The sequence below is a fragment of the Mytilus galloprovincialis genome, chromosome 8 (assembly GCF_965363235.1).
Source record: "Mytilus galloprovincialis chromosome 8, xbMytGall1.hap1.1, whole genome shotgun sequence".
Taxonomy (NCBI): Eukaryota; Metazoa; Mollusca; class Bivalvia; order Mytilida; family Mytilidae; genus Mytilus; species Mytilus galloprovincialis.
Window position 1 is genome coordinate 30,889,449 of NC_134845.1, and position 72,089 is coordinate 30,961,537.

Here is a 72,089-nt window from a genome sequence, read left to right on the forward strand (position 1 = left end):
ATATTTTGTGGTGCATGGGGTAAATTTATTAAAAGACAGCTACATATATTTATTTTATCCACACAAAATCATACATTGGAATCAATTGCCACCAATTAAACCAAAAATTATTTGATGCAGTACAGCTAGTACAGGTTTAGAAGACCATGATACCAGCATCTGCTCTGTTCATTTATGACAGGATATATACTACCTTTCATTAGAAGATCGTTACTTAGTCAGCTGTAAAAGGTTGAGCTATTAAGGAAGTCCTTCTTTAGCCTAGTTTGTTAACTCTTTCCTTGTGACAGTAACACAGACACCCCAGATTCAAGTTCCACAGGCGACAAAGTGATAAAATTAGTAAATAAATCATGCTCTCCCAACATATAGGGCCCAACTAACTATCCAATGGTTATAGTTTTCTAGCCTCAGTATGTGTTGTACGAGTCCTAATTGTATGATGACTCTTAATGTGGGGGAAGTGTGACGGGCTAGTCACAGAGGTCCAAGGTTTGACAATGTTTGAGTTGTGGAGGAGACAAAGTGATTTTAGTTTAAACATATTTGTTTATAGTGGATTGGGAAACAAGTTTTGCAACTTATATTAATCCCTTTTCCCTTAGCCAAAGTGATTTTGCAATAGAATAATGCTCTCTAGTCATAGGCACTAGTTTCTGTCAATGGAGGTTCACGGATGTTTTGTACGATTGTGGATGGTAAACCCCCCATTGACAGAAACCAGCGCCTCACACACAGGCACTTGTTTCTATCCATTGGAAGACCCACTATCAACGTATATTTACGAGTAAATATACGTTGATAGTGGGTCTTCCAATGGATAGAAACACTATCAAAGTATGATCACGTATAGTTACAAGTATAAAATATACGTTGATATATAGTGGGTCTTCCAATGGATAAAAACAAGTGCCTGTGGCCTCACACCCTGTCTCTGGTTACACATTATAAAAAAAATCTAGTCTCTTTATAATTTCTATGGTTATCAAATAACTTATTAATTGAAGGATTTCTAGAACATGTAGAAACGAAGACGACACTCAGTTTCTCAAAGGGGGAAACACATTAAAAGTGAAAGTAGATACATTTTAAGAATTTCTAAGTCCTTACCTATTTTTAAAGAATGAACCATTCAATATGTTTAATAATCACTGCGAACAAGATCTTCTTAAACAGAAGTAGTAAATATTCAATAGTTTTGAAAACATTTCTGTAGTGCGATTACAAATACTTAGAATTTCATGACCTTTCAACCCATGTGGAAAAGAGGCGCCAACAGGATACCAGAATGTTGTTATATGATTCTTTTTGCGTTATTGTGATATTAATTAAAACTTATGAAGTAATTACTTTGTTAGAAATTGTTTTTGTTCTGTTAAAAATATGATGGTGGGTTGTTTGTCCGTTTTTCTCACGTTACTTTCATTTTAATGGACATTGTAATTGACAAGTATTTTCGGAAAGGAAAGGTTAACTTTTGCGTACGCTAAAGTATGGAAAGTCATTTTAACAAAACTGAGTAATAACAGTTAGAAAGAAAATATAGAAACTAAGTTCTAACTGGTTGATATAATGTAAAATATTTAAACGACTCGAATAAAAAAAATAATGTAATGCAAACCATCAGAAACATAGATTTTCACAAGTCAAAGCCGCTTGAACTGAAATTTAAACTGAAAACCAGTATCAGATTTTCACTGAGCACACTTGTTTTGAGTGTCACAGTATAAATATAAAAAGGAAATATAACATGAATGCATTAGTGACAACTACATATATATCAAGACAAAGAAAAGGGATGGAAACAATGCTTTACTCTTAAAAATCTTTTGTTGAAAAAAAAAAATCGGTTTATAAAGTTACTGTTGACTGAAGTTGCATTGTTGGAAATACTTATGATCAACCAAGTGCCGTTTCCATGAATTGGTCCTGAAGAAGTAAATATATAAACTGTGACTCATAACAATAATGAGAGAGACTGCAAAAAAAAAAACCCCTCACTATTTGTCGCAATTGAACTGATATCAATCACATGACGGAAAAAATGGTATCATGCTTACATGTCCAGAAAACTGGAGTAGCCGATACTTAATGATTGTTTTACATACCTTGTTGTTCTCATTTGTGCCAATTGTAAAAGATAAGAATATCTGAATTTATATCTTTGGTTTTATTTATAAATGAAGTCTGATAAAACAGGCGGGGGAAATTTGGTAAGTATCCAAGGCTATTGTTCTAATCCCTCTAATATGTAGGTCATGTATTTTGCATTGACTTACAGTTCTATTTGCGTATGGGCATAACATACAAATCGTAATGCCTGTCTTGATTCTTTTTTGTAAACGACCGTATCGGTGATAGCCGCATCAAAATCTTTTTTTAAACAAAAGTAAGAAAAAAAAGAAGGTTAATGTCACTTGCAAGGCATTCGTTTGCCAGTTACAGTACCGATGTAATCTTGAGAATATTTTGTTTTTACTTACTACTTGAACAACACAAAGGGTGACACATGCATTGCAGGATCTGATTACGCTTCTGGAGCACATGAGATCACGCTCAGATTTAGGTGGGGTTCATGTTGTTCAGTCTTAAGTTTTCTATGTTATGTTTTGTGTACTATTATGCCCCACCTACGATAGTAGAGGGGCATTATGTTTTCTGGTCTGTGCGTCCGTTCGTCCGTCCGTCCGTCCGTCCGTCCGTTCGTCTGTCCCGCTTCAGGTTAAAGTTTTTGGTCAAGGTAGTTTTTGACGAAGTTGAAGTCCAATCGACTTCAAACTTAGTATACATGTTCCCTATGATATGATCTTTTTAATTTTAATGCCAAATTAAAGGGTTTACCCCAATTTCACGGTCCACTGAACATAGAAAATGATAGTGCGAGTGGGGCATTCGTGTACTGGGGACACATTCTTGTTTTTGCTTATGTTTTACTAGGCCTTTTTAACCATGGCGTTGCCAGTTTATTTTCGACTGATAAGTGATATATTTAAATTTCTAAACTTAGAATATCTATTTGTTAACCAGTCAAACTTTAAACAAACCCATATTCTAAAAAAAGTAAAAACATCTTTAACTATTAAATTTAAAGAAAGCTGGTTAGCTAGTTTAGAAAGCAATTCTGGGAAGTGTACTAATTTACAATCTGGCAATAAATTAAGAACTTACAGAAAATTTAAAAATATTTTTATGTTTGAACCATATTTAAAAATGAATTCAAAAAAAGACAGGCAAATAATCACAAGATTTAGAACTAGTTGTCATGATCTTGAAATCGAAAGAGGGAGGTATATTGGAATTAAAGCTGAAGACAGAAAGTGTAAGCTATGTAAGAACGCAGTTGAAGACGAACTACATTTTCTTTTAAAATGTCCTGTTCTAAAAGATACTCGATCTCAACATCTATCTAATTTAAATTCTAAATTCAAATATTTTTCAAAATTATCTGATGAAATGAAATTTGTTTGGATTCTTTCATCTGAAGATTTGTTTGTTACTTCAAACTTATCTAATTTATTGCACTCCCTTTTTGAAGAACGAAAGAAAATTAAAGAAAATATTGTTGTTTGAAAAAAAAAAAAAAAATATAAGAAAAATATATATAGAATCTATATATATATAGGAAATAAAATTGATCAGGAGTTGTCTCCCATAGACCTAGAACTATCCTAAAGATTTATGTAATTTCTCCAGGTCACAGTGGCACCCATAACAACTATGTTTTGTCAATAACTTGGTTTATATCAGGTTAATTAGTGTAAATGTGTATTCATGTGGTTTTTTGTTTAAATGTACTTTAATCATTCTAATCATTTTCTGTGCTTTATTTTGTAATTCATTTGATTGTTTAGCTCAAATTTTGGGCACCATAATTGGTTAATAAAAATTATCTTATCTTATCTTATCCTGCCCCAATGGTATCGTTAGCTTTTCTTTTACATACACAATGCACATATATCTAAAAGAGAGAATCATATAAGGTTATTTACTGCCAAAAAATATTTTACAGTAAAGAAATACATGTATTAAATAAAAATATGAGATGGATAAAAGGTTCTTATTTTTTCTTTCAGCAATACATCTAAACGGCATATATATATATTTATATTTTGTCATTTGCCACAAGTTTATTGTTTTCTGTTCAGTATTAAATTAAGCTGTTGTCTGTTCTATGGTCGGGTTGTTGTCTTTTTGACACATTTCCCATTCCCATTCTCAATTTTAAAGATCCATTTTGTTACATCTTGTGATAAATTCATTTGGCAATCGTCAATGACAGTCAGCAGGGGTTAAGAACATCAGTAATTGTTGTTCGACCTGTTAGTTAAATGCATTTTGTTAAAATATACTTTTTCACTTTTTTTTGTCTTTTGGAAAATGTTGTTTGTGCTGTATTTAGACCCCTCTACAAAGAAATTTGTTTTACATGCACACGTATAAAAATTGCGGTTTTTATCCAACGCAATCATAGGTTAGAACGTTGTTTTCAATTTAGACTTGTTTATATTTTGTATCTATATATATAGAGAGAGATCTAATATTGTTGGGCGTTTGAACCAGTGACGACTCTGTGACAGATTTTATCCATCGGATCACAGCAGTGATGGTGATACATTTGTACAAGGTTGAACATACATTCTGCATGTATATATACATATACATATGTTATCGAGTGTGTTACTATAGTATATTTTTTACTAAACAAATTATCCAATACTATCATATTGGGTAAATTACTTTTATTTAATGTATAAAACGGAGAATGGGATACGATTTTTGTTTTCTTGCTAATGTACGTAACAAAATAGATAAATTAATTGTATACACATTTTTGAATAACAATAAGACATACATGTACATCTATCTCACCATCTACATGCATAAAGGAAATAAGTGAAATTATGAGAAAAAAATCCCTATTCAAAAAGAATGCTTTGTCAGAAGATAAAAGCTCATTTGATTTCTCCATTTACAAGCAAGGTTTCATAAATATAGTGCATAACTGCATTGACATTTGCTTGTTTCAATTATTATCTTTGACTATCTAAGATGACAAACGTCTCCTATACAACCTTAAATCAAAGTTAAAGCGAAATTCCTTGATGGTTTTTGTTTTGCTTGTTAAAATAAATTGAGATTATAAAACATTTCTAGCTTCTTATATTCAAATATAACTTAATTAGCTCAAAATTGTAATAAAAATAAACAACCGATAACGTACATGAAACGTGGACACACACAAAAATTTCTACGATCGGAATTTATAAAAGAAAACAGTTTGAAAAATATCTCTGTACTCGTTTTGCGAAGTGTGTTTCCTGTGATTTCTCGATCCCAAAATTATTTCAGGTCAATTGATAAAAAAAAAAGATAAAAACATTGTTTGCATATCTAATATAACTTGTAAGTCACATAATTATTCAGTATCATATAGATAATCTTATGACGAAGATAAAAGAAATATGAAGTATATTGTTGAAAGATATCAGGGTATTTTACGAAAAATTAAAAAGAAAATACAAATTTCATGTTGATATAATACATGTATAATATGTCAATATAAGAGGTAGCTAGTCATGCTGTTGCTGTTATTTGATATATATAAATATGTCTCTTTGACGCATTTCCCATTTCCATTCTCAATTTTATTTAAAACAAAAAGTTAGATTACATATCGTTATTTTGTTTCTTCATAGATGTTTTCAATCAATTCAATGAAACACAATGACTGTTTACTTTTTAGTATGTCATTAATTGAAAGGCACACAGAGTACAGAGAAGGTCTCGTTCACACTGCCCGTGTGAACAAAAATGTTTTGTGTACACAAGTCTACTCTTTGAAATTAAAACTTATCAATTAAATATTGACGACATTGACATACATTCAAATTCTATTAAATAACATCTTTCTTTTTTCAAACCGGTTTAAGCCTCAGCGTGAATTTGGCGCATATAAGATATGAATACATGAAATTTATTAACCTGGATCGCTTCTGATTACCTATATTATTAGCGCTATCAGTTAAACAGTTTTATCAAATAATGTCCTTCACAGCTCTTCGTATATGATTTTACTTCCCTATGCAATATAAAGTAGTAATTTATAGGAAGTCAAGATGAGCTTTTTCAGATTATCACCTCACAGGAAAAGTAACAAAAAAAGGTACGTAATGCCGAGTTAATTCTACCTTTTTATCGATTATTTTTTTTAATCATTCAACATGTTCAAGTCATACGCGTCCTAAATATAATCAATAGCGCTATGTATTTTCATACATTAATTGTTGTAAAACCAAAAGTAGAATGGATATAATACTTATTTTATGCATTAAACAGTTCAATTACAATTCAATTCGGCCTAGATTCTTCCATGCTTTTAGGCACATACATACATGTTGCATTTATTTGAAACAGATGAATGCCATATACATATATAACTATATGTATGCAATGGTATGCTGATGAATATGCATGTCTGATAGTTACACTGTGTCTATACTGTATACCGAACGTGCTTTTTGGATATATATATGATATATATTTTTTCCTGTTTGTGTAGTATTGTCAATTTTGATGATCCAATACCTATTAAGTTTACTGGTTGGTATATTCTTATAGACTCTCTCTCTCTCTCTCTCTCTCTCTCTCTCTCTCTCTCTCTCTCTATATATATATATATATATAAGTCTGAAAGTTACACCAAACAGGATCAAACAGTGTTAGAGTTAGATTTTTCTCACCCCGTATAACCCCGATACAAATGAAACCGGACGTTGACGCGTTCGAAGCGATAATCAGAACAATATTTAGGATGACAACAATTTGGAATGCCTCTCTAGAACTTATTTAAGTATATATAAATATGTCAATGTGCATGCTAGTTTATTTATTCAATTATACAATTGTTGTTAGTTTTAGATATTGCATAGAACGTTTGATAAAAATGCTAGATGCAAAACGCACAGACATGGTGCAATTTCATACGTTTTATGAGATAAACAATGCTGAATATATTTTCGTGCATACACCTTTGCGTATTAATACCTTAAGCAATAACAAATAACTATACTTTGAATTACTACGTGCCTTCAAATGTTCCCTAGAACTAAGAATAAACGCAATATAATAGTAAATAAGTTTTCTCTTACTGTATTGTTCGTTCCACTAAATGTGTCGCGTTCGTTGTGCTTTTTAAAAAAATCACTGTACAGTTCGTTGACAAAAACCGTCACAAATCACTTACTTGTCAAGGTATTCGAGATGATGTCGGCAACCCTTTTTTCTGTATTTTATTGTAAATGTTTATCCGTTAAATTAGTCAAAATAGTTGAACTTAAATCACCAGTCACCCAAAGCCAAAATTGCAGTGTTTAACCAGCGTACATCTGATAGGAATGTTTCTATTGAAAATTGGGACTTTCAACGTTATTCCAGATGAAATGAACAGTAATAAATAATTTCCAGAGGAAATAAAGTTTCAAAAAGTATAGAACAGTCATTAAAACATTAATGACTTCCTTTTCACAATTTGAGGCTCTTCAAAATGCTGATGTTGGTCCAAATTCGCATAGACGAAAGCAGACATAGGAGCTCCTTGAACTTAGTTTGCCGAATGCCTTTGATGGCTTTATCTATGGGTGTTTTTTTTTTTGTTTTTTTTTTTACATATAAAGCTTTTTAGATGTGGTGTGATGGCCAGTGATACAACTTTCCACCAAAGTTTAAATGAAGTGGGTGAATAAAGCAATTATTATAGTTCAATGTCCAACATTTAACAGTGAGGAAAACCTATACCATATAGTCGGCTATAAAAGAATCCAATATAAAAAAAAATGTGAAAAAATAAAAACGAGAAAACTAACGGTTATTTATTTATAACTTATGGATTATTTATCAAAGAAAAAAAAATATGACAGATCTATATGACCTATGTTATACAGGCCCATGACATGGGAGCCCCCAACCCTCTCCTTAACCTGGGATACTGGTGTAACAGCACAACTTATAAAAAAACATAAAAAACCCTGTACAGTTGCAATTGGCTCAACTCAAAATGTCGGTACAAGGCACAAAAACCATATACATAAAATTTCGACAAAGGAGTAATTGTAGTAACTGATAGTTATTTCAAAGCGAATTAAAACTAAGAGGTAAATCATGTGTATCTAAAGTATTAGTCAGTGATTATGTTCCAGACCGTATGAGTATTTGGACCGTACGCGTACGGTCTGGGCCGTATGCATACTTTTTCAAAATACTTATACGGTGGGACCGTATGCGTACGGTCTGACTTATATTAAAAAGTATACATAAAATATCGACAAAGGACGAATGGGAATATACGATCCAATGTCTCGTGTACTTTACGAACCCTTGAAAAACTTTTTGAGAGGTCCATAAATGGCCTGTTGAAAGGCAACATTTGTGTCCTTGTTCAATATACCTCATTTTATCCAGTGGCAGTCCAAACTTCCCTGACGTAATTCCGCAGGGCCTCCTTCCAGGACCTACATGTAGTATGTGTTGCTACTTTGTGCTTATCTTGAACGTTAAGCAGACAACAATCAGCTATTACGCACGCGTGTTATTAACAAATAAAGGGGTCCAGAAATTGTAAAGTATCAACTGTGAAACGTTTCAATTTTTTATTGATAACTATTAAGACATGATAAAAGAAACTAAGCAAATGTCTAAGGTTAGGTTGATGGTTGCTGATTGATGCTTTGCTCAATTGCATAATTTACCGATTACACCAAAGGTAACTGGGGAATATAAATATGGTCCTTTTGGTCTTCTCAGAAATAAGTTAAAATTTGAATGAAATGCATATGGGTGGGTATAGACTTCTAGGTGCTTAAAGTACCAGAATTACCAATCATGTAGATTTTGGCATCACAGTAGAAAGACTGTAATGTTCGAGGAAACTAAGCATTATCTTCATACCTTAAAAAATAAACAAACAAAAAATACATAATCGAAGAAAGCAATTCAGTTAATATTAAGAAGTATCTCTTCATCCTTATATCTTTACATTCAAGAAACTGTATTACTATTGACGGCTATAAGTTACATGTTCATTGTATACACATATCCTCGAGCCTTAATGTAACTCTATTGTAATATATGACCCCCTTGGACCCGCCTCTGAGATTCAGACCAAAAGCCTATATTCCATTAATTGTTTTTGATTGCCGTCTACATCAAAAAGAAGATGTGGTATTGAAACAACTCTTCGCAAGAGACCAGACGACACAAAAATGAACAACTATAGGTCCCCGTACGGCCTTCAACAATAAACAAAGCCCATACCGCATAGTCAGCTAAAAAATAACACAGAAAACTAACAGCCTAATTTTTGCAAAAAATAGTGAACACAAAAATATATATAACCACTGATTACAAGCTCCTGGCTTTAGACAGGCACATACAGAATATGGCGGGATTAAACATGTTAGCGGGCACCTAACCCACACCTTACCGTACATTGACTGTCGTATGGTAAACATTTTCTAAAATGCTATCAAATTAGATATTCGGACGTGTGTATCTGTATGCTTAGTCATATTTGCATCTGTCGAGTTAATGTATTTCTACCAATTCAACTTTCGTATACATAAAGATTTTTTTTACATGTACAAAATACCTCCAAGAGTGTTTCGACAATACAACGGATATTATGGGTTGCTGTCTGCATGTTATGGTGGTAAATTATTTATTTTTTAAACATGCATATTGGTTATAATCATATCAAAGCATTATTTCATACACGTAAAATTCATTGACAAACGCAATATTGTGTCAACGAAGCGTACAGTATAAAAAGGTGTAATGACAACGAAGCGTACACAACATGAAAATAAAGACACTTTAAAACGTGTATTTTTTTGTTTCTAGACACAACACAAACATACGACCTTTATAAGTTTGTAAATTTTAACTATGAAATTTTCAAAAATGTATGTTATAAAAACTATGAGGTACAAGAAACATTAAGTTTTGAATATTTAAAAATACCAAGCACGTTTTATCATTGATATCGTCGTGCGTTATTTGATGTTTGTATATAAAAATTCCACATATTTGAAAAACCTTTTAGTAACTAATGAGTATTATGGCAAAGAATATATTGGAGCAAAATATCCGAAGAATAGATATTGAATTTTCTTTAAAAGTATTAATTTCTTACTGTCTGAACTCAGTGTTACACGATGTGTTCGATTCGAACGCGTCAACGTCCGGTTTCATCTGTATCGGGGTTATACAGGGTGTTTCTACTGACAATTTTTTGTTCGTCCCTCAGCGGGATTCGAACTCACACATTTGATACACTACAGCACCAATCTCTTAGCCTCATGTCCAGCGCTCTAGACCACTCGACCACATCCGCTATATAAAAAATATAATTTCAATAGTCGTAGTGGTACCTTGTCACGGAAGGCTAATCTAGAGATAGACATGAGACACGTGTTTTTTAAGCGTGTGTAGATGTTATATTATTATTTTTATACACAATGTATTTTTCATTTGTCAGCAATCTAACTCAACAATTTTTATATATCATATGGGATCATGATTCATTTCATTATACAGTCACTAGAAATAAGTATATCATACAAACAAGTCTAAACAAGTGACAAACCATACAATATATATGCCCACTGGATCTCAGAGTGATAGAGATACATGGTTAATACAAATATTTATATAAGTCTGAAAATTACACCAAACAGTGTTAGAGTTAGATTTTTCTACTGACAATTTTTTGTTCGTCCCTCAGCGGGATTCAAAACTCACACCTTTGATACACTACAGCACCAATCACTTAGCCTCATGTCCAGCGCTCTAGACCACTCGACCACATATCTGTTATTCGAAATATTTAACATATTGTTCGTTTTATTGTGTTTTTGGTGATGTTGTACCCTTTTAGACTTGTTATATATTATATTTTGTAGTGTGCTGCATCATGTTTACATGATCCATGACCCCGTAAGATTTATCGTTGACTATTTATTCAGTCATTTAATATATTTATATATATATAAAACGTCTGAATAGTAGTCAACGATTTTCCCCACGAGGTCGCTGGATCGTTACGAGTAACAATACATGTACACACAAAATAACTTATATAAACGCCTAAAAAAAGTGTACACAACAACTCCAAATACAAAAAAAGGTAACTATAAATGTAATTATTTATAAATATTTCGGATAACAGATATCCTTCCTCAGTGAGATTCTGATGTTAAATGAATCATCTTTAAGTCTTCTTAGATTAAACTGTTACAATCTTGAAATTTATACAATAAAAAAGTCAAACCGAACATCAGTTAAGACGCTTGCACCATTCTAAAAATTTATCAAACATGACATAGGTTACATGGCTTATTACAAAAGAGAGTTCAAATACATGCTTTAAATACAAATAATAATGTGCGATATGAACTAGCACAATTCTAAAACTTTATTAAACGGGAACGAAAATTATGATGGTACAAGAATGATTACGCCAATAAAATTACAAAATAGACAGAACTGAACGATCTAAATTTGTAAATATTTTAAATTGATAGAGTAAAGTAGCTAAAGCAGACTCTGAGTATTTAAACATCGCGAACAAACAGCCGTTAAAATGTAATAATAAGTTTTGAATAGGTATAACTAGAAGAACGTGGCTTGGTACTTATACATCCCTTAAGTTGAAAAAAAATAAGCAATTTAAATTGGTATCTTCAACAAATTTATTTAATAGATGAGAAAGGTGTAAAATAGAAACAGAAACTGTAATAATAAGTAATATAACCTAAATGTGAAGCACTACACGGAGTCGAACTACATCTTTTCCTTTATCCCATTTGGTGCCAAAGTTGTTAATTTTCTTATCCAAAATCTTTCCCGAGCGAGTCTATCCTCCTTAGACCAAGCAGAGTTGTGGTAAATGATTTTAATGGTCAGTCGATTGAGATCTGCCTTAGTGTGGCCAGGGGATCTCAAATGTCGACTGAGAGGGAGGTCTAGCTTGCATTGGTAGTCGCTACGATGGCCGTTCATTCTTTTGTGAAACGGCTGTTCCGACTCGCCAACATACTGTTTACCACATTTACACTGTAAGAGATACACAACATTTGAAGTCTTGCAATTAACATTGCAAAATATGGTGTACTCTGTACCAGTGGAGTGACTGTTAAAAGTCCCGGTATCCAGTATGTGTTTGCAAGTCAGACACCGTTTGTTTTCGCAACCCTTGCAAGAGCCCCCAGATGAAGAGCCTGCTTGAGAGGATAAGTCAGCTCTCACCAGCAAGTCTTTAAGGCTTTTGGGCCTACGAAAAGCCAGTAAAGGTGGCTCGGGAAAGATCTTGGATAGTTTAGAATGTTTTTCTATCTCTTTCCAATCCCTCAATCAAATTCACATATGAAATCTCTGACTCTAAGATCACATTTCTTGACACTACAACGCAATTGAGGGATGGAAACATATTTACAGATCTGTATTACAAGCCCACAGACAAACATCAATATCTATCTCCTTTGAGTTGTCATCCTAAACACTGCACCAAGAGCATTCCCTACAGCCAGGCCATATCGTGTATAAAAAGGATTTGCTCCACCAACGATATCGCCAAAAAACGTCTACAAGAACTTCGCGGTCACCTTAAACATCGGGGCTGCAAAAGAAAAAACAGTGATAAAGGTTTTTCTCGTGCTAACAACATCAGCCTAGATGAGCTTTTACAATATAAAGACAAAAAGGTCAACAAGAGGGTGCCTTTTGTGTTGACTTACCATCCAAAATTTGACAACTTATCTCACCTAATCCGCGATAATTGGAAAGAGATAGAAAAACATCCTAAACTATCCAAGATCTTTCCCGAGCCACCTGTACTGGCTTTTCGTAGGCCCAAAAGCCTTAAAGACTTGCTGGTGAGAGCTGACTTATCCTCTCAAGCAGGCTCTTCATCTGGGGGCTCTTGCAAGGGTTGCGAAAACAAACGATGTCTGACTTGCAAACACATACTGGATACCCAGACTTTTAACAGTCACTCCACTGGTACAGTACACCATATTTTGCAATAGTACACCATATTTTGCAATGTTAATTGCAAGACTTCAAATGTTGTGTATCTCTTACAGTGTAAATGTGGTAAACAGTATGTTGGCGAGTCGGAACAGCCGTTTCACAAACGAATGAACGGCCATCGTAGCGACTACCAATGCAAGCCAGTCTGAGACCTCCCTCAGTCGACATTTGAGATCACCTGGCCACACTAAGGCAGATCTCAATCGACTGACCATTAAAATCATTGACCACAACTCTGCTTGGTCTAAGGAGGATAGACTCGCTCGGGAAAGATTTTGGATAAGAAAATTAACAACTTTGGCACCAAATTGGATAAAGGAAAAGATGTAGTTCGACTCCGTGTAGTGCTTCACATTTAGGTTATATTACTTATTATTACAGTTTCTGTTTCTATTTTTAACCTTTCTCATCTATTAAATAAATTTGTTGAAGATACCAATTTAAATTGCTTAATTTTTTCAACTTGAGGGATGTATAAGTACCAAGCCACGTTCTTCTAGTTATACCTATTCAAAACTTATTATTACATTTTAACGGCTGTTTGTTCGCGATGTTTAAATACTCAGGGTCTGTTTTAGCTACTTTACTCTGTCAATTTAAAATATTTACAAATTTAGATCGTTCAGTTTGGTAATTTTATTGGCGTAATCATTCTTGTACCATCATAATTTTCGTTCCCGTTTAATAAAGTTTTAGAATTGTGCTAGTTCATATCGCACATTATTATTTGTATTTAAAGCATGTATTTGAACTCTCTGTTGTAATAAGCCATATAACCTATGTCATGTTTGATAAATTTGTAGAATGGTGCAAGCGTCTTAACTGATGTTCGGTTTGACTTTTTTATTGTATAAATTTCAAGATTGTAACAGTTTAATCTAAGAAGACTTAAAGATGATTCATTTAACATCAGAATCTCACTGAGGAAGGATATCTGTTATCCGAAATATTTATAAATAATTACATTTATAGTTACCTTTTTTGTATTTGGAGTTGTTGTGTACACTTTTTTAGGCGTTTATATATATATATATAGACGAGTTGTATATACATTATGTACACAGCCATATATCGCCATCATTGATGGCGATCCGATGGATACATCTGTTGTAGGGTTGTCACTGACTCAGACGTACTTATGAATATAATTATTGTCTGTGACTGTATCTTACATTAATTTGTAGGATCCTTTACTATTGATAATTTAGCTGATCTGTAACAATAACATCTTCATGCCTTATATATCATGTACTGTAGTACGCCGCTAGATTAAAACTGACGTGGAAAGGTAACACATGGCCAGCGAAAGCTCTTTTTTGAGATCCCAGGTGGTCGTGTGGTCTAGCGGGACGGCTGCAGTGCAGGCGATTTGGTGTCACGATATCACAGTAGCATGGGTTCGAATCCCGGCGAGGGAAGAACCAAAAATTTGCGAAAGCAAATTTAAAGATCTAACATTGTTGGGTTGATGTTTAGACGAGTTGTATATATAGGCGATTTGGTGTCACGATATCTCAGTAGCATGTGTTCGAATCCCGGCGAGGGAAGAACAAAAAATTTGCGAAAGCAAATTTACAGATCTAACATTGTTGGGTTGATGTTTAGACGAGTTGTATATATAATATATATATATATCTTTATTACCAAAGTCTATATAAACTATAGGTATACAATTATATCAACATCAATAATACATATAATACATACATAAACACAGACTATGTGACAGCAGAAGGTGTTGTAGTAATAAACAAACATTATTTTAACATTTCAGATCTAAGCTTAAAAGATCTAAATATAAATTTAGTTTAATTTACCTAAATTACACAATTCTTTTACATTCTTAGTACTCATCAGTTTATTATAATAAATTTGTACATCGACGGTTTTTTCCACTAAAATGGCTTAATATAAATTGTTCTAAAACCTTGAAAACGTGGACAATTGAGGATGAAATGAAACTCGTCCTCTATATCATTTTTACAAAAAGTACATGTTCTGTTATTTCTTGTTATACCATAAAATCTTCCATTTTCTATAGCTAAGTTGTGGCTACTTAATCTTATTTTTGTTATACATTTTTTGTAAACATTTGGAATTGGTTTGCATAAATAAAATTGCAGACAAAAATTATCTAACATATATTTATAATTATAACATTTTGGAGACATATGCAACTGAGCATCAAGTTCTTCTTTTAGACAACCGTACAAACGTTGCTTTTAAGACAGCAAAATATACATCAGGCAAGTCACAAATAAGGTTTTGGCTATACCATACATCACCTAAACCAATAAGAAAAAGTTCATTCTTGATAAAATACAGCCAGTTACACTTATTATTCGGACATCTCTCTAATCACCATATACTAGTAAGTAGTTATAACAATTTTTCAATATACAGTTTGAAGTATTTAGCAATTTAAACCAATATTTGAAAATCTTACATTTCCTTACGAAAATAAGAGGAAATCTACCTAGTTCTTGATATATCATAACATTGTTAGTAGACAACTTAACACCAAGTATATTTTTACAATAGTTCATGTGGACTCTATTGCCGGGGCAGTTTATGTGCACCCCATATTTCGCTTGCATAACTCAATAAAGAATTTATATAAGTATCAAACAGTGATAACAAAGTGACATAGTTTAAAAACATACTTTTCACATTTCTTCTTAAAGCAAACATTGCTTTTCTACCTTGTTCTGACAATTTCTGTTGTAACATATTATATTTGCCATCAAAATTTAAAAGTACACCAAGGTAAGTGAAATTATCAACAACTTCAATTTCCTTATTATCATAATACCATTTCTCATCAACATGAACTCTTCCACCTTTCCTAAATACTACAATTTTAGTTTTATCAATATTAACACTCAATGACCATTTTGATGTATATTCATATATCAAGCATAATTTGTAACCTCAAAACAGATTCTGAGAAAATAACCATATCATCAGCATACATAAGTAAAAATAAATTCAATTCTTTCATCTCATATGGTATGGCATTACTATTAATGAAAGCCATTTCACAATCGTTAACATATAATGAAAAAAGTATAGGAGATAACACCTCTCCCTGCATCAAGCCCAATTCATTGGTAAAGTATTCAGAATTGTGACCATCAACACATACACAAGTAGACACATTAGTATACATAGATTTAATTACAGTTAAAAGTTTACCTTGAATACCAATTTGTGATAATTTATACCATAGCATTAGCCTTTGAACAGTATCGAATGCTTTTGTGTAATCAACAAAACAACAATAAAGACGTTTGTTTGCTGATAGGGACTTAAACATTACAGAAATTAGGGCAAAATTGCATCTACAGTCTATAGATAGTACTGGTATCAGGCAAAATCACCCGACACCTGTGATTCAAAAATCGTTTTGAAGTTCTTCAGACACAAAAGAAGACATGCATATATATATAGCAACTTTAGGTCTTCGTATACGGCCTTCAACAATAATCAAAACCGAAACTGCATAATAAACTATGAAAGACCCCGACATGACGAATGTGAATCATTTCAAACGAGAAAATCTATATATAGCTACTGTCTTATTTTTGTACAAACAATAAAAAAAATAAAATGAAATACAACAAAAAACGACAACTACTGAATTAATGACAACTAAGCTTTCCTGACTTTGACCAGACACACACATTATGTGGTGGTTTTAATTGTGATGGTGTTTGACATGTCATGTACAAATTGCAGTCATTTACATGCATGGCGAATGTGGCGGGGATAAAGATGTTATATATACGTACTAGTCCACTGATGTACCTTCGGATGACCCTCTTCTTATATACTTTTTATCATGTCTTTGTTCCGCGAGGAACGCTAGTTTTGCCAGAATTTGTTCTATCGATGATCTTAATAAAACACGCGATACTGAAATCTCCAAATCTTATTAAAAACACCATAGTGAATCAAATGGTCGTTTTCACAATTTAATCATTCGACCCCCATACATGCCATAACAGAACATTATTACAGGGAAGACAAAATTGGAAAATTAAAAAAAAACCTACATTTATTAATACGCTCCAAAAATCGAAAGCATTAATATTAAAAAAGGGGGTGTTCCAACCCCGGACGTCCCTTTGATATGCAACTAACAAAGCCCTATGTTCATACTCTCTAAGCTATATCCCGTGCCAGGGTTTACATTCACTGCGCCAGCTCCTGATCGGACAGTAACAACTGCTAAAATGAGGTAATGTTAAGTCTTAGATGCATGATTTTTTATTAGTTGTTAGTGGCTTTGAACTAGCTGTCAGATAACTGCGAGTACTCTCAGATCTGTTAATTGCGTGTTTTTGTGTCGGGATGTATACATGTAAGTACCTGGCCACGTCTACTTGTATTTTTGTCCATCTGATGAGTTAAGCTTTTTTCAACTGATTTTTATAGTTCGTTCTTATGTTGTACTGTTATACCACTGTCCCAGGTTAGGGGAGGGTCGGGATCCCGCTAACATGTTAAACCCCGCCACATTATTTATGTATGTGCCTGTCCCAAGTCAGGAGCCTGTAATTCAGTGGTTGTCGTTTGTTTATTCGTTACATATTTGTTTTTCGTTAATTTTTTTACATAAATAAGGCCGTTAGTTTTCTCGTTTGAATTGTTTTACATTGTCTTATCGGGGCCTATTATAGCTGACTATGCGGTATGGGCTTTGCTCATTGTTGAAGGCCGTACGGTGACATATAGTTGTTAATGTCTGTGTCATTTTGGTCTTTTGTGGATAGTTGTCTCATTGGCAATCATACCACATCTTCTTTTTTATAACCCCATTCTTTCCTCTCATATTAAGCTACAAACTGCTTGGGCAGGAAATCTTTCCAGGCCATAAGTTCCACGGAATGAGCGACTTGAATGTCAAAGATGCTTAAGTTAAACCTACACATGAGCGTATTCGACAAAGGTTAATCCAAAATGTTCGCGTTGATAGAAAATCTCTATATGATATAGCAGTGATCGCCGTGGAAAAGAAATTTGAAATTGATAGTTAATAGCAAATACACTGTATTTATAATATACGTATGTTCATAATATACAGAAACGCAAAAATAATGGAATTTAACAGAAAACAAAAAAAATTACGGACTTTTGAAAAGTAATACCACGTGTGACTGTTCACTGCATATTTTGAATGAGATTGATGAGCAAACAGGTCAACTTCCCTATTCTTGATTAAAAGATGCCATAACCACTTTTCTCGATGTTCTTGATTTGAACCACCATCTTTGCGATGTTACGTCTATTATTTCGGCTCCCTCCAGCACATTTTTCACCGATGCGAATGTTTTGCTCAGCTAGGTTAAAATATATATGAATTCAGTTTGTACTATATTAATCTAATACAGTTATACCATATTCTGTGATGAAATGTAATTTTTCACACATGAAAGGTCTAAGGGAAACTGTTTTATTCTAGTTCTAATCTGACATATTTTTTACTTTGGTCATAGAAAATATGAGGTTGTATCCCCACAAGGTCTAGATGTATCTCCACACGATATAGAAGAAGAACACAAAGAACTGAAATATGATGATGTCAAGAACTCAATCACTGGTTTAGAGAATGATTTAAACAAATTGCGAAAGAAGCTGAAATTAACACTAAAAGCGAGAGATCGGGATAATAGTTTTGTAGCTGCTAAGCAACATGTTTTAGATACTGTACACGGTCATATTTATTCTTTGAACGAGGTATGTATATAGATGCAGTCACTGTTGGCGTTTCAACACTATATTGCATTTTTTCCGTCAGTTTTAATTGCAAAAAGTGATATTCGTCTGACAAAGCAACATAACTTATTGTCATGTTTGTTACTGGTCATTATCGGAAAAAACAAATGTTATTTTGCAAAAAAAAAAAAAAAAAAATCAAGTAACACAGCCTGCATGCATTAATAGATATGAAAAAATAACCCTGAATTTGGTTAAAAATGGTCTAGCTGTTAAGATAAGGGCATTTAGTTTTATATCCTTTGACTTAAACTAGGTTTTCAACTGAGGAAACATCATGGCGAGTATAAACAGAAGGCGAAAACAAGTTATAATATACAGCAACACAAAGTAGGTAACCTGTGAAAATATTTTATATCCGGAGCTCGAGTCAATCGGTTTATTGAATAGTTGCAATTGTTGTTTGTTGTTGTATATCGTTATTAATTTTGTTCATTCAGGTACACGGTCAAGTAAAAGCAACTAAAGGAAATAAAATCTAACATTTAATCGGAAATTTTTTTGTTAAAACATGAACTTTTTTTTTATCACTATTTTCGAGTACAGCAAATTTTAATCTTATAACAGTTAGCTTTCACCAAAATTGCTATGGTAGGTACAATTAGCTTGGTTTTACTTCTCTAAGTTGCTCTTACTTTACCAACTAATACATGTAGAATGTCTTTACATTGAATTGTGTTGGTTACCTATTGAAAAATTAAATTCTTCAGAGTGAAGACTTGTATATACATGTATATATATGGATAGAGTCTACTACCGGCTACTGACATGGGGCAGGCACATACATATACGACACAGTTAAACATGTTTTCTGGCGTTCCGTACCCAATTCAAAGCCATCAACAATTAATGGAAACAATTATATATCAAAGACTCCTAGTTTAGCAATAAATACATTAATCCATGATAGGTTAGTTAGTTCTTGTTTACTTACTATCCAATGGTAAATAATTCGTGCATTTACAGGACAAGTAAAATTAACAATGATTAGGTAGTCATGAAAAGTGTGTCGACCGGGATGAAAGGTAGGGAAATTCAGACAAAAAGATATGTTGGTAAAAAGTAAAATCACAAAAATACTGAACTTAGAGGAAAATCTAATCGGAAAGTCCATCGATCGGTAAGGGACAGAAAAAACGGCCTCTTAACATACCATCTATGTCCCTATAGAAAGTTATCGAAAACTTCCTCTGCATTTAGTGTGGCAATTGTCCTACTCATATATCTTTTGTACATCCTGCACAGCCAAACGGACGCCACTCTTTAAAAATGATTTTTTTTGTCGAATCAGAGATCTTTAGGTGACGACATTTCCCAATGAAGCATTAAAATTGAATAAAAAGAGCGGTTCTAAAAACGTCAATGAGACAGCAGCCAAAATACACAAGAAAACAAAAGGTTACATGCCGTTTTCCTTAGAACAACAGCTAAGCAATTTTGATTTGAAACGGCCATTTTGATCTGAACAGCTCTTCAAAGACTGAACCACACACCATTAAGTCATTTTGAGTTTTTCAGTAAATTTTCAGTATTATCCACTACATTGGTTTCATTATTGTTCTGATAATTCGCGTGCAGTCAATTAAGACCCGTTCAGACAATGTTCTGACGGTTCAGTGGTACACCTCAATATCAAAACAGCACTGCATGGATTGCGGCGAACAAGTCTAAAATTTGACTACCGGAAGACGACAGAAAATGAATGAACAATTTATTGTATAGGTGAAGTTTAGATGAAAATGACCGTTTGGATTAGAATTAAGTTGCTAGTGGAATATTACAAAAAAAAAGATATATTATTACTAACATATTAGTGTTTAAAGTTATAATTATGCTCGTCGTATTCGCATGATTAACATGACCTGTTTTGACTATTAAAGGGGCACTAGCTGTCAACGTCATGCTCACCGATTTGACTCAAATTCTCATATTTACAATGTAAAACATTTATCCAAATTCTTAAAAGCCTTAACTAAACAATTTACAAGAGCATGAGCTCAATAACTCGTGTGTATTTTAGTCTAGACGCCATCTAATTGAATATCGAGTTGGCCTCGTAAAACCTCCGATGACCATATAAGGTATATAAACATAAACATAGATATAAATAGATTAAGCGAAATCGTGCAATTGGATTTTTCTAGGTCAATCTAATTTCATATTATAGCTAAAAAAAAATATATTTTAATCATCGTTTTTACCTGTATAAGAATGATTTTTAGTAGATCGAATTAGTCAATCAAATGATTTACCTTTGTTTTACTTTCAATGTTGACATTTTTTTCCTTTTAAAGACTGATCACGCACGATTCCTGACGTTATCAATCTTAGGGGTTAAATTGAAGTTCACATGAATACGGATTCAATGAGGTCGAATTACTCACTTGCAAGTAAATAATTAATCTTCAATGTTTCTTAGCGTTTTTTGTCGAAATTGAACCATACTTGCTGCTAAAAGCGAATTATTTTTTTATACGACCGCAAAATTTTTTAATTTTTCGTATTGCTATCACGTTGGCGTCGTCGTCGTCGTCGTCGTCGTCGTCGTCGTCCGAATACTTTTAGTTTTCGCACTCTAACTTTAGTAAAAGTGAATAGAAATCTATGAAATTTTAACACAAGGTTTATAACCACAAAAGGAAGGTTGGGATTGATTTTGGGAGTTTTGGTCCCAAAATTTTAGGAATTAGGGGCCAAAAAGGGCCCAAATAAGCATTTTCTTGGTTTTCGCACTATAACTTTAGTTTAAGTAAATAGAAATCTATGAAATTTTGACACAAGGTTTATGACCATAAAAGAAAGGTTGGGATTGATTTTGGGAGTTTTAGTTCAAACAGTTTAGGAATTAGGGGCCAAAAAAGGGCCCAAATAAGCATTATTCTTGGTTTTCGCACAATAACTTTAGTATAAGTGAATAGAAATCAATGAAATTTAAACACAAGGTTTATGACCACAAAAGGAAGGTTGGGATTGATTTTGGGAGTTAAGGTCTGAACAGTTTAGGAATTAGGGGCCAAAAAGGGGCCCAAGTAAGCATTATTCTTGGTTTTCGCACCATAACTTTAGTATAAGTAAATAGAAATCTTTGAAATTTAAACACAAGGTTTATGACCATAAAAAGAAGGTTGGGTTTGATTTTGGGAGTTTTGGTCCCAACAGGTTTTTAGGAATAAAGGGCCCAAAGGGTCCAAAATTGAACTTTGTTTGATTTCATCTAAAATTGAGTAATTGGGGTTCTTTGATATGCCGGATCTAACTGTGTATGTAGATTCTTAATTTTTGGTCCCGTTTTCCAATTGGTCTACATTAAGGTCCAAAGGGTCCAAAATTAAACTTAGTTTGATTTTAACAAAAATTGAATCCTTGGGGTTCTTTGATATGCTGAATCTAAAAATGTACTTAGATTTTTGATTATTGGCCCAGTTTTCAAGTTGGTCCAAATCGGGGTCCAAAATTAAACTTTGTTTGATTTCATCAAAAATTGAATAATTGGGGTTCTTTGATATGCCAAATCTAACTGAATTCTTTGGCTTTTTTGATATGCTGAATTTAATCATGTACTTAGATTTTTGATTATGGGCCCAGTTTTCAAGTTGGTTCAAATCAGGATCCGAAATTATTATATTAAGTATTGTGCAATAGCAAGAAATTTTCAATTGCACAGTATTCAGCAATAGCAAGAAATCTTCAATTGCACAGTATTGTGCAATAGCAAGAAATTTTCAATTGCACAGTATTACGCAATAGCAAGAAATCTTCAATTGCACAGTATTGTGCAATAGCAAATATCTTCAATTGCACAGTATTGCGCAATAGCAAGAAATATCTAATTGCACAATATTGTGCAATAGCAAGAAATTTTCGATTGATTGGAGTTATCTTTCTTTGTCCAGAATAATAGTTGAATCAACTTAAATCATTGTTTTATACAATACACAATGTATATTCACTTTTACTACCAACTGATAAATTAAAACAATCTTTACTATTCAGTGATAACAAAGGGAAAGGGGGATGTGAGAAAAAAATGGGGGGGGGGGGGGGTTAAACTTTTCTCATTTCAGATTTCATAAATAAAAAAAAAAATTCTTCAAACATTTTTTTTGAGAGGATTGATATTCAACAGCATAGTGAATTGCTCAAAGGAACAAAAAGTATTTTAAGTTCATTAGACCACATTCATTCTGTGTCAGAAACCTATGCTGTGTCAACTATTTAATCACAATCCAAATTTAGAGCTGAATCCAGCTTGAATGTTGTGTCCATACTTGCCCCAACCGTTCAGGGTTCAACCTCTGCGGTCGTATAAAGCTGCGCCCTGGTTACTATTTCTCTTTCATTAATGATTGAACAATTTTATATTTTTTTATATATCTCGTAGCTTATGCCCCTTTAATGCATTTTTAATTATGTAGAATACACTGTAATTTCAAAGAAAAAATGGAAATAAATGCTTATATCGAGTTGTAGCATCAATGATTTCTTTTCCTGAAAGTTTGTTCTTCAAGTGAGTTAAATTCGATTATTTTTAGCGTTTAGGGCGTTTTTTATTGCACTCTACAATTCCGCCGTTGACTGCATCTCGTTGAATTAGCAAAGAATCGAAGGAGCTTTCACCAGTTCTCTAACTTCAATCTCAGAAGTGGTAATTGCATATACTGCTCCTTCGAGATGTTTATAATGAGAAAAGGAAACAAAATATAACAGAAATGACAATACATTTTCTGACAGATATTTTGGTTGAATTCCTGTTTTTATCTTGTCAAAATTGATAATATTTTAAAACAGATCATATATGTCACTGGATGTTTAGTTATTTTGTGTATTTTATTAGGGTCTATATCCGTGAAATAATCATGCTCCAATTATTTGTTTCTGGACTTTACTCACGGTATTGGAAAATGTGTCCTTCTTATCACAACGCGAAAACTCATTTGAAACTAAACGTCCTGTTTGATTTGAAGGCCGATAAACATCAGATAAAAATTTGCATTTAACATCTTCCCCACCACACCACCCCCTGTCAATAACTTTTGGGATAAAAAAGCTATTCAATAACACATAAATGGCTATCGAGTCTGAATCCATTTAAATATTCCTATGAAATACAAATCCAATTGTCACCTTGTAACTGCATGTGTTATTTTCTGAAAAATCACGCAACTGTTTGATTTACATATTGAAAAGTACAGTAAAGTTGTATTGATCAGCGTGTAACCTTTGACATGCGCCATAGCCAATTTATGTTACAAATCATATATGGCCACGCCTTATTCATTAACATATTTAATCCATTCAAAGATGCGCTTTTCGGGAATTAAATACGTTAATTCGAAAAAGGCGTGTTAAATATATTCGTCCTTCTTTAAATCGACCTGTCTTATATATTTATACAGGTGTATATATAACACGAAGTGATATACGTTCCCTAGTCGAGCGAACGGTTATGTCGAATTACTGTCTAACTCACACCTCAATTTCGGGTCCTCAGTGCGATCCGCGGTTAAGTCATGTCGATTTCTTTCAAAAAGTAATTCAATGATTGCAGGAAAAAAGTCAATAACTGTTAATTGTCTTTAAATATCAGCTGTATTTTTACTCGGGTTATAGCTCGCTGAACATTCAATGTCTATATATAACATGTTTTGTTTTGGAAATAAGAACTCCCACACTATCCAAAAGCCATAATTGTTTTTACATCAATTTCATTTGATGATAATTTTTCAGTGCACATTTGGTGGTCGAATACGATTTTATAATGTTTTATGATTTGTTTTAGGGCTTTGGTATTAGATTTCCAGAACTAATTAGACTAGAAAATGAAATAAGGCAAAAGGAAGAGGAATTTAGAATTGTAAAAAAAGAGAAGATTGAGCTAGAAAGGAAAGTTAGAGAATTCAATTCTGCAAAAATAGAATATGCCAATTCACTGCAGGAAAAAGAAAACGAATTACAAGTTTGCCGCGAGAAAACAAAAGAAAGGTAAGGTTATTGTTTTAAAGCTTACAATCCTGGAATAAAATCCTCAAAATGTTTTCTGTCAATAAGTAATTAGATATTTTAAAAGTGGTGAATATTGTTTTTATTGCTTTACATTACATGTTTGATAATAGTGTTGAATATGCATAACATGCCATCTGTTTCCTAAAATTCCTTATTATCTATTACACATATAAAATGATACAACAAGATGAGACATACATTGTACATGAAAACATTTCAAACTGATAATGTCAAATTGAGTATTACACAGCAAGGTATACAGGCGTGATATACTAACTAATTCGATAGAAATTGTTTTATCTGATGGTTTAAGGATTTTGAAAACATACTGGACTCTCATTCTTATGTTGCAACCGAAATTGATTTCAGGCAGCCTGCAAAAATCGTATCATGTGTTTCGTGTGTAAACCTTAGACGAAAAAGGAAATAAGTATAAATAATGCGTCTTGATGAAATGCACTTAAAATGGATTGAGTTGATAGTCTAGTTAACAAAAAAATGTAAGCTAAGTTTATCGTCCCCTTTGGTTTAAAAAAATGTGTTTTTCTTTTTTTTTCTTCTTCATCTCGTAATTTTACCGTTAATTTTATTGTACATTTCCTATTGAATGAAAAACATAAACTATTTAAGGCAAATATAATTGCACTTGTTTGTTATAAAATTGACTATGATGTATCTTTACAAGTACATTATATTTTCTGCTCTTTAGAGAAAAAGAGTTACAGAAACAACTAAATGAACAAGATGCAGGGTAAGTGAAACGAGAATCATTAGTCAATGTGTTTTCATCCCTGATTTAATTATTTTTGAATGCACTGAACAGTGAAATATGAAAAGAAAATTTCAAGTATTGCCTTACTTATAAGGGTAAAAAGAAGAGCTGTACAAGAAAACCGAGTTTTTTTCTGATAGAATAATCATTTTCACCTTTTGCGAGTATTTCTTATATTTATTGCCTTTGGTGTGGCAGACTATTTGTTTTAGTCCTGTCTCAAAACTGAGATACCAAATTTGAATACTTGAATCTTCTGTGGTGGATAAGGTTGTGGAGGAACATGCCTTAACACCGACTTAGGTGAACGCTCTGCTGAGCACGCGCAGGGTGCGTACAATGTATTGGCTTTACAAATTGCATAAAAACATTGCACTTTTCGTTTTGATAAAAAAAAAGACAAACAAAAATATACAAATCAGAACACTAAATACTGTGCACGAACTACAACAAAAACCGAGGGGGGCAGGAGATCTTCGATGCTTCAGAAGGATAAACAGAACATTACCACATGTGGCAACTGCCTGTTGATCATGCAAGTAAAAAGCCGGTGATAAGTATAATTCTGTAAGTCATATTCGTTGAAGTTTTAAATGGTTGCAATATTTGTAACTTATCTATCTTCATATCTCTGAAACAGATAGAACTTAAGGGTTAACACACCCGTGACGGCGTCTATTAAACATCAGGAGAGATGACGTCATCTTTACCACTTGAAATCCTTTGTTAAATAGCTTCCCTGTAATCAACAACCGTCTGTGAAGGAATAACGACAGGAAACGAAAGCTTGGGATAGCGTATTAATTTGAATGATATGTCACTGCAAGTTCACACAAGATGATACCATAGCTATTTGCGTTTTAGTAGACGAAAATAATTCTGACAAATTGATAATGTCACTATCACGATATGCTCATCCATACAGGATCCCAGTTAACATCACGCTGTCATAGATCTGGCATTTCTGGCAGTATCCGTTCGACAATATTGCCAGTTTTGTTATGTTCCCCTTGTTGACATTCATGAATTATGCATACCCAGTTGAGTTGTTGATACTGACCTAGGCAAACGCCGATTCCATCTGTTTTTATTCAACCACATACAGCTATGTTAGATTCTAAACATGTTGTACAAACTGAAACCGATATACCACCTACATTTGTCTGGTAACACACACGCGTGCACATTGTTGGTTTTGAACCTGATTAAAACAACAAGTATCCTTGGTTTTTTTTTTGTGAATTTGTAATTTACATGTAGGCAATGGCTACGGTTACATTAAAATGTAACATTGATAAAAAAGTAATTATTACAGTGGAGACTAATTGCCGGAATCAACGGCAGGGTTGGGTAAGGAACTGATAATTAAGATTGTAACAATAATACTAAAGTCTACTGTTATATTGTGTTATTTTTACGTTAGATTTATTGAACTTTAACCTTCTTTATTTTTGTTGCTTAATTCATCGATAAGTATAGTAATACTTATAATTATTATTCAACAAATATTATATAAATAGTTTTAAGTAATAATTATTTTAATGTTCTTCAAGATAGTACAGTTTAGTAGTTTAGACTGAAACATGCTTCCGGAACAACATCCTGGATGTGTAAAAACTTCCATTGTAAATAAAAAAAAAAATAAAAAATTGTTTGCGATATTGTAAAATTCAAATAAAACTTTTCTGGTTTTATTTTAATACATATTACTAGTCCCAGCACATATTGAAGTGCATTAGCATAACAATAACACAAAGTAACTGTAGACACACATATTATTGTTACTTTCGTAATTAATCGATCGGTTCCTCAGCCAACACTGCATTCCGACAAATAGTCTCTAATGTAACAATAATTTTTGTATTATTGTTACATTTCAATGTAGCCAGTGCCTTAAAAGAGGGGCGAAAGATACCAAAGGGACAGTCAAACTCATAAATTGAAAATAAACTGACAACGCCATGGCTAAAAATGAAAAAGACAAACAGACAAACAGTAGTACACATGACACAACACAGAAAACTAAAGAATAAACAACACGAACCCCACCAAAAACTAGGGGTGATATATCAGGTGCTCCGGAAGGGTAAGCAGATCCTGCTCCACATGTGGCAATGTATGTTATACACATGCTGTATTTCTAAAATATGTTTTTTACTTTTTTGAAATTTATATTTAATCGAACCTTTACAAATATCGTTTACAATCAGTTTTCCAATAAACTCATCATTTTGAAATGAAATTTAGTAATTGCGCCAGACGCGCATCCTGTCTACAAAAGTCTCATCATTGACGCTCGAATCTAAAAAAAGGTTAAAATTGCCAAATGCAATACGTAGTTAAAGAGCATTGAGGACCAAAATTTTCTAAAAAGCGCTAGCGTTATCGCCCATTTGAGAAAAAACCCCAAATGAAATCAAATTGTTTGCTTTACATTTGATTTGTCATGAAAGTCTTGAATACGAGAAGATTATCCGTCTCCTGCAACTAATTTTGTGCTTGAGGATTATCTTGATGTTCAATTTTATTAATGTATGAGGTGTAATTAATCAACGATACTGTAGTGTACATATTTGAATACTTATTATTTTGTTAATGGATATGTCCTTTCAAAAAAACAGGGTACAAAGATTATAACAGCATGTATAAAAAATGCAATATATTTATTTATATATGCTCACGAAGCTTTTTTTTCATAGATTCGCAGAACAGTTGAAAGGCAAAGAAAGAATAATCGAAGGGTAGGGAATTTGTTTTACTGGTTTTAGTAATAGCTTGGTTCATTGGGTTATAATTATACAAAGGTGAAAATAACAATTGAAACAAATAATAAAATGAAATATAATTTTCCTGATAATTAGAATATCAGTTTGGCCATTTTCAATATAACATGTTCTCCATATTTCACATTGAAAACAATAACTAAGATAAAATGTTTGACCATTGCTTTATACGCATTTTCACTTGTTTGCTGTAAAAGGTTGAATAATCTGACTGAAGCTGTTGTTGATAGTATGACCGAAAGTTCAACTGAAACTGTAATTATTTTTGATTTTTTTAAGGCAAAAGATAACAATAACTCGTCTTGAGGATCAAATAAAGACAAAAGATAATGACATTGAAAGGTAGGGAAAACAAAACCAATAAGGTGCTTTATTTATTATCTACATCGGCCGGATACTCTACTGTATTAGACAATATAATGATATAAGTATGAATCCTTAGAGAGACAACAGTTTAACCCCAACCACATGCAAAATTATTTAAGGTAACTAACATACTGATAATCTATACAAAGTTGGACATATGAAAGAAATTTCTTTGATCCCTGCAATTTCTGATTCGTATTTAAACTCTTTCAAATTGAGTGAATAAATGGAAAGTAAGTTTGCTCACAGTATAATTGATTAATGATGAGTGGTTGTTTTATGTTCAGTGCCAAATATTTCAAGCATGTTCAGGACTACAATGCTTATGGCAAGCCAAAGTGGACAAAAAAAACTAATTTTTAATATTAAAAAATCATTTTCTAATAAAAAAAGTCATGTTTTAATATTAGAACATATTTTTTTAATATTAAAAAAGAAAAACACTTTTTGTTTATATTAGAAAATATTTTTTTAATAAAATAATAGAAAAACACTCTTTCTAGTATTAGAAAATGAATTTCTCAAATTAAAAATGAAGTTTTAATATAAAAATCATTTTGTAATATTAAAAAATCATTTAAGGATATTAGAAATGCCTTTTTTAATATTCAAAATACCCTTTTTAATACAAGAAATTTCATTTCTTAATATGAGAAATACCTTTTTTAATAATAGAAATTTTCTAATATTAATTAACGATTTTTTTTTTATCTTAGAAATTTATTTTTAAAACTAAGAAATCTTTTTCATATATTGAAAAATCATTTTCTATTATTAAAAAACTTTTTCTATTATTAAAAAATCATTTTCTAATATTAAAAAAATATTTTATAACATTAAAAAATCATTTTCTTATATTCAAAAATCAAATTTCAAAATTACAAATTAAAATCTCGACCACTTTTAAGAGTTTTGACTTACCACTTGTTTGTTATCTTTTCAATACTTAATCATTTTCTAATATTAAAAAATAATTTTCTGAAATTAAGAAATCAATTTTTAAAATTAAAAAATCATTTTTTTATGTTAAGAAATGGTTTAACTATTTTAAGAAATAATTTTTTAATATTAAGAAATATAGATTCCTACACTGCAACAAGTGTATGCAACAAGTGTATTTCTCCACTCTCGACAGTTAAATTTTAGTTATTTAAAGAGCTCGGCAAGCCTCGCGCTTTAAATAATAAAATTTAACTGTCTCGAGTGGAGAAATGTCGTATTACACGAGTTATAGTGTCGGAATCTGTTTCTCTAATGATTTGTATCCTTCTTTTTCAAAAAAATTCAGAAACTTGTGTTCTTTATATGCGACGTCATCAGGCATTGCCGCCTTTTTTCATGGCGTCACAATAGGAAAATTCAGAAGAAAACAAAACATTTAGACGTCATAATCAAATTTCGACTAATCATTTGCCGAGAACAGATTTTTCACTAGTGAGGAGAAATATTTTTCTCACACCGGTCAGGAAATGTGAAAATAGCACAAAAATTAGAGAATTAATTTTTTAATATCAATTCGTTATTTTCTAATATTGTAAAATACAGTATTTTTTTATTAATATTAAAAGATCATCTCCTAATATTAGAAAATGATAAAGTCATTGAAATAATAATTATCAAGTGGTTAGTCAAAACTTTCTATAATTATAAAATACAGGATTTTTTAATATTAAAATCATTTTCTTATACTAAAAATCCTTTTCTAATATAAGAACATTCTAATATTTGAAACTCCTTTTCTAGTATTAGAAAGTGACTTTCTAATATTCGAAAATGACTTTTTAATATTAGAAAAGGATTTTGTAACATTACAAATAATGTTTTAACATTAGAAAATATTTTTTTTAACATAAGAAAATAGTTTTTTAACATTAGAAAATAATTCTTTTATTTTAGAAAATATTTTTTGATTGTAAAAAAACAGCTCTTATTGTCCACTTTGGCTTGCCATTAATGCTAGTATCTTTTAAAAAAATAATCCATATGCATTTTATTTTTAGATTTTTAATTAATCAAATATTAATTGTAATGCATTACTTTGAAATTTAAAGAAAACACAAAAGTTCTAACGAAACGATTATAACGAAAATTACCAGACTGTTAAAAATTCACAAATTAGATGATTCATTTAAGTTATATATTTCAACTCTTTAAATCTTGATTAAGTGATTTTTTTTAAATTATACAAAAACAAACAATCTTTCTTTTTAATTTGATGAATAGATTGAATAACACCAAGAACAAAAAATGTACTAGAATGTCTTATTCCTGTAGACGATGCTAGATTTAGACTTTATAAGAAGGTCAAGAATTTCCAATAAAAAAATATATGAGACACTCTTATGCACTCAAAATTCATTTCGATTGTTATGTATTTTACATGTTTTAAAAAAAATATTAGAAATGTATATATCAAGACGTTTGCATATGACATGGATCAACATTCAATACAATAACAGGTCAATACGATACAAAACAATTATTTTAAATAAATTGATTATTTAAGCCTGAAGCAGGGACAAGAGATGAGAAATGCAATCCAGGAGGAACTACAAACGAAGGAAAGTGATCTATTAAAGTATGTTTGTGTTGAGTTGAACCTTTTGTTTTATTTTTTTTGCGTATAACAGCAATGACTTCTTCTTTTTTTTTATTATCAGAAACATAATTTTTTAATAAATAAAAAAAATCACTAATTTCAAATATATTCTTTTAAAACACATGCATGAACATTTAATGAGACAATTCTTTCTTTACATTGTAATATTTATTTTGTACAGTTCTACTTGGTTGATTGAGAGCAGAGATTTGGTTTAAATATTGATTTTTCTTATTAATAAATCAAAATCCAACTAAATGCTATTGTTATACTCAAATGTACACTAATCACGGTTTTACAACCTGTCGATACATTTATTTTGGCATCTTTTATCTTACTGTCAAATACGTCTTTAAAATAGATTTATTTTATTATTTATGTTTATGTGCTAAGTATTACTTTAGATGCAAACCTTTTAGGCCATTGGGTCTCTGATGGAGAGCGGTCTTATTGGCAATTATACTAATTATACTAATTTTATTTTGTATTCATATATTATGTATAATATATCCTAGATATCGATAAACAACTGCATTTAACTTAAATGCTAATATTTTTTCAATATTCATTGAAGACTGAAGGACACAAATGAAAGGGAAAAACAATTGATTGTGGACCATTATCAAGAAACGATTCAAAATAAAGAAAAAGAAATTCATAGGTATGTTTCGTATTTGTGCTTAAATAGTTTTGCCTCGAAATTATAGATAATGTTATTGTATTTCATGCATGGTCTTATTTAAGGAGGTTATATGAATCACATATAAACTTTGTGATTGTAATACTACAAGAGGAAGCATCCACTGTGTTATGTGATCAATGATTATAAAGTGATCAAAAACTTAAACACTTACAAATTTTACTGCACAAGATGCAGATTTCGATTACTATAAACTCTTCGCTGATGCCCGAAGCCAAAAGTTTAGGACAAGGAATCAGAGTTTTACATTAGGGAGATCAAACATTCATAAGGGAAGATGTGGTATGAGTACCAATGAGATATGTCCATAACCACTTATATGTATTCCTCATATTAAGCTTTAAGTACTATTTCACTTACAATTCTTTTGATTTTATATGTAAATTAACCTTTAATGCAGAATCCTCAAATGAGAAGTGTAGATTTTCACTAAGATTTGTAAAATGTTTCCAGAACTGGAGTTTATTTTTGAGACTTGTCGGTTAGATATAAAAAAAAATATTTTGTCGTTAGATTTTCAACAATTCAACATAAAATTAAAAGTTAGACAATAGATAAAACTCAGGATTTATTCTTTTTATATAGGAATAAACTGTTTATATATTTTTGGTAATTAAATTTTTTCCAAGGGCATCGTTTGAGATATTTTCTGATATTCTTTTGTAAAATTTAACCTAGGTTTTCCTTCCATTCCCCAAAAGTGTGTCTTCCCAGTATTATGCTCACATAATAATTTTTTTTGAAGCTTGCTAATATGCTATGTTACTTATACTCTTTATTTTATAAATTTGACATGATATAAACTACATTTGGAAAAGAAGAAATGAATTCTTTCGCTATACATTTAAAAATAATATTTCTCTCGATGAGATCTCATGAATTATTCGCGAGGACATTTAATTTTTTTCTATCCTCATATCCCGCAATATGAATTACAGGATAATTTTGATTTGTATGCTTACCTATAGATTTTCTATACTAATTTATGTTTTCAAAAATAATTATTTTTTGCACATGATCTTCAAATGGAGAATTACCTGACGGGACACAAACATAATATACATGAAAAAATACAACATCGTGGCCAACAAAACAAAATAAAACACAAGAATAAACCATGATCAGTTATGAACAAGCTAAACAACTGGGAGAACTTTAACAAAAGGAGCACTATCAAATCTAGAGATAACCACACATGTTCCTGAGGGAATACAACTAGTGTCACCAATCGTATAACTCTCGAGATATTCATTGAAAAGAGATAGCTGGTGAAAAGGCCTCACAACATTCCGAAATTACGAAGTCACCTATCTACCCTAAAGATCAGTAAAAGATTATTTATGGTTGATACTAATAAATATAACTAAACAGCTACATACTACTGTTGCCTTTATTTAGATACTAAGATATTATATGCGATTTGAATTGTTTCTACTTAGTCTGAATCTTAAGAAATTTTTATATGCCCGTCAAAACTTTGACGGGACGTATTATGGCATACAAATGTCCGGCGTCCGTCTGTCCGTCTGTCTGTCCAAATATCATGAAACTTAATATAGTTGTTTCTTTTGATGGTCAAACGATCTGTATACTTTTTGGTGAAAATAGGATTTAAACTTTAGAGTTACAGGACTTTATAACTGAAACAGGGGTGTGTATTTTTCACATGTCGCGCTGTATCTCAAAAACGATATCTGATTATTGCTTTAAACTTCACACACTTCTTAATTATATTAATCCAAAGATCTGTATTCTTTTTGGTGATGATTCAAATGTTTTTTTTAGAGTTATTGAGTTTTTTGTAACAAAAGGGGAGGGGGATTCACATGTCGCACAATATCTCATAAACAATTTATGATTATTGCTTAAAACTTTACAAACTTCTTAGTTATATTAATCTAAAGATCTGTATACTTTTTGGTGAAGATTCAAATTTTTGGAGTTATTGAGTTTTTTGTAAAAAAGAGGGGGGGGGGGTTCACATGTTGCATCGTATCTTAAAAACCATTAATGACTATTGCTTAAAACGTTACACACTTCTCTGTTATATTAATCTAAAGATCTGTATATTTTTTGGTGATGATTCAAAAATTTATTTTAGAGTTATTGAGTTTTTTTTGTAAAAAATGTTTTTTTTTACATGCCACGCCGTATCTCAGAAACTATTTATGATTATTGCATAAACTTCTCACACAAGACGAAGGTGTATAATGCGCTCATGGTGCAGCTGTTTATTTTACTTTCGAGACATCTTGGTCAATTTCCATTAATTTAAATCGACGGGGATATAAATGTTACTCAACTTTAACGAGTATATTCAAGTCGACTAAGTTCGTCTGATCAAAGGTAAATTTGCATTGACCAAACCGGATTCAACCCAACAGATTTCGCCACATCGAGGTTCGACTGTACATGACTAATATTCTTAATTGAATCCCTCTCTCGTACACTGTATTTCTCACATGTATAATTAAAGTGTATTTTAAAGAACAAACAGAAAATACTACGTAAGAAACCTCACAATATTATTAACTATATATTATATAAACAAAACAAAAATGCAATGTGGACAAGTAAATATTGTAGTCTTAAACAATTATCCTAAAGAAAATTTGTTGATTGAAAAATTTTTTTTTTATAAAAATAAACCATTACTGGAAACCTGGCTCAAACTAATAGAATGACTATACAAGTAAACTTTTATGTAATAAAAATATCTACCCAATTCACTCAGCCTGAGGTTTAGATTTTCTTTTTTTAACTTTATTATTATTTACTTAAACGTTTGTCGAATGATTCAAAATATCAACTATATGTATTTTTTTTCGATTTTTCTGTCAGATGTACTATGGACTTATTTACTATGATTATTTATACATGTAGTTTTTGCCCCCAAAAAAATAATTATAGTGTATCATATACCTGATTCAAATACATGCTTGTCTAAAAAAATATATATTGATGTGAAAACAAAACAAGGTGAACATTACTTTATGTAGGGCCAGGTTTGATACACCATTTTCTACATGGGGAGGTGCCTGTGCCGGGTCAGGAATATGCCAGTTGTTATCTATTCGTTTTATGTATTTGAGCATTTGATTTTGCCTATTGCTTAGGGACTTTCCATGTTGGATTTTTCTCGGGAGTTCAGTATTGTGTGATTTTATTTTTCACATATATACAGTCCGCCAAAAGTTAAGCACCACCTACTTTTATTGCATCGATTTTTTTTCAAATTTAAAAAATCAATTGTTCCTCGAAAAATAGAAAACAATCATATAGCAATTTTGCTAATGTATACCATAAACAAACCACAAATATAATTTTGGTCACTTATGAAGGTTCTATGCATATAGGTTTTTCGTTCATAGAAATAGTGTAAATTACACAATTAAGAAATGGAATTTAAGTTTCACTGTGATTTTATTTTTTTACAACAATTAATCACCCAATACCATTAAAATTTTCTACACATAATCTTTGGTATGTTTGGCAAATTTAATGTCAATATTTGAGTCAATAGCATGTGTAACAACCTCATTTCCGGTACAGTTTCATAACACGACCTATCTTTCTCGGTACAAGCCTTCAAAACTTTAGTTGAGGAAATCTGTTGCATTAAACAACAAATGCCACTTTTAAATCGACAAACTTTTGTAAAGGTGAATCTCTGCGATTGAGATTTCCGACAATGGCATCTCAGACATGTTTGATAGGGTTCATGCATGGAGTCAAGGAAGGCCAAAAATTAGTGTAAATGGCTGGTTGCTCTTTGGACTCGGTTAAAATTCTTGCCCTGCGTGGTATAGCGTTGTCATTTAGGTACAAGTGTCTTGACAATGTTGACGCAAGTGGGGGATTACTAAAATGACGGACTACAATATGTTAAGGCACCAAATCTCTGTATGTCTGTCCGTTTATGTTACCCTGCAGAATATGCATACCCAGCTTATAACGGTATAAGAAGCAACCCCGTACTGGAACACAACCAGCAATGCATGCAGTCCTTGTGCAAATGTTGTTTTTGGTCATAGGCCGTTTTTTTCCCCTGCGAAATTCGTATTATGGCGTCTTCTGGCAGTAAAGGAAACTGACTCCCATCTGACCAATGAGTGTTTTGTCAGGTTCTTATGTTCAAGCATAGATGTTCATTATCCCATTTAAACCTGACGGTAGAGTGCCTGCTTGAAGGTACAGGTCTCTATACACCACGACGTGCTCTTCGTTTGCCTCTATAAAGTCGACGGACCAATGTACGAACACTTACACGACCACCTGGAGAAACAGTGTATTTATAAACGCACATATGACCTTTGATAAAAGGTTGGTTGACTGCTTTATCGAAGTGCAATCTTTTTGGTCGTAATGAATTTTTTCAGTGTATGTTAAAGGTAATTCATAACACCAAACATTAATATTTTTTTTGCAATAGTTAAAAAAATATTGCCAGTTATATTTCGGTGGTGCTTAACTTTTGGCGGACTGCATATTATCAGTGAATAATCCCTGTGTTGATTTTTTTTAGATTGATTTCTTTCAATTGAATATGTTTTAGAATGACTGCTCTCAATTGTTACAGCTTATAGTATAGTTATATGCATTTATTAGATCACTGTGATCATAACTAAAACAGTATATTTTGCACAGATTAAATAACAATCTTCAGCATGTAAATCACCAGGTCCAACAATATGCAGAACAAAAGGAGGAAGAAATGAAAAGGTTCATTTAAAACTAAATACACTTTATTATCTTTTTAATATTTAAGAGAATAAGCTTCACATATTAAATTGTATCTCACGTCATCATTAGTCCATATTTGGAAGCAAACAAAAATTGGGTAAAAGTCAGTCATATATTTACATTAGGACAATTAAAATCAAAAGCCATCTAGGCGTCCATATATGGTCAACAACAGTAGACAGATACCTGTACCTTATGTCAAATTCTTAATCAGACCTTGTGTAATAATTTTTGGAATATTTTTAATAGTGTCCATCAAATATATGACATCACCAATTATGTTGTTTTCGAATTAATGCATGTCAACGATTTCTAAATCAACCTTCTAATCATAACACATATTCACTCTTTTCCGAGCGTTGCATATTTTAAGATGTTCTATAGTTATCAAAGGTACCAGGATTATAATTTAGTACGCCAGACGCGCGTTTCGTCTACATAAGACTCATCAGTGACGCTCATATCAAAATATTTAGCTAGCTATGCTAACAAAGAAATCAAAGATGTTGAAAATGGATTCTTACCATAACTTATTGGTAAAAGATATAATATTTGAATTATGTATTATTAGAATGCAAGTGGACCTCCAGAGAAAAGAGAACACAGTTCAGCAATTGCTGAAACAACGAGATGAGGAAAAAGCTGCTAAAGAAGACGAAAGAAAGCAAAAGGACGAGGCTCTGACAAGGTCTGACAACTACGCTCAGCTTTTAAAAATATGCTTGTCTGTTTAGTCTTTACAATTTTATTAACTTTACTGAGATAATCATATTTCCTTGACTAAAGCCGATAAAGGAGTTTTTAAACTGTTTTTATTTTAGAGAATAATAATCAAGCAATACAAGACGCAAACAAACAATAGAAATGGAAATGGAGAAGATGTCAAACAATCGAACCAAAGAGTAAACAAACAACAACCGAAGTCCACCAATGGGTTCTTAACACAACACTCAGTGGCGGACTCCAGCTTGTCCGTAAACAAAAAATTGTACTAGTTCAGTGAAAACAGATGTCAAACTAAACTCCAAAATATATAAAAGAAAATAACCCCATACAAGACGTACAAAAAACAGAGGCTCCTGACTTGGGACAGGTGCAAAACATGTTTATTGCGATAGTAACCTCTCCTTTTACCTGTAGCCAATGTAGATTTAACAAACGCACAGCAATATCCACAGTAAAACTCACTTAAAAGAAACTTGAGTGCGATGTCAAAAAAGGTAAAAAAAGATCTAAGGAAAATGTCAATGATGCACAAATTAACAAAGGACTACTAGCAGTTACTGATATTTCAGCTCCGGACATCATTTAAACTGATTGAAAGATTATGTCTGCATCATATGAACATCAAGCAAAATCCCTCCCGTTAAGGGTTTATTCTCATACCATAAAAAAATGTATAAAAAGAATATAACCCTTATGCCAAAAACTGGTTATAGAATAAATGTGTTTATTTCCGACCTTTCTTTAAAGACCTGACAATAATATTGTAACTATATCCCTTCTGAATAAGTCTGCTTAAAGGCTTGGTTAGCCTTTGAGGTGAATGGCAACATTGCCGTGATTTGTAAAGAATTTTACCATAAAAGTTTGGATATGAAATACCTGAAGTTGTAAGATATCTAAATGTTGATTTATATGTACAACTCTTTTTAATAAGTTAATTGAATGCATTTGACTTTTAGATTAAGTGCTATTGCTGGAGACAGGCTTCGAAATAACAACCCTGGAATAACAGATCTATCTGATCCTAACAGACCAATGAAAATAGCTGAAAAATTCACAGAAATGTATGACAACGATTGGACAGATAGTATGGAGGCCTTAGAAGACCTTGGGTTAAACGAAGAGGAATGTGTGATAATGTTGTTGCATTTCCTAACAGTAAGATTTAAAGGACTAAAGTATTAATTAAAACATTTAAAGTCCCTAAGAAATTCACTACTCAGAAATAACTTATATTTTATTCCTCAGAAATTTTTACGATTACATTGACACTAAAAGGCCTTCGTTCAATAATTCAGTAGTATTGATGCAGCTTTCAAAATTATTAGAATTAAAAAAAAAATTCAAAGGCTTCCAAGAGCTTGTCTCAACTGATTAATTAACGACAAAGCAGATGCAAAGTCGTACTGATAAATTAATCTGGTTGTTAAAGTCACATTTATTATCTATACAATTTATTACTTTTTAGTCATTAATTTCGCGTAGTTAAACATGTTTTGTTTTTCAAGTCCTGCATTTTTGATTTTATATTATGTAACAGCACTTTATACGAATTACATTATGTTTTAAGTTTAGATTATTACATTAACAATTTCAAACAATGCAGTATTATAATTATATAAGATATTGATTATAACTTTTCAACCTATATTCCCTGTTTACAATGCATTTTTCCTTGCTTGTATGTAAAACTATCATCATGTTATTTTTTCATACGACTTTAAAAGCTAGTAGAAAGCCACTGAAGTTATAGTGTTAAAATTATGTATTCGAATGCATGTCTGATTTACTTTATATGTGCTATTACTATACAATGAATACACGAAAAGCAGTTAAAACAAATGCATATACATTGTTTATGGATATACATCCTGTTTTGATGCAATAGTATCTTGACAGGATTCATATGAAGAGTGTGGTAAACTTGTGGCAGAATTGGATCGACATATAGAACAGGCTGTTACTTTAACTCACTGTGAACAAGACGGAGATAAGGTAATTATTGGCTTTATAATACATGCATATATATGAGTGTGTTAAACTTGTTAACAAATTATGAACTGAAATAGTGAACCTCTTACTTTTGTTATTCTTGTGCATTTTTTATTTAATTCTTTGTTAATTTGTATGTTTGAAGGTTTGTATTGCGTGATTGCTCTTACCTAGTATTAATTATTGTTAAGTAGTCAGATCTGCTCTCCTCTGGGGCTGGATGTGTTCAAGGTCGAAAACAAACTAACAATTCCATGCAATGGAAAAACCGGTAGACAAACAGTACACAAAACACAATAAAGAAAATTAAAGACTAAAAAAACGAGCACCACCAAATACTGGCTGTGATATTAGGAGCCCCTTAAAAGTAAGCAGCTCTTTCTCTACATTTGGCACGCTGTCGTTCCTGCAATAAACAACAACAAACTAAATTATTTGACGAACAATACTTTATCAATTGCAAGCCAACTGGTTGAATAGTAATGAATTTCACAGGGAAAATAACTGAAAAATAGCTTAACAACAAGAATTGGCGTTTTAAGTTTTAAATTTTAGGTGTGGTATAAATATATATCAAAATGACGTTTAAGACTTACATTTGTTTGAGTAGTGCTTTGTTTGATTAGAATATCTTTACATGAGGATTTGGTCTTGTATTTAACAATATAAGTAAAACTTGATAAATGGTTATTGATGTTTCGAATAGTTTATTTTTAGCATTTCTTTTTTTCCATGTTATGTTTTTTTCATCTTATAAATTATTTTTTTTGTAATATATATTTTATTATTTTCATATCATTTTCAAATCTCATCTACAAATAAAGATGTACACACAAATTATTCTGCTATAAATCTTAAACATATGGTTAACCATACTTGTTATAAATTATAAAATACATTGTACAAAGTCAAATAACAGAATACAGAATACATCTGCATCGAGCTCTATTTTTTAATAATATTATTAATGTTTGACCATTTTTCTTTTATTCTTTTTGCTTTATTGGTAGAGCACAAACTCATAGAGACCATGTCAACCCTATAATAATAGTTAAGCCATTCAATTGCTTCAGCAACAGATGGGACTGTAAATCTAACTCTACATAAGTAAACATATCTCTTCAATATCAGAATACATGTATTTAGAATATCTTTAAATATGTGATAATTAACACCCAAGATTATACTTGATAAGGTTGGGAGAAAGCTTACATTACATACATCTTCTAACTTTTGAAAAAAATTAAGCCAGAATGTTCGAACGTATCTACATTCAAAAAAGAGGTGTATGTATGTTTCTTTAGTTTCTGTACAAAAAGTGCACAGTTCTGTTTCACTATATTTACACTTCATAAGTAAAATATTTGTTCCTAGAATTCTATGGAGTAATCTGTATTGAAATGCCCTTAATGTGGGATCTTCAGTTATAAGTAAAGGAAGACTAAAAAAATAATTCCATTCTTCGGCCACAATATCTATTCCCAATTTTATTTTCCATTTCTCTTGTATGCGTGATGGGGTTTCCTTTATTTTCTCTAGAAAAAAATTTATACAAATGTTTTGATACTTTATCAACTGTTTTTATGGCGGTAACAATTTTGTGACTGACAGTATTTAGTTTGATAAATACTTGTGAATGAATTATATTCTTCCATTCCTTTGGAAGAGCCAAGATTAGTCCATAGAACTCTAAGAAAGTTGTTTTTATATTATGATTTCTAATAAATTCATCATAATTGTAAAATTCTTCATTTTCCTTAATGAGATCATTTATGAAAAATACATTATTCTGTATCCACCTTTTATAAAAAACTGTTTTTCCATCAATCATAATATTTTCATTTAAAAACAATGGTTGAGACAAGATATCACTTGGGGCTGTGGTCAGAGGTTCACACAGTGAGGCATATGATGAAATTACATTTTGCCAAAAAGGGTTAAATTCTTTTTTAATTTCATTGAGTGCTGATTTTGATAGATGCCACATATTTTCTCCACCATTCATTTCAAGGTGATCTGCCAATAGAACTTTCCATGAGGAATAATTTGTGGGGTCTAAAACTTTTTTAACCCAGGATAACTTAAGTGATTTTATAAATGATTCAATATGTGGCATTTTTACCCCACCATCCTCGTAATTTGAGATAAGTATATTTCTTTTAATTTTGTCCCCTTTACCATCCCACACAAATCTGTATAGCATAGCTTGTAACTGCTTTAATATATCTGGGGATGGATCTGGTAAAACAGTAAAACATTGAATTAGAATTGGTAGGGCGAGAGTTTTCACAACTACAATTTTCCCATATATAGTAATATTTCTGAATGACCAATCACTTAAAAGATTTTTTACTTTTTGAATTTTTTCTAAATAATTATCAACACATATATCAACTTTTGACAAACAATATTGAATGCCTAGGAGTTTGAAATTTCCTGAATGGTTCCATATTATTGTTTTATTTGTGTTTAGCTCCTCACCACAGCCCCTTTTTGCCCCAATCCATATAACTTGGGTTTTTTCAAAATTAGCCTTCAAACCAGAGCATGAGTAAAACAAGTCTATCTTATTTAGAGCACTGTTGAGAGATTCTTCACTATCATCCAGGATCAAAGTCGAATCATCAGCATACTGACTGAGTAAAAATTCAGAATTTTTAATCTTTATACCATTGATGTTGTTGTCATATTTTATAGATGCACTAAGCAGTTCCAAACATAAAATAAAAAGATAGGGAGACAGCGGATCCCCTTGTCGTACCCCCCTCTCTATTACAAAAAAATCAGATAGATAGCCATTATTTTGAATGCAACTTTTTGAATTGTAGTAAAGAGTTGTGAACCATTTCACTATTGTGTCACCAAAACCTAGAAATTTCAAGGTTTCGCATATAAAGTTCCACTCAAGAGAGTCGAAAGCTTTTTCAAAGTCCAACAAAACAAGCAAGCCAGGAATATCTTCCTCATCTACTTTTTTCAAGAGGTCATATATAAGTCTTGTACACTCACCAATATATCTGCCTTTCATAAAGCCAGTTTGAGTTTCACTAATCAGGTGATCTAGGACTTTTTTAATTCTATTTGCAATACATGTTGATACTATTTTATAGTCTACATTAAGTAGTGAAATAGGTCGCCAATTTTTTAGAAAATGTTTTGGTTTACCATCTTTGGGTAGACAGGTAATAACACCTTGTGTTTGTGAAATTGATAATTTACCTCCTTGAAATGCTTCTTTGAAAGAACGCAGTAGGAAAGGATTAATGTCGTGCCAAAAAAATTTATAAAACTCAGTTGTAAAACCATCCAGACCGGGAGATTTTCCATTTTTCATATTTTTTAATGCATTATGAATTTCTGAGCTTTTTAGTTCCCCCTCTAAATTAATATTTTGTTCATCAGAGAGAATTTTGATAAATGGGTTTTCCAGAGAAAAGAAATTATCTCTGTGTGTATTATTTATAATTGTTTTCTTAGATGAATATAGATTTTCATAATATAACTTTTGTTCCGCACGAATTTTTGCTTGATCAGTGATAGTTTCACCATTATCTAGAGTTAATTTTTGAATTACTTTTTCAATATAATTTCTTTTCTCTAGATTACAGAAATATTTTGTACTTCTCTCTCCTTCAATTTGCCATTTTGCTTTTGCTCTCATTATTGCCCCTTTTATTCTAGATTCTCTTAAAGACCTTAACTGAAGTTCAATACGTGTAATTTCTTCCCTTTTATCATTGATATTTTCATTATTGTTCAAATTGTTCAATTGACTTTCTAGTTCTTCTTCTTCCCTACTGCGTTCTTTCTTTTTAAAAGATGAATAAGATATTGTTTTTCCTCGTATCATCAGTTTTAATGTTTCCCAAAACAGTTGGTCTGAAATGGAAAATTCTATTTCTTCCCTATTTTCAGAATCAACTATTTTATATTGATCAATACAATCAGCAATACAAGTTTTAGTATTAGCAATAAATTCTTTGTCGTATAATAAAGCATTGTTAAATTTCCACGTCCCTTTGCCTTTTTCATTTGTATTAAATTGAATGGACAGAGATACAGGTGAGTGATCAGACCTATATGCAACACCAATATCACACGAGGTTATCAGTGGTTGAAAATCAGATGAGACAAGGAAGTAGTCCAGTCTTGCCTGCTTCTTGTTAGGTCCTCTCCAGGAAAACCTCTTTTTCTCTGGGTATAATTCCCTATAAACATCAACCAAATCTATTTCTGACATCATTTCATTAACCTTTTTTTGGGCTTTAGGATTATTTTTGTGCAAATAGTTTAAAGTATCCATATCATAATTTTGTGGTAAATTCCAATCACCCCCCACTATTACTGAAGTATTACCAAAATTTTCAATATCTCTTTGGAGTATTTCATAAAAAACTGGTTTGTCCTCGTTGGGTCCATATACTACTGCTATTGTCATTCTATGATTGAAAATTTTTATATCTAGAATTGCATAGTTCCCGTCTTGATCCACTTTCTGTCCAAAGATTTCAAAAGAAAAAGTGCTTCTAAATAAGATAGCCACGCCCCTACTGCTCGTGGTATGCGACCCAAATATTATTTTATACCCCCATTCTGCTTGCCAATACTTTTCAAGTTCTTTTTTACAGTGAGTATCTACCAAGAAAACCATATCATAGTTTTCTCTACATTTACTAAATATATCTCTTCTTTTAATTTTATCAGAAGACAGGCCTCTACAATTTATGCAACCAATTTTCAAACTACCCATATTTTATATCACTTACAATTGTAACGGATGAATGATCTAAAATTATACAGTCAATAAACATATTCAGAGCAATACAAAAAAATGAAGTACAAATAAATAGAGAGAAATGAAAGTGACATAAAAATGCTTTTTTCCAACCATTTAAACAATAACTACCAAAAAGCTCCCGTTTCATGGTATTGCAGCAAATACAATTTCAATCAAATAAATTAAGTAACTAAGATACAGTGGGTTTCCTTCTTCCCCAGCCATTTATGTAAACAAAATATAGTGTTGTCTAAATCTTTTTTATTATTATTATTTTTTTTTTTTTTTTTTTTGGCTGTTTTCTTCATGCCTCTAAAAGAACAGTTTTTTAACCTTAAATATGGTGTAAAATCTATTTCCCAGTTAATTTTAATAGTGTTTGATTAAGGTTCGGAAGTTTGAATGAAGTATTTGTTATTTTTGACAGGGGTGCCCCCTTTTTTTGTGGAAAGCAGATAACTATTTGTTTGTAACTTGTCTCTCAGGTAGACATGTTTTTTTTAAAGATACTAGGGTTTTATAAATACTCTTTAGTGACATGTTACTTATATGTAGGGCTCTTTGAAATAGAGAAAAAGTGCAACATGTGGTGATATGTATCTTGACATGTGGATTTTATGATCTACCGCCGGTGACCACGCTTAAAACTTATAAAACTATTTTCACCAATAGGACAAGTTCAAACATGTTACGTAACTGGATTACCTTTTGCCTAATTACTCTCAAAAGGCACATATTGTGTATTTATTTAGTTTAGAGTAGGCAATAATACTGTAATGAATCTATTAGTGTTTATGTCTGATTAGCTTGCACGAGTCAAAACATCTTATAAATTAGTTTTGAAGTAAAATGATTTTTTTTAAAGTCTGGCGAGTCTTCTTCATCAAGTCAAAATATTCCTCCGGAAATATTAAAACCAATTAAAGACATTAGGAGAAAGATGACAGTAAACAATATGGAAATATTGCAAAAGGTAATATCATGATCATAAAATGTCACAGCATGACTTTTGAAAATACATGTATGATTCATGTATGATAAAGGTACAACATGTATTTTAGAGAATAACAAGTAAACAGCTTTTCTTTTTATGTTGTGCTTTAAAAGAACACACATATATTTATATCATATAATAATACATGTATATATTGATATTAACTTTTCGAAGTCGAAATCGGATAGGAATATTTCATTTGATCATGCATAATTAATGGTAAATTATTTCCATCATTTCCATCATTTCCTTTGAAAATATTTAAAAAAAATGAAAATATTGTTGTAGAAATGATAAGGATAGTACTATTTCTCTCATTATAAGATTTTGTGAGTACATCATGTTTCAGATGCAGGTTTAAGCTTTTCAAAATATTTGACCGTCTAAATATGTATGCTAAATTATAACTGACAATCATTTATAAATAAGCTTGTATTGACCTTGAAATATAGCCCCCAGTTGTATTGTATAATTGTTTATCTAATTGTTATGTAGAAGCTTCTTGACCATCTGAAGATAGTAAGGATGGATGTTAAAGATGACCATATTTCAGCATGTTCTAAGTTTGTAGCAGATTGTATAAAGTATGCCTGGATGATGCAGATTCAAGATCCACCAGTTTACATTGAGTGGGATTTCCCTAGTGATACAAAGATAGATACTAACATCTTACGCTCCTACACAAAGGCTGGAGATCAAGTTGACTTTATAGTGTGGCCTGTTTTGTACCTACACAAAGATGGCCCTGTACTAAATAAAGGCGTTGTTCAGCCGAAAAGTAAATGATAGCAATGCATACATTTCAAAGAACCATTCCTTTATACTTTAATTATACCTAGTTTTTAAAGTTTTAAGGTGTTGTAATAGATTCATGTTGTCAACTATATATTGTTGTGTTAATAAAGTTATTCATAATAAGAAGTTTTACCTATAAACGGGTTATATGTAGGATATATATATAATATGTCAGGTTGTATTATATCAATTGATTGATAGGTGTTTTAACGCCACTTTCAAAACTACTGTGCTTGTAAATGGGGGCCAGTTTTTATTTGTGGAGGATGTAAAATTGAAAGTGCCTTGAGAGAACTACAGACCCTCTAAAGAAATTGTTATCATGCAAAGAAACTTTTAGCTTATCAAGTAAAGATAATATTATGGTTTTATTATGATTTCTTGTGAACAACTTGACATTTTTGGAAGTGTTTTCTATCCGTAGAGTGCAATATCTGAAGTGAAATACATTAGAAATGATCAAATGTATTCACAACATTAACAGTTTGATACAAACCATTTGTACTGGTAATTATATAAAAAAGTTTTTATGGTGGAATGTCGTAGTTGAAAAAGGGTTGATTCGTGTGATTTACATCTGTAAAAAGCCTCTGTTACATCTAAGATCTAGTACAGTATTTGAAAAAGAAAAGCTATTTTATAAAGCTTTAGAAGATTTGAAAACTACATATGGTAAACATTTGATCTTTAGCTGTATAATTTTTTATCAGATACTAATCCATTTTAAAACAATGATTTATATATTAAATTAAATAAAGATTCTCATACCTTTAATAATTGAAACACCAACTTAAAGTAATATTACACAATTTACAACTGAAGAACATTTGTATAGAATACAATTGTCAAAGTCAACAAATAAGTAATGGATGATAATGCATTTATTTCAAAGAACCTTACGAACTCTTAATTTTAAACTTTTTGATATATATTTTTGAAGATAGAGTGTTGTGATAGTTGAATATTGTGTACTGTATATTGTACGTAATTTAGGAGATTCTAGTTTTAATGACTGGTTTAAATGGTTCAATAATTAGGTTTGAGATCTACTTCTTAACATTGTATCGTCCTGAAAATGCATGAAATATTTGCCACTGGACGTTAAGCAACCAACGATTAATCAATCTTATCATTGTATATATGTATACCTTATTGATTGAATCAACAAAAATTATATACATACAAGTAATGTAAAACTTATTTTCTCATATATTTTATAATTGAAGCTACAAATTCATTTCCAACTGAATGAATGCGTGTGAAAATATAGGTGAATACAATTACAAACTTCAATCTTTCATTTCATCTTTCATTTTTCATCTTTCATAGTAATCAGTTATCTCATATATTCCTTATATACTGTAGGAGTCTAGAATTACATAGACTATTTTTAAATAATCGAGAAGTTGGATGAAGTCAGTCAGTTATCATATTTATAATATATTCATTTTTGAGTGCCTATTGCATTATTTATGTTTTGGTTGTGGTTATAAACTACGATGTTTACAAGATATAGAAACATGAAGTCATGGTTTCATTAACATAATAGAACGATGGAAAAAAATCATTACTGTATCCTCTAAGTGATTATTTTATACAATTTTGTCTGTGCATATTTTCATCAGTGTAGACTACATCTTTCTTATTCATCACATACATTTCATTGAAACTGTTAGAGTATGTTACATTGTACCCTCATAATAAACTTTTGATAAAGTACGTCATTTTGCTTTAATCAGATTTTTTTGTCAATCATAAACCCTAATGTATCCATAAGACATCTTCATCTGAAAAACCTTTGATACTAGTGGATGGATTAAAACAATTTCATAACTCATGATCACTATCAAAAATACCACTGTTTAATTTTCAACCTCCCAAGCTATTGGATATCCAAAATAATGTATATGCTAATTTTCACCTCTTGTTTTTTTTTAATCATATACATTAATTTATATGGTACTTTTATATTTGATGAACTAATTACAATTTTTTGACAATGGCATGCAAATGCAGCAACTCTGATTAGAGTTTAAATGAGTAGCATAACGGAAATGGCATTGATTTATATGTTGTATGTATAGTGAATGATTAAAGGTTTATATGTTTTTTTTGTAGTTATAGTGTTTGAGATAGCTAATGGCTATATGCCCTATTTTTACATTTTGCATTATACTACCTGCTTGAGATCGTTCTGTTTGTAGAAATGATTTTAGATTGCACCTTCATGAGGATATTTTGAAGATAAAATGAGGACTTGCTTAAATTTAGTAGTCAGCACAGTAAAGTGGTAGAATCTGTTACTCTTATGATTTTATATTATTAGGGATGCTAGGTGCAATGAAATGAAGGGAAATTTACACAAGGCATATTTAATCAAGGTGTGGTTTTACCAAAATGGGCACTACCAATGTAAATGCATGCAAAATTGATTTTTTTCACGGTGGTTATGTTTTTTAAACGGAGACAGTCCTAGTGCCATGATAGAACCAGAAGTCTTGTTAGGAAAACATACAAAAATTCAAAAAAATGTTATGTATTTTGTATAAACAATTACCACACTGAGTTAGAAATATACTATAACCAGATTGTATACTTTTTATGGTCATTTATTATTCATTATTCATATATTATTAAAAGCATTTAAAACAATCAGTGATCCAAACACTTTAATTTGGGTGTAATAAAAAAGGTAAACAAACAAAGATGTTCAATGTTAATTGAAGGATGATACCAAGCCTGAATGAATCAATGTAAGTCCATTAGCAGATAAACAAAGGTAATGTTCAATTTAAAACATATTGAATCTTTTACATATCAACATACGGTATTTTTACGTTTAATTTTCATAGGTGAAGATCCTTGGAAGATTTCAAATAGAGGCGAAAAAAAATGAGGGACATTCAATCACAAAAGTCGAAAACAAACTGACAAAACCATACTAAAAATGAAAATAGACCAACAGACAAACAGACAAACAGCTGCACACTAAATACAGCAAAGAAAACTTAAGACTGCGCAACATGAACCACCAAAAACTGGGGGTGATTTGAGTTTTTCCAGAAGTGTAAGCAGATCCTGCTCCACATGTGACACCCGTTGTTTTGCTCTTTTTAGTACAAACTTAGTAATAATTTAAACTCAGGAGGTCACATTTAAAATTAGGTACAGATTGAGACAGGTCAAACAACCATGAAAGTTTCAAAATACAGAAAAAAACCTGATTGTCAATTTGACAGCTCATTTCTTGCTACTGGTTTTGCAGTTTCAATTTATTGTTTTCAGTTTCCATTAATCCTTCATTAAAGTGTACTATTTAGATTGATCTTTTGAATTGGTCATAACCATCATTTAAGTGTTAGAGCTATCTTTCCAAATGAAGTAGAATGATGGTTTTAATAAATTGTCATTTTCATAGAGCGTATATTTTTTACATTGTAAGCTGTATACATATTTTTTTTTATATCTTGTATTTAAATTTCTAGTTGATTAACAAAATAATTAATACTGAAAAATTTGTCATTATGGCAAAGTGCTCAATCCAAGAGTTTCGAGCAAGAATCGTCCATTCAAACTACAATATTCCTGTTCCCCTCCTTTTGCCCGAATAAGATCTACCGAATTAGACATCACATGCACTAGGTTAGATTACCGTAGACATATTTGGCACAATGTTTTGGAATTTTGGGTTCTCAATTCTCTTCAAATTTGTACTTGTTTGGCTTTGTAACTACTTTGATCTAAGCGTCACCTGGGAACAGTATATCTAACAATATATATATCCTGGCGTCACTGATGAGTCTTATGAAGACGAAACGCGCCCTGGCGTACTAAATTATTATCCTGTTATTAACTATTTGTACTCACATGAACAACACGACGAATGGCACATGTTGGCCCGGACATGCTTAATTACCCCTTCACAGGACATAAAATCAAGTTTTGCTTTTTCTTTTGATTCTATATTTTGTTTTGTGCACACTTTGTTTGTGTTTTTCGTTTATTTTGGACTTATGAGTTTGAATATTCATTTGGTATACTTTGTATCGTTTTTCGAGTTGTAATACGGACTTGTCAAAAAAAACCAAAACTGTATAAGATTTTTAAAATATGTATTCCTCATTGAATATTTGGGTACGTTTATTTTGTAAATAGGATCATACAACGTCTCTTTGTTCGTTAGACAGTCTGAAAGTTCACATTGTCTAAGTATTATTTCGCATAGTTTGCTTAGTCCATATGTCAAATACTGTATCGGGCAACTCTATTTTGGTGTTTGAACTGATTGAACTGACATGTCTACCTGGCATGATTCAACTGACCTAAACCAAATTTAATGGTTCATTGGACAACATTTAGTTTTTGCGGTCTGGCCAATATGTCTGATACTGTTAGCAAAAAGTCAATTCCCAAGAATTATTAAGATAATTTGTAAAATGTTTTTTTTCTAATACAAATTTATGTAATTCTACATTAAAATAATGCCTGCACCAAGTCAGGAATATGACAGTTATTGGTTTGATTTGTTTGAGCTTTTGATGTTATCATTTGATAGTTAACACTGTCTGGTTCAACTTGTTAATTTTCTGATTTGTCAAATCTAAAGGGTTTGAACCTCGAAATTGGCATCCTAAATTATCCTAGTATCCTTGATGTGAGTTGGTTCGAAATATTGTTGACATTAGTGTTTTCATATGAATTATAAATTCAAAAGTAACAATTGTCTCCAGTCATGAATAATTCTAATTAAACAAATCTGATCGAAAACATGATTTATGCAGATAATATCCGACAATAACATGTGTTGACAATTAGATTACAGGCAACACGTATCAGATAAAGTTTGTGTATTTAATGTCCCACCGTACCTTTGGTTGTATTTAAAACGTGTTTAGAAATAACATTATTTAAAACCCAATAAACGAAATGCCATATAAAAAAACAAGACGTGCAAGCATGAGAGTTGTATTATAGTTAACATATCTCTCATACAACATAGTTTCAATACAAATATTTTGCTATATTTTCTCTGATATCTATCACTACATGTCGAATAGAAGGTTTCCTTCCTTTTATGACTATCTAAGGCTTCTTCAATTAGGTAAATAAAATGTTCAGAAATGCGACGTGATATTGGTACAAACTTAAAAGAGTACACATGGGGAGGTGACACTATTAGCTATGTCACCGATCTCAGCAAACATTTTGCATGCAACTCTCGCTCGGTGAACTCCAACCGAAAATCGAAAAATCAATGCGTTTATCTCATTTATCATTTGAAATAATACTAATTGAATTCTTTCAAAATGGGTGAACATTTGTATAGAAAGCACAAAAATCGGCGAAAAATCTTATAAAACTTGTCTTAAAGTCATCAAATCTCTGATTTCTACTGCAAAGATGTTTATTTAAAAACAAAAACTACATATATGTGTTATTGATACTTAAATTTCCGTTTAAATGATGCAAAATAAAGATAGGGTCACTGACTTCGTTTTTACGGTACACATCATTTAAAGTTGTGTTCTTTATAAAATTATCCCACAAAACGTCGAAATAATTGTATCGGCATATCGTTGTAGGCCTCAAAACGTTGATTTTTGTCGTTTTTGCATTACCGAAAAGGTAACAAATATATTATTAGGCAAAAAACGAAGTCGATGACCATATGATTATTTTGTATCATTAAAACAGAAATCTAAGTGTCAACAACATACAGTTTTTTTTAAAGAAAAATCTATGGAGCAGAAATTAGTGTATTGATGATTTTTAAGACAACTTTTGAAAGGTTTTGGACGATTTAATGTGCTTTTTATACAAATATTCACCTATTTCGATTTCCAGTTAAAACTCAACGAGCTATGGTTATATGCAAATTTAAGCAACATCTGTGACATAACCTATTTACTGTTCCTTGACCTTAAATTGCTTGTGAGCTATTCTAGAATATTTATAACTTCTATGTATACTATTCTGAAGATATTTTCTGAAATGAATCACAGACTTTTTATCTAACTTGCCAAGTGAATAATCATATAGTTATTGATTTTCTACAACAAACATCGTCGGTTTATTTCAATACGTAAGAAAAATCAAAGGGACCATTTTAAATATTTTTTGACATCGTGTAAGTAGTTTTAAAGTATTTACTTCTTGTATCAAATGTAAAAAATGGCACAAGCTTCTGTGCCTAGATGTGATATTTGCAAGGAAGAAATTGCTAAAGTGTTTTGCTATGACTGTCGTCATTTTCTATGTCAATCATGTAACTCGTTCCATGAAAAATTTCCCACAACGAAGCGACATACAGTTACAGATTCGTGTAGAGTGGATCGATCAATACTTATGCTCAAAAGTGTATGTGAAGATCATGAACTAGAGTTTGCTTATTATTGTGACGGTTGTGCATGCTTGATATGCGCTCAGTGTGTTACATCTGTGCACAAGGACCATTCATTGACTGACATATCAAAAGTTGCTGCTGCATCACGTAATGATGTAGTGAAACACCTTGGACACATCAGCGATAACACAAAAACTTTATCCCGTTTGATTGAAGCTTTCAAAACAACGAAGCAAACAAAGCTTCAGACTGGTACCACAAACTTCACCAAAGAATTGACTAAAGTGTCACAAGATTTGATTGAATTGATAAAAAGGATTACAGAACTAAAATTGACACAGGTATCTGATTTTCATGCTTTGGAGAAAAAACAAATATTGTACAATTTGTCGCAACTAGAAAAAACATACGGTGAATATAATTCCTTATACAAAAGCTGTACCCAAAGTTTAGAAGAGAAACACAACGTTTCTTTTTTTCTTATACAAACATCTCTTGCAAGAGAAATCGAAATGCTTGATGCAATTAATATTCCTGAAGATCCAAAGGAAATAGAGCGCTTTGACCGAGAAGATTTCGTAGATTTAATAATAAACAAGATTCAAAGGAAGTATAGTCTAAGGTTTGTGTAATAATTTCAATGTGATTGATTTTTAAAATTAAGGTGGCTTGGGCGTATTAATTTTGATTTGGCAAAGTTAAAAAAAAAATAATCAAACACAAATTAGGTGTTTTTGAGAAATTACAGCCGTAATATGATAAGCCGTTATCATGATAAAACACACAATTGTCTATATTTACATCAACTGTCTTAATCTTGATACCTTTGATAACTATTTAAACCACTGGGTCGATGACAGTGCTGGTGGATGTTTCGTCCCCGAGGGTATCACCAGCCAAGTAGTCAGCACTTCGGTGTTGACATGACTATTATTCACTTGGCAAAGAGGGACGAAAGATACCAAAGGGACAGTCAAACTCATAAATCTAAAACAAACTGACAACGCCATGGCTAAAAATGAAAAAGACAAACAAACAACAGCACACACGACACAACATAGAGAACTAAAGAATAAACAACACGAATCCCACCAAAAACGTCTCTTTGTTCTTTATACTGTCTGAAAGTTCACATTGTCTAAGAATTATTTCGCATAGTTTGCTTATTCCATATGTCAAATAGGGCAACTTATTTTGGTGTTTGAACTGATTGAACTGACTTGTCTACCTGGCATGATTCAACTGACCTAAACCAAATTTAATGGTTCATTGGTCAACATTTAGTTTTTGCGGTCTGGTCAATATGTATGATACTGTTAGCAAAAAGTGAATTCCCAAGAATTATTAAGATAATTTGTAAAATGTTTTTTTCTTATACAAATTTATGTAATTCTACATTAAAATAATGCCTGCACCAAGTCAGAAATATGACAGTATTGGTTTGATGTGTTTGAGCTTTTGATGTTATCATTTGATAGTTAACACTGTCTGGTTCAACTTGTCAATTTTCTGATTTGTCAAATCTAAAGGGTTAGTAGATATTTCGGAATTTGTGGTTTGCTCTTCAACTTCATATTTCATTGACGGACGCTCCACCTGTTTTTATTCAAGAGCTACTAGTGTGTGTGAAAACGAACCTCGAAATTGGCATCCTGAATTATCCTAGTATCCTTGATGTGAGTTGGTTCGAAATATTGTTGACATTAGTATTTTCATATGAATTATAAATTCAAAAGTAACAATTTACTCCAGTCATTCATAATTTAAATTAAACAAATCTGATCGAAAACATAATTTATGCAGATAATATCCGACAATAACAGGTGTTGACAATTAGATTACAGGCAACACGTATCAGATAAAGGTTGTGTATTTAATGTCCCACCGTACCTTTGGTTGTATTTAAAAAGTGTTTAGACTCAACATTATTTAAAACCCAATAAACGAAATGCCATATAAAAAAACAAGACGTGCAAGCATGAGAGTTGTATTATAGTTAACATATCTCTCATACAACATAGTTACAATGCAAATATTTTGCTATATTTTCTCTGATATCTATCACTACATGTCGAATAGAAGGTTTCCTTTCTTTTATGACTATCTAAGGCTTCTTCAATTAGGTAAATAAAATGTTCAGAAATGTGACGTAATATTGGTACAAACTTAAAAGAGTACACATGGAGAGGTGACACTATTAGCTATGTCACCGACCTCAGCAAACATTTTGCATGCAACTCTCGCTCGGTGAACTCAAACCGAAAATTGAAAAAAATAATGCATTTATCTAATTTATCATTTGAATAACACTAAATGAATTCTTTCAAAATGGGTGAACATTTGTATAATAAGAACAAAAATCGGCGAAAAATCTTCTAAAACTTGTCTTAAAGTCATCAAATCTCTGATTTCTACTGCAAAGATGTTTATTTAAAAAAAAACTACATATATGTGTTATTGATACTTAAATTTCCGTTTAAATGATGCAAAATAAAGATAGGGTCACTGACTTCGTTTTTACGGTACACATCATTCAAAGTTGTGTTCTTTATAATATCAGTTTCAGAGAATTTTTTGTTCGAATCAGAGTGATCCTTTACGATTTATCCCTCCCTAAGACAAGATACTTGTATCTACGTTGGCCATTCTTTTGTACGAAGCAAAGCAATACCAACTCTTTCAATTTGTCTTTTAGTTTGGAATGTGGAATACTGGTGTAAAGAGTAGAAAAGTCAAATGTTTTAATACTGTTACAAGATGAAAGAGAGTTAGAATGTATGTACTCTAAAAGATCTTTGGAATTTTTAAGTATCCACATCTGATGCACGCCCCCTCTAGAATAGGCAGTTTCACAATAACTTTGAAGCCCGTCTTTGATTGCTGATAAAATAGATGTTAATAATTTAGAAAGAGGTTTCGTGGAAAGTTAGATATGGTAGTTTAAAAAAATTTCCTGTTACAAAGCAGAAAAAGAAAGAATTTATTTATTCCAGGAAAAAATTACCTCAGCCGTATTTGGCGTAACTTTTTGGAGTTTTGGTTCCTCAATGCTCTTCAACTTTGTACTTGTTTGGCCTTATAACTATGTTGATCTGAAAGAAAATGGATGCAGTCTTAGCAAACTGAATATTGTTCCTCTGACACATTCGTAAGATACTTTCCATACTTTTCTCTGATCTTACTAAAACAATTCAATCTTTTTTCTATGCGTCAGAAATACGTACCCTCAGCAGCTAAAATCAATTGAATTGCGTACCTTTATATGCCTCCAAAATGAATAAAACCAAGCAATTTGAAGTGGTATAATTACAAAATATTTATAGTGAAGTAAGGTAAAGAAATAGAAACAGAGAATGTGTAGTAATAAGTAATATAACCCAAATATAAAGCACTCCGCGAATTCTCGAGTTCATCTTTATATATATATATATAAAACGTCTGAATAGTAGTCAACGATTTTCCCCACGAGGGCGCTGGATCGTTACGAGTAACGATACATGTACATAATAAAAAAATTATATAAACGCCTAAAAAAGTGTACACAACAATTCCAAATACAATTAAAGGTAACTATAAATGTAATTATTTATAAATATTTCGGATAACAGATATCCTTCATCGGTATATATGATTGTGATGTTGAATGAATCAATTATCAGTCTACTTAGATTAAGCTGTTACAATCTTGAAATTTATACAATAAAAAAGTCAAACCGAACATCAGGTAAGACGCTTGCACAATTCTAAAAATTTATTAAACACGACATAGGTTATATGACTAATTACATCAGAGAGTTCAAATATATGCTTTAAAGAAAAATAATAATGTGCGATATGAACTAGCACAATTCTAAAGCTTTAACGGTGTTGACAATTATGATGTTACAAGAAAGATTGCGTCAATAAGAATTCCAAATAAACAGCACCGAACGGTCCAAATTTGTAAATATTTCAGATTTGACAACGGTAGTGTAGTTAAATTAGGGTCTGCGATGTTTAAAACAAACGGCCGTTAAAATATAATAATGAATTTTGACTAAAGTAAACTAGTTGAACGTGGCTTGGTACTTACACATCCCTAAAAAAATTAAGCAATTTAAATTGTTATATTCAACATTTATTTTAGAGATGAGCAAGGTAAAGAAATAGAAACAGTTACTGTAATAATAAGTAATATAACCCAGATGTGAAGCACTGCATGGTGTCGAACTACATCTTTTCATTTATCCCATTTGGTACCAAAGTTCTTAATTTCCTTATCCAAAACCTTTCCCGAGCGAGTCTATCCTCCTTAGACCAAGCAGAGTTGTGGTCAATGATTTTAATGGTCAGTCGATTGAGATCTGCCTGAGTGTGGCCAGGGGATCTCAAATGTCGACTGAGAGGGAGGTCTGGCTTGCATTGGTAGTCGCTACGATGGCCGTTCATTCGTTTGTGAAACGGCTGTTCAGACTCGCCAACATACTGTTTACCACATTTACACTGTATGAGATACACAACATTTGAAGTCTTGCAATACAACATTGCAAAATATGGTGTATTCTGTACCAGTGGAGTGACTGTTAAAAGTCTGGGTATCCAGTATTTGTTTGCAAGTTAGACATCGTTTATTTCCGCAACCCTTGCAAGAGCCCCCAGATGAAGAGCCTGCTTGAGACGATAAGTCAGCTCTCACCAGCAAGTCTTTAAGGCTTTTGGGCCTACGGAAAGCCAGTACAGGTGGCTCGGGAAAGATCTTGGATAGTTAAGGATGTTTTTCGATCTCTTTCCAATTATCGCGGATTAGGTGAGATAAGTTGTCAAATTTTGGATGGTAAGTCAACACAAAAGGCACCTTCTTGTTGACCTTTTTGTCTTTATATTGTAAAAGCTCATCTCGGCTGATGTTGTTAGCACGAGAAAAACCATTATCAATGTCTTTTCTTTTGTAGCCCCGATGTTTAAGGTGACCGCGAAGTTCTTGTAGACGTTTTTTTGCAATATCGTTGGTGGAGCAAATCCTTTTTATTCGTATGGCCTGGCTGTAGGGAATACTCTTGGTGCAGTGTTTAGGACGACAACTCAAAGGAGATAGATATTGATGTTTGTCTGTGGGCTTGCAATACAGATCTGTAAATATGTTTCCATCCCTCAATTGCGTTGTAGTGTCAAGAAATGTGAATTTAGAGTCAGAGATTTCATATGTGAATTTGATTGAGGGATGGGCATCGTTGGCATGATGAATGAACAAATTTAGTTCTTGTTCAGTATTGTCCCACTTCATGTCAATATAGTCGATAAATCGGAACCAAGAGAGGGGTTGATGAAGAGATGAATTGAGAATTCTCTGTTCTAATTTACCCATAAAAATATTGGCATAAGACGGGACCATCTTTGTTCCCATTGCTGTTCCATTAACTTAGAGGAAGTGTTCACCATTGAATGTAAAGTTATTGCATTTTAATACCAAAGTTAGAAGCTGGATGAGACATTCAGTTGGTAAATGCAAGGTGTTAAGAGAGTTCCAGACTTCCCTACAGGCTTCAATACCATCGTCATGGGGGATGTTAGTATAGAAGGAGGTAACATCAATCGAGACAAGGATCGTTTTAGGTGGGAGAGGGTTCAGAGATTCCATTTTCTTAAGATAGTGAGTTGTGTCTTAAACTTGTATATAGGATGGTAAATGTTCTACATGTGATCTCAGATGAAAGTCAATAAATTCTGATATTTTCTCTGTAGGGTGGTCATTAGCAGAAACAATTGGTCTACCTGGATTATTGACTTTATGTATTTTGGGCAGAAGATAGGGTTTTTGATTTTTCAGGTTTTAGATATTTCAATGTGTCGTCATCAATATGTCCCTGTTCACACATGTTTTTCAGGTTTGTGGTGATCTCTTTGTTGAACTGAGGGGTGGGGTCAGAGTCTAATTTCTTATAAAATCTCTCATCAGAGAGTTGACGTTCTGCCTCTTGAATGTAGTCACATTTGTCCATGACGACAACAGCGCTACCTTTATCAGCTGGTTTTATTATAATGTCGTCTCTGTTCTTAAGTTTCCGCACAGCTTCATTTTCTTCAGACGAAGTTGCACATTTACTGGGTTTAGGAAACCATGAACTTGTTTCCTGAATCTGGAAATATCGACATCTTCTTGGTCGTCATCTGAGTCTAGATCACTTGTGTCACTATCAGTGGTACTTTTTGAGGTATATATATATATGTTAGCGGCAATGAGTGAAATAAGGCATTAAACTAAAATCCTAGGCAATAAGCTTACGCCTAGACATTAAGTTGTTGCCTGAAATTTTCAGGCTTAAGCTTCTTTCCTGAAATCTGATGATTCATCATATTCATCATATTGCCGAACATAATTTTAGGCAATAAATAAACTCTGGAGTTTATGCATTTTTGTTAATTTATTCTTGATATAAAGTTGCTTCTTAATTATATTTCAAATAACAATTGTATAGATATACATTCTTTTGACATATCTTCAAATTAAATAAGCCTTGTAGCTTTACATCGGATAAAATTAGATGTTTTTCTTTTGCTCATAAGCAAACGTATGTTAATTGCAGTAATAGAATAAAATAGTTGAAGTACTCAGTATTTATATGAAAGATGCACGAGATTTGCCTTTGAACTTGTTAGTATGAAACCGTGACACTTTGAATTCAGCTCCCTCAAAGTATTTAATTATTTTATCGATTATATATTTAATTTTAACTATTTACAACTGATTTGATCAATTATAATATACCGTTGTGTATTTTCTTACTTATGTTTTGTTTCAGAGTTTAAATGTACAATTTTAATATCAAATTTATTTATTACCCTTTAAATTAAATTTGTTAAATTGTTTTCTAATAATTAATCGGGTTTTAAATTAAAGTTGTTGGTTAAATTTAATACAATATGTCAATTTTTCCATTTTTTTTTCTTTTATGCCAATACTTAGGACAGCGGTCAGGACATCCTTGCTAAGATAATCCTCAGATAGCTTAGTTGTGCATGATGATACAGGTCGTAACTCGGTCCTTACTTTATGATAATTACTATCTTAGGACAGTTTATATAAACAGGCCCCAGTTCTCACAATGGTATTATGTAACAAATATATCTTTATATAAATGAATAAATGTCTTTTATTTAAATGCATTTATATTTTAGGCATTAAGCTTAATGCCTGGACACATTTTGCAGGATTTAAGCTTAAATCCTAGGATTGTTAAAACACTAATACCTAACATCATTTAGGCAATAGACTTACTGCCTAGGTGTTAACTTACTGCCTAGGATTTAAGCTTAATGCCTAATTTCACTTATTGCCGGTTTCGTCTTTTACATTAACTGACAATCGAATACAACGCAACTAAACTGTGACTTTCTTTCGGATTACGAATCCTTAAATAATGTGGAAGGTTTAAGAGCGTTTTGTAACAGAAAAAGTACTGATTTATTATCAGATGTTTGTAGCCGAGTTACGATAAATAGACAATAATAGTGCATTGACTTGACATATCAACGATATAAGGATGAGGCTTAGAAACGAGGAAATGCGAGGCTGTGCCGAGCTATTTCCCCGTTTCGGGCCGAATCCTTATATATATCGTTGATATGTCAAGTCAATGCACTATTATTGTCTTTATACTGCAATCTAAAAAAAAACATTTTCAATTGTTGTTTAATGCGTTAAGGTTATTTATTTGATTTAAATATTGGGGGAAATACCCTTTAAAAAGGCCTCACATCATGCTCGCGGAGAAATATACAACACAATGAAATTTACATTTACCTGTTGAAACCAACACTCGATGGTGAACGAAATCGTTTGAGTATGGACCTAAATATCAACCATAAGCATAAAACATAATGATTTATAGGTTGCAAACAAAAAATGTTAACAACATTAAATATCTTTTTCCAATAATTGCAAAAGAAACAATGTTGAGTCGTTCCACACATCGTTGTATTCATTTGAAACAAGAACAGGTTGAAGAGGTCGTATGAATAATTCAATATTATTTCGGCAATTTCTATTTAAATAATCATGAGGAAAAGTGATATCGGGTCAGTGACTGTATATGACATAGAGATATACAGTCAGCGCATTTTGACTGCTCAAATAGAACGAGTGCAGTATAAATGCATTTAACTGCTTGTATTGTAAACTTGTATAAGTTTGAACATCTTATTTTATTTTTATTTATTTTCACTGTAAATATCTAACATCTACAAAAGCAAAATGCGCTTCCTAGTACGTATCTCACAATTAGTATAATATCGTGGGGCTTTTATTTCTATTTTTGTTTTATTTCGACTCGCTAAATTTTATAAGTAGAATGATGCGTGTTACAACGAAAATAAAAAAAATTAAGTTTATTTGATTTATTTGTTACTTGATTGACATACGCTTTGTAAATTAATCCAAGATGCATCATTGTTGAAGACATGATTCCAAACTACCCTAATAATATCTCCAAATTACATGTAAATTGTCATCGAATGAAGCAGTTTCTGAATGGATATTGTTGCATAACGGTTTTAAATTAAAAAAAAAAAAGAGAGAGAGAGAGAGAGAATATTAAAAGGGCATTCAAAAATTCAATGAGACCAAGGACTAAAAACAACAGACAACAACATGACTACGAATAAAAACGACGAAAGGAAAATAGCAGACTAAAACTAAATCCCGAACAACACGAATCCCTTCTAAATAAGTTACCGGAATGGCTTTTATAATGCACGTACTAACTTATAATATATATATCAATCTTTTTAAATTTGATACACATTTTGTAACTTAAGGTTATATAAAGTTATATATAGTGGGGATAAATACAGAAGATGAATAAAAATAAAGGATACAGTAGTTTAGTTCTCTCAAATAGTGAAAATAGACGCCAACATTTTTAAGATGTTGACATAAGTTTTTACAACCAATAGTATGATGTAACTGCTGGTGGATTTTTCGATTGCATCATCAGCTTAGTATGTTAACATGAAATATAAATATGTTCTTTTTCTGTATATATATTGCTTATAAAAATGTCTTTATACAATATCAATTTTTAGGAATTAATGTCTAACAATACCTTTGATCTCTATTTAAAAATTGAGATAAAACTCAACATTGTTTAAAATCTCATAAACGAAAAACAATAAATAAAAGCAAGACGTTTAACCGTGAGAGTTGTATAATAAACTATTTAAAGGGGCACTAGCTACGAGATATATAAAAATCTAAAGTATGATTTGTTTTGTTCAATCATTAATGACAGTGAAATAGTGAAATAATAATTCACTTTTAGAAGCAAAACTGGTTCAATTTTGTCAAATTAAGCTAATAAAAATTGATAATGAGTTATTCACTTGCAAGTGAATAATTCGTCCCCATTAAATCTGTATACATGTGAACCCCAATTTAACCCCGTAGACAGAGATAGAACAACGCATGCATTATCCGTGTACGGTTATTTATAGGAAAAGAATGTCAACATTGAAAGTTAAACAAAGGTAAATAATTTGATTGACTGATTCGATCCACAAAAAATATCATTCTTATTTAGAAAAACACGACGATTTTTTATAACTTTCTGTTTTCATTCCTTACAAAATTATGATTCTACATTAAAAAATGAGTTTCGAAACTACTTGAGATCAATACAAAATTTTACAGTTAACACAATGTATTTATCTGCCCAACGGCAGCTAATGCCAATACTGAACATTTGGGAAAAGTATGTGCTGTTTGTGCTGTTGTAATGTCATGAAATTATTATCTGATTTGAAAAAATATATATTAATTTCATCATTTGATATATCTAAGCCTGAACCAGAGACAAGAAAAGAGTCATGCATTCCAGGAAAAACTACAGAAGAAGAAATATGATCTATTAAAGTATGTTATTGTTCAGTTCAAACGTTTGTTTTAATTCTGGACATGTCATATCTTATGTTTATTTTTTTACATCATTTACTTGCTTATATTAGAAAATTTGATAAATTTCGCTAACTTAAAATTATTTTAAAGCATCTAACACATGGTTCTTTAATTAGAGCATAGTTTGTTTTCGTGGTAAATTATAAACTTTCTAAATTGTTGTTTGTGAGCTGATATGGTATGATTAAATATAAAATTACTATGATGAGTTTATTTATGCATATTGATTTTGTTATCAATGATTTAATCGTAATTAAATATCGTTGATATATGCATAGTATGTACATTCTCATTGTGTATTTGTAAGTGGTGTTTGTGCTTTGTATCGATCTGATAAGTTGAACCCTTTTTAATTGATATCAATTCTTCAAAAGTGATGTTACAACAATGACTCATGGAAAGATTAGAGGAATAATTATTTAACATTTTCTATGTGCATGTTCGAAGTCAAGAACCTGTAATTTATCGGATTTCAATGATGTGTCTTAAAAATCAATATATAAATTCGGAGTCGGTTTCATAAAAACATAACGACTAAGATTGATCGTAAGTCATGAACAATTCAGTATACTTACGATTAATCTTGGAAGTAAGTTTTTTTGTAAAACCGAGTATTGACCGTTAGTTTTCTCGTTTGAACTGTTTTACATCATTACGGGTTACTTTGATAGCTTGATACGCGGTTTGTTAAGGGCCTGTACGATGACTTATAGCTGCTATCCTTCTACATCATTTGGTATCTGGTGGTGAGTAAGTTTTCTTAGTGACAATCTTGTATTTAACCTTATTGATATACTTTTAATGTGCATTGAAGTATGAAGTACACAAATGAAAGAGATAAACACATGATTGTGGACCATTATCAAAAAACAGTTCAATATAAAGAAAAGGAAATTCGGAGGTATGTTTTGTAATTGTGTTGAAATGTGTTAAAACTAGTACTGATTTTATGATAAATATTATTATAATTTGTTTGCATGTTTTTTTTTAAGGAGAATGTTTAAAATGTGGTAAAACATGACATAGCATTGCATGTCTAACTACTAAATGTAATGAAAACTAATAAAATTTATTAAACCTATCCATTGCCACTTAACAAGTTAACAATTGTAACATAAACTATTTTAAATGTTATTCACTTGATTGAAAAAGAGGGACGAAAGATACCAAAGGGAAAGTCAAACTCATTAATCTAAAACAACTGACAACGCCATGGCTAAAAATGAAAAAGACAAACAAACAACAGCACACACGACACAACATAGAAAACTAAAGAATAAACAACACGAACCCACCCAAAAAAAATAGGGGTGATCTCAGGTGCTCCGGAAGGGTAAGCAGATCCTGCTCTACATGCGGCACCCGCCGTGTTGCTTATGTGATAACAAATCCGGTAAATAGTCTAATTCGGTAGGTCACATTCAGGAAAGGGAAGGGGATTGTAGTTACGACGTAAGGAACATATCCGATATCATTTGTGATACGATTATTCCATAACGGTCAACCAACTCGTGATGGCGTCCGTAAAATTTACGAAGGGATGATTTCAACTTCATCATTTGGAACTCTTGGTTTAATAGCCTCATTGTGAGCAGCAACCCTCTATCAAGAAAATCATGATAGGAAATGCAAGCACGGGAATATAGTATCAATTGAAGATGTACATTAAGATTGTGATTGAAAAAGCTGCAACAGTCCGGTCTTGGTGTTTTACTAAAATTGCTCCAATTGTTAGAAATTGAGTTTATTTCTTGGTCTTTGGGTTAGATAACAAAATTATTATATTGTAACATCTTACTATGATATTCAAAAAGAATGTTTTCGTCGATTCAAAATGTTTTAAATAGTTATGACAAAAGATGTCACTCAGAATGCATAATGTTAAAAAGTATTCAACTGTTATTACGTCTATGGTAACCCAATTATTTGCTCTTTGTTTTCTGTAAGCACATCATTAGAACAAAATTCTCATTTATTAATGCAATTTTTATCGCGTAAAGTTGCCGTACTCAAACAGGGGCCAACAAACTAACAACAACTATTGAATCACTAATCAACATTAAAAACTTCTGCAAAAAAAAAATACTCTTAACAGTAATAAATTCGAGTCTAAGTCGTTACTATTAAGAATATTCGAAAGTATGACTTATAATCAGGCATCATTGTGATTAACTTGTAATATAAAAAACAGGTAAAAAGACAGATAAATGCCATTGTGCTAGTGGGTATCAAGTATGAAAAAAGAGACGCAATATATTGATTAATTTTCTTAATTTAAACTTGTTGATTAACTTGTAATATAAAAAACAGGTAAAAAACATGTAAATACAGCTATATTTGTCCGTTTGTTATGATGAACCTTAGAGATGAAGGGTTTTACCACCTCATGCGTAAACTTCAACGTATCGGATACTTTGAACACGTTTTAAAATGACCGACTTCTATTAATATAATTAAAAAGCGGATTCCCATTACTAAGATTATATATGCATGATGATGATTACTATGCACAAGTGTATCCTCCATCTCGTATCCTTTATTTCATGTAAGATATCATATACTTGCTTCAAGTACATGCTTTGTTGAAATATTTTATTCATTGATGTGGGAAAAAAACAAACTGAGCAAGGCTCATACATATATTATCAGTAAAAGATCATTTATCTTCAGTGATTTTGTTATTGTTAAGCTTGATTTCTTTCAATTGATACAGCTCATTGTAAAATTATTCTCATTTCTTTACTTTCTGTAGTACTACTTTTTAGTATTAAAATAGTGTTCCTTTTTAATTGTTTTGATATTCGATTTCTCACAGATTAAATAACATACTTCAGCGTATTGACCACCAGTTCCAACAATATGTCGAACAAAAGGATGAAGAAATTAAAAGGTGTATCTTAATAAGAATTCCCTTTATTATCTTTATAGTATTTTTATATTAATAATATTTAGGTTCTATCAATATATTTCAAATTTAAATGTCGAGATTGGACAAATATTGGAATCTGTTTCTTTAATGATCTTATACAAAATGCAGACAAAATCAATCTTTTCTTTCGAATGTTCTGCAAAACGATGTTTTATTTGTATGTGACGTTAGTATGCATGGCCGCCTTATTTCATGACGTCATAATAGGGAATTCAGAGGAAAAAAGAAGATCTCAAGTCATATTCGAATTGTGTCCAATGAAGAAGTGAGTTGGAATTAGAGAAATTAATTTAAATTACATCTCATTGTTAGTGGTATTTGTCATGCTGTGATCCCCTTCTTCCCGAGTTAAATCCTTTGTTCTGATGATGCTTTCTTGATATACAGCTTCCGAGGATGAATACATTTGCTATCATTGTCCATCAACTCATGTTCGACTATATCGATGATGTCCTTTTCAAATAATTCGAACTTGAATCAAAGGTAACAAGAAAGTCAAATCGGCGTCATATCTTGATTCACATGTAAAAATTGATAATGAAGATCGATTGAGAACAAATCTATCGCCATATAGAACAGGCTGTTACTATGTTTCAATTTTTTTTTATCCATATTAACTTTCTTGTCGCTAAAATTGTTTTCTTTTTCATATTCTTTTAACATTTATTTGGAATAAGTGATTCTAATGAAAAAAATGTTTTTCTTGTCGAAAAATAGTTTCTTGTCGCTATTGTCGCTTCCTGTTGCTTCTTGGCGATTCTTGTCGCTAATTAGTGAGACCGTAAGTATCTGAAACTAATCAAATGTCAGTATTTATTTTTGATGTAGTTAAACCATAGTCGGAAATGCATTAGCATTTTGTCAAACCAATGAATCTCAATTTATTCCAATGTGGTATATTTCCACTGAAGCTAGTTCTAGATGCAATAAATCCGACCATTTTGTCATTTAACACACCTAATTAAAGTCATAAGAAACCTCAAATTAAAAAATATAATGCATATGTTTTTTATAACTCAATGGATTATAGTTTTCATTACAAAACTTATCATGCTTATGTACATATACTTTTTTCTGAAGATTTTTGTTTTTTAATTTGTCCATATTTAGAAGAAGTTTACTTTATTGTAATTGCTTGCTTCCAGGAAGCAATTCCCCGACATATTTTCCGTTTGCAAAGTGACCTCATTGTGACCCATTAAAAATCCAGTGATCGCAATACACATGGATGTTCTTAAAATAAACTATGATCTGATTGTACATGTTTAACACGTGCTCAATATTCATGCAAAAATAGAACATAAGGGTAAAATGTAGATTTTGGCTTATAACTCTAAAACCAAAGCATTTAGAGCAAATCTGACATGGGGGTATTAAAATCTATTAGGTCAAGATCTATCTGCCCTGAAATTTTCAGACAAATCGGACAGCCCGTTGTTGGGTTGCTGCCCCTGAATTAGTAATTTTAAGGACATTTTGCAGTTTTGCTTATTATCTTGAATATTATTATAGATAGAGATAAACTGTAAACAGCAAAAATTTTTAGCAAGGTAAGATCTACAAATAAGTCAACATGACCAAAATTGTCAGTTAACCCATTAAGGAGTTATTGCCCTTTATAGTAAATTTTTAACCATTTTTCTAAAACTTTAGTATTCTTTTAAAAAATCTTCTCCGAAACTACTGGGACAAATTTAACCAAACTTGGCCACAATCATCATTTAGGTACTAGTATCTTGTTTTAAAAACGTGTGGCAAGACCCTGCCAACCAACCAAGATGGTCGCCATGGCTAAAAATAGTACATAGGGGCGAAATTTAGATTTTGGCTTATATCTCTGAAACCAAAGCATTTAGAGCAAATCTGACAGGGGAAACATCTATCTGCCCTGAAATTTTCAGACAAAACAGACAACCTGTTGTTGGGTTGCTGCCCCAGAATGGGTAATTTTAAGGAAATTTTGCAGTTTTTGGTTATCTTGAATATTATAATAGATAGAGATAAACTGTAAACAGCAATAATGTTCAGCAAAGTAAGATATACAAACATGTCTGCATGACTAAAAGTGTCTGCTTACCCCTTAAGGGCATATTCAACAGTTTATTTCTGACGGTGAGAATTTTTTCCCTTTAAGAAATTTCATTCTTCAATTGATAGAGAATCAAATTTTGCCAATAAAAATATATGTTGTCGATTTCGTTTTTGCAAAAAATGCTGCTGAAAATTGAACATTTTTGCAATTTTTGAGTAAAAAACGAGTTTTATTAAAAAAAAGAAATATGATTTTTTTAACAACATATACATATTTAATAGGGCTCAAACTGAAGCAAAACAATTCAAGATGATGAGAAAAATCTAACTTTACCATTTAAAGCATTAATTCTTACTCAAATAAAGCAAACAACGTTATGGTTTCCTCAAAAAACTGCATGAAATGAACATTTGAAATGCACATTTTTGATATTTTATATTATTTCCAACGGTGTCGATTTGACCAAAGTAAGATATGTTATTCTTTTAAAAAAAATTGGAACGTCATAACGTTTTGAAAAGTATTTGTCACCGTACTCGTTTTTGAGAAAAATCTAGGAATATAATATTGTTTACTCAATCCCTTCCGTAAGCCTCACAAATTGCGCCAAAAATTAGGACGTTGCGGGAAATAACGTTACATTTCCCGGTAATTTTTCAGAGTCAGTGCCACTGACAGTGTGGCTGAAAAATGTAAACATACTCTGTGACTTGGTTGGAAAGTTGTCTCAATGGCACTCATATCATATCTTCTTATTTATAATGAACCAGTTTTATGATGTCTTTTTGAGATAATAAATCCGTCAGTTTTACTGTTGCGTTCGTCAAAATTGTGAAACCCGAGTGCGAAACATGCAAACCGTGGAATTACAAACTATTAAAACAAAAACCAATGTAAAATCGGGCTTCATTTTTTAAATATCAAAAATTCCAAATTATAAATATATTGCCAACATATTTATTATTTTGTTTGATTTTTCGTATTTATATCTGTCATTCCAGATCAACATGAGTTAGAACCACCTTTCGTTTCTAATTTATTTTTCACACTTGGCATTCAATCGGAACTACTCGGCCTTTTTTTAGAAAATGGTCAAGTAGTTACGATTGACCTTGCATTAAATGCTTGTCCTTTAAAGGAGCTTCTTTTGTAACATTTCTGCAACTACTTTAGAAACCGATTATAAAAGTGTTTAAAGTACAAAAACCATCAGACGGTGAATCATGATTAGTTGATGTAGATTACAAGGAAGTAATTACTTACATACTAGTAGGCAACAATTTACTTCTACCACAGATGTAATACTCTATACCTCTACCTATTATCATGGACGTAAAATCTAGGTTGCGCCAATCATCTTTATTTACTTCTTTTTAACTTATAAGTGTATACCTGGCCTTGAAATCTTAAAACAATCGAGTCAGTTTTTCATACTCACACTCCAAAATCAACAAACCAAAATGCTGGACTTCATGTTTCGAGCATGATTTTTGTGCTTCGAGCACTGAGTAAAGTTTTATTACTTCGACCTCTGGTGCTCTAGACAGGAGAACCGTGGTGCATATAGGCATCACACAATTTGGCACTCCGAGGCGGATGGGGAACAAGATGGCGAAGTGGTTTATATTTGACCAATAGTACCACCTAAGTCGACACTAGGGGCAGTTTTGATTCGTTGTAGAGTATTAATGGATTGCCCTTTATAGTCATTTTTTAACAAGTTTCATAAATTTTTAGAATATATTTTCCACTGTAATTACTGGGCCAAGTTCATTATAGATAGAGATAATTGTAAAGAAGAATGTCCAGTAAAGTAAGATCTACAAACACATCATGATCACCAAAACACAATTTTGTCATGAATTTATCTGTGTCCATTGTTTAATATGCACTTAGACCAAGGTGAGCGACACAGGCTCTTGAGAGCCTCTAGTTGAGCTTAATTGATAAATTTAAAATTAAGATTTATTGACCAATGTTACAATGGATGATAGCTAATACAGTGGCTAGATAGAAAAAAGCCAATTTTTTGGAAAATTTACGTTCCTGCGTTTTATTAATGACGTCACAGTTAGTACTTATTTTAATTTTCAAATTTTCAATAAAAAGTCAAATGGGTAAATTTTCATCAATTATTGGACAGGAAACATAGAGCGCTTACGTCGACAACAAAGATCTTTTAAAATAATGATTGTAAAGACATTTAACATGCCTACCTTGAATATTTAGTTTGTCAACGCCTGCGCTCCATGTTCCTTGATCCTAAATCTAGTTGAATATTCGTCTGATTTTGTCAAATTTTGCCAAAATCCCATATCTTGACCTATTTGTAATAGTAAAAGTTCAATGATTAAGTTAATATTGAAATTAAAAGACCTCCTCACAAAAAGGGCTGTTCAAATCCCCTCGCCCGAATTGAACAGCCTTTTTTGTGAGGAGATCTTTTAATGTCAATATTAACTTAATCATTGAACTTTTACTGACTTACAAACCGTCAAAAATATAAGAAAAGTACATAAAAAGCACTTGCAGAAACCTAATTCCCCTGAACTGGACGAGTCTAAGTAAGTTCAACTTAAATGATAGTTAAACAGTACTCATACTGATATATACAATTAACAGTTACCAAATTGAAATGCAAACGGGCCGATTTAGTGGCATTACATCATATAATTATATATTTATGATAAAAAAAGTAGCATCTAAATAACACCAAATGATAGTTTTACAAAATTAGGGGGTAAATATATATTTTTTTAGCCAACTTTCCAAAATAACGATTTCTTATTTAGTGAATCAGGCAATCAAAACCCCATACAGACCTCATTTATAACTGACCGATGAATATTATGCCTAACAACTTCATGCTATATATACTTGATGTTTTTGATCTGTCAGTAATCATGATTTGGTAATTTTCCTACATTACGTTACATGCGAATGCAAAATAATTAGTTTTGTCTATTCAGTCCAATTAATTAATAGATCTTGCTTTATTTGTGGTTTTTTTTAATAGAAACTATGCATGCAAACTTCAATGAATAAAACCGTATTAAACTAGGTTTCACTGGCCCGATCAAAACGTGTGAGGTGAGATATATTCGCAAGTTCAATGCATTATAGAGCTTTCTTACAAATTGACGAAAGGTACGTATGACTGACGAATCATACGTAAGACTCGTTTTAGGTATCCTTTATTTTGACATATTTAAATAACAGTCGTGGAACTTCGGACAATTATCCTACATGCAATGACACTTATTAAATTGAATTTTTCTTGAGATATATTTAGGATTTCGGGACGTACGATAGGTTGAAATATGATACCACCCGGTCGGAGGAGATTACGTACACTACACAATATCCCTAATATAGAGTAGTCAGACGAAAAAAATGCCCCTAAAACATTAAAAACCGGCCCCTCTCCCACTCTTCAATATTACAATGTTGCACTGTTTAACTTAAGAAAATGACGAAGTAAATATATTGTCTTCTTCCCTTACAGAAAAATAAGAAAAATCAAAACACAAATACTTCCTTCATTCAAAATTTGCAACGCTCAAAATAATAAAATGAAAATGAAGAAAAAAAGATGATCTTCATACTATGCCATATGCTGGTGCTCGTTTAATAACTTTTGAATCATCGCATCTCCTCCGGTAATATTCATTGCCCCCTTCCATAATGTGTATATATGATACACCGGAGCAATTGAACGGTTATTTTAGCGTATTCTTGCGTTTTGCCTATATTCCTGAACATTCATGAAATAATTGCCACTTGACGATAAGTGACAACTTCGCGTCTATCTTCCAAACATGTGTACTGTTAAATCGTCATTATAAAATCCACAATATATATGGTGCAAAATTGTAAATGTTTTTTTTTTATATACAAAATCTGTTTTATTCACCATTACTTTTTAAAAACATTTTAACATCACTTTTTAGCAAATCTCAATATTCCACTTTGACAATTTGCTGAAAGTGTACTATAAAAAATAAAAATAAATGTGAATCTTGTCGTCAAATTTAGACTAACGTACTTCAACAATGCCATTGAAATGTTAATCGTGAAACTCGTGCTTAAAAAATTCCTGCGGAAATGTGTGTTCTCGTGGTTTACGTAAGTAACGTATCGGACGTAAGTGTATTTGACACTATTTTTCTCTGTTTGATTATATTAAAATCGTGTATTATTTGCGATATTAATATTTTTGAAAAATAAACTTGATTTAGAAAAGAATGCTGTTTTACTAGATAAAACAAGGACTCTTTTAAGTGTTATTGTGGAAATGTAATACGTGCTCCCTTTACGTTCGTTCGTACCTTTCGTCAATTTCTACGAAAGCTCTAGTATGAAAACAAACTCTTTAATCTAGTCATCCGTTATTACCTTTTCATGTCTAAATGAAGCAAAAACACATGAAAAAACTTTTATCTTTCTTAGTTTTATCCTTGCCTGACAAAAAAAAAATCATATGTTATAAATCGTATTAAAACAGAAGATAAGAACCATAGTAAAAAAATATTTAAAACTTTTTAATAAGCAGTCAGTTATGTGATAAACTGAAGAGACTCAGATCATTTTATTAATATAGTTGCAAAGGTTGAACTGTGACAGATACTTGACAACTGTATGTGGCGGCCCTGTTGGAATCATCTTCACTTTTGGCACAAGTCTGTATTTTTCAATTGTGTATTATACCAACATCAATTTAACCCGTGTTTTAATCAAATCCCCCCC

At 31.6% G+C, this 72,089-nt stretch overlaps 2 protein-coding genes across 4 annotated transcripts in view; one reads left to right on the forward strand and one right to left on the reverse strand.

Annotated features, from left to right (window-relative positions):
- Window positions 1-1,369, reverse strand: part of LOC143085549 (heat shock 70 kDa protein 12B-like) — a 16,818-nt gene extending 15,449 nt beyond the window's left edge. The window contains exon 1 of one of the 2 annotated variants that reach the window (XM_076261975.1): window positions 1,351-1,369. The gene's annotated coding sequence lies outside the window, so the exon portion shown is untranslated. Of the gene's footprint in view, window positions 1-1,110; window positions 1,261-1,350 lie in introns of those variants that run through there. The other variant, XM_076261974.1, reaches the window with a different exon arrangement.
- A 4,677-nt stretch (window positions 1,370-6,046) lies between these two features.
- LOC143085550 (uncharacterized) lies at window positions 6,047-48,221 on the forward strand. 2 transcript variants are annotated; one of them, XM_076261976.1, is made up of 14 exons: window positions 6,047-6,163; window positions 18,582-18,822; window positions 24,641-24,843; window positions 25,574-25,615; window positions 28,336-28,377; window positions 28,699-28,761; window positions 31,292-31,363; window positions 31,959-32,045; window positions 36,732-36,806; window positions 37,399-37,515; window positions 38,513-38,711; window positions 39,453-39,548; window positions 45,188-45,295; window positions 45,812-48,221. In XM_076261976.1, the coding sequence occupies exons 1-14, from the start codon at window positions 6,117-6,119 to the stop codon at window positions 46,100-46,102; spliced, it is 1,683 nt and encodes a 560-aa protein (XP_076118091.1). In that variant the 5' UTR covers window positions 6,047-6,116; the 3' UTR covers window positions 46,103-48,221. The 2 variants fall into 2 exon arrangements, with proteins under 2 accessions (XP_076118091.1, XP_076118092.1); XM_076261977.1 differs by lacking the exon at window positions 31,292-31,363.
- Window positions 48,222-72,089: the final 23,868 nt, after the last annotated feature.

Coding starts and splice junctions, on each gene's coding strand:
- LOC143085550 (XM_076261976.1), top strand. CDS start 6,117: ATGAGCTTTTTCAGATTATCACCTCACAGGAAAAGTAACAAAAAAAG. Junction 32,046..36,731: donor AAAGAAAAAGAAATTCATAG/GTATGTTTCGTA, acceptor TATTTTGCACAG/ATTAAATAACAATCTTCAGC. Junction 39,549..45,187: donor GTGAACAAGACGGAGATAAG/GTAATTATTGGC, acceptor TTTTTTTTAAAG/TCTGGCGAGTCTTCTTCATC.